The following is a 72,089-nucleotide window of genomic DNA, read 5'->3' as shown; positions in this document are numbered from 1 at the left end:
TCAAAATCGCCTTCCACGGTTTCATATGCATAGATCTAAAAACAAAACAAAATTTGTCCAAAATAGATTACCAAGTGTAAAGTTATTAACTTCAAAAAATTTGGACAGATAGGTAAAAATATTGACATACATATGTTAAAATAATTTGGACACAAAAGTTAACAATATGGGGACAAACAATTTAACAATATGGGAACAAATATGTTCAAAAAATTTGCACAAACATGTAAAAATATTAGCATACATGGTTAAAATAATTTGTACAAATAGGTTAAAATTATTGAAACATGTTAAAATGATTTAGACCGATGTGTTCAAATATGGGACAAAGTTAAAATAATTTAGACGGTAAGATTCAAATAATTTGAACAAATATGTATATGAAGATGCAAAAAAAAATTCGCTTATGATGTTAAAATCTCAATAACTCATAACTTTACGCTTGTTATTCTATTTTAGACAATTGCTTTTATTCTAATTATTTATTTATTTTGTTGTGAGATCTATCCATTCAAAATTACCGAAAGTGGTTTCGAGTGTTTACTTTCTCAAAAAAATATAAAATGTTGTTTTGTTATTTAAATTAATCGAAAAATCAATCTATTATTTATTTATTTTTAAATTTCATATTCAATATTGATCTTATTATTTGAAAGATATCAGAAAGACAAATCTACCTATATTAATTTTGTTAAAAATAGATTTGTAGACCTTAAGTTATGTATTTTCAAATTTTTTTAGGTCAAAATTGAGGGTAAAAATGTTAAAAATTATCCCTACCATCACATGTTTTTCCGTACCAACTCAGAAGTGTTATGAGTCTTTATAAACAACAAAGACCAAAGCTTGGATCTAATACTTAATGCACCCCTCAACTTGGATTTACTGACAATTTTTCTATTTAAATGTTGTCACTAATAAATTTTTATTTATTGACAGATTACAAAAATATGTTTTATAAAGTTGCTTTGAGATATATAAAATTATCAATAATTAGTAATATTTATGTCTTTAATCATATTGGATAATAAGTTGTTGCCCCCTTTGGTTTCTACTAAAAGGTCGAATATTTTTCTATATATCAACAGAAATTTTATAAAAGGGCATTGAGGGAAAAAATTCACTCTAGTGGAGACTGAAAATCTTCTAAGCAAATCAGAAAGAAAATTAAAATAATGAAATCATTAAAGAGAAAGTGTGTGGAACCTGCAAAAGCCTAGTAAGTTTACTGTCTTGATATGGAACATGGACACCTTCCTTCCGCTTCTTTTCATCACCAAGTGCACTGATAACATTACTGAGTGCTAGAAGGCCCTTGTTGTTGTGAACTCCTGTTCAAAGCAATAGCATATTAAATAACTCTTTTATGACCAAAAGTGCCTTTAAATGCAAAAATTGGCAAACAAATTCCTCACCTTCCTTAAAACGCAGACCATCAGAACCAGTTCTTTCAGCTCGTTCAGATCCTGCAAGATCCACTAAATGCAATTTGGCACATAGATATTCTTCACTCATACTGTCGTTAAGATTGCTATCACCAAGAAAAGCTGGATTGAACTTCCGCATTTGCTCTAATGTGATGGTGAAGTTGGCATGTGAACGACTGCATAAACAAACAAACAGATTATAAGATAAAAAATAACAACCAGATTATGAGCATCAATCAACACCTAAAACATTCAAAAATAGATTATAAGAAGAAGCCATTAAAATGATGAAAATAAAAAATAAAGAAGCTTGACATGAAGAAATAAAGATAGATAGATCATTTGCGAGATTAATGGGAAGCAAGAACAGAGTGATAGCAAGAATTTATCAGTTTGTAAATGAAAGAGAGATAATCAGAAAATACCGACTGAGGGAAAATCTAAAAAGAAATCGTTCTGTTTTCTAGAAACAATTTATAGAACACAGTCAGAATAATAAATCTGCATCAAACACAACCAGAATAATAAATATGCATCAAACATCATCCAATTCCAGTAAAAAAGATGCCTGGTGGAAAAAAAACAAACAAACAAACAAACATGCATCTCTAACAAAACTTCATTGTTCCTTTCCATTATTAACATACATACCTCAGAATTAACAAAAATAACTTCAGGCAACTTTATTACTTTCATCAACCAATTAGGTTTCCACGACACCATTTATCTCATCCAGACGTTAGAATGAAAAATGAAGGAAATAAAGTACCAATATGTATATTAACAGAAGAAAAGTACCATATGCGAGTTTTAGCATCAATGCATCATATTAAAAAAAATTTAAAAATATATATAACGTGAACAGTGTAAAAGAAAAAAAATAAACATCAATGCCCAAAGAAGGGAAAAAAAAAATTGTGAAGATCACCACCAAAGCTTAGATATATACATATCTCTTCTGAAATTGAATCAGTTTCTGCAGATTGATTCACTTAAATTGGATTAATCTATTCTTGCTGAGTATTTTCTGATTTAATCAGTTTCGACAATCTGATCCCATTTAATCTGTTCTTGATCATTCAGAAACTGATTAAAGTGAACAATTGTAAACTAGTAAAAAAGGGAATTTATGTATTTCGGGAAAAAAATACAACAGAGAGAGGGAGAAGGACATGAATACCTTGTGATGAAGAGGAGCGTCGATCGCAAGAACAAACTGATTAAAAAAAAATATATAAATTTAGCCCTAATCATATATATGCATCAGGCCATTGCAAATCCCAAATCTCAGGAAGCAAAAAACATAACCCATATGAATACACAAGTAAACAATCAAGAATGAAGAACAAAATCGCAAAACCCCTCAGATCAGCGGAGAGATGAAACTGACAGATTCGAATGATTTTCAATGAACTTGTAGTTGACGGTGGTCGATTACCTAGAATACTCACAGGCCAAGACCACCGTCAGTCTAAGTCGAAGAGTGGACGTTTGGGCGGGATAGTTGAAGAGTGGACGTTTTGGGGAAAATGGTAATAATTGAAGAGTGCCCATTGCTCCCAACTACCCATATGGACTACAGGGAAAGAATGCCAATTGCAAGGATAGGAGGTCCTATAAGGCAAAGTGACTAACCATTAGACACAACGAACATAAAGAGACTTACATTCTCATGAGTGATGATGCCCATAAATCATTTTCTCGAAAACTTATCCTCCCAATCCACACAAAAAATATATTGTTTAATTGTTTAAAATATATAAAAAGTGTGCAAAATGTAGGATACCAAGATTTATGTTCTATGGCCCCAAATTAGTAACACAGAGGCTGCCAATGCCAGCTGATCAAAGCTGTGCATATGCTGGAATTCCTACAATTAGCAGAAACCCAAAATTTCATCGTCACAAAATATTTATCATTTAGAACACAAACCAATGTATTGTAAAATTATCATGTGAAACTTATTATTACGATTTCTATGAATGACATTGCACAGTGATCAGTTTGTCTGATGGAATTCGATTCCCATAAGTTATACAATTTTCTACTTTAGTTATGACCTTATTTTAGTTATAACTCATGAGATCTTTATAGGTATGCCTGATGTGTTATTTGGTTATGACTTTTTTTATTTTTATTTTTTATTTTATTTAAGTTATGACTCAAAAAATATGAAATTATGCCAATTTTTTCTTTAATTATAAGGTGCAAACGGTCCACACTTTTTGAAGGCATGCACCATAGTCTTTCCCGAGTTATTCTTGACCACCAAAGATTGAACAATACCAAAATTTTAAGCCTTTTGCCCTGCTTTCAAGACCATGCCGAATAGGCTAGCCTTTTGTGGGCTTTAATCAAGTCTCAAACTACATAAATCACCCTTTTAACGGAAAACAAAAAAACAGATAACAGATTCTTTAAAACTCAATTTTCCTAAAACAGATTCTAGAACAGAGTCAAAGAAATTTTCAGTCCTGTTTTTTTGTAAACTGTTTTGTGATCTAGAAAAAAAAGGAATGCTATGCATTTGTGAAAACTGGTTCTTGAAAGAAAAAGAAACCCAAAAAAGGAAGAAAGGAAAAAAAAAATCAATCCTTGAAATACAATCTTAGACAAATTTTTTGAATTCAAAATTTTGAATTCCAAAGGAAACAAAAACAATTAAAAAAAAATCAATTTTTTTATGGATTTCATCTACGGTAATCCAGAAAAATGACAAGAGAGCCTAAATTCTTTCCATCTACAGTAAAGCAAGAGGCAATGCGTTTCGGGCAAATTCTTGGAAATTCAGGGCAGCAGAGAATTCATAACTCCAAACAATCAATCATAACATCTAAATTATTTCTTAAATCAAGAAAATTTAAGCACCAACTTGCATACCCAGAATCTTAATTATATGTAAAGGTGTAGAATTGCATACCCAGAATCATCAGGAACAATTCTCGAAGTAGAAGGAAGAGCTAGTTCGGCTTATTCTGCAGCTATGCATGGTCATGTTTACTTCGGTCATGTTGGAGTTCGGCCGTTGTAAAAACCATCTCACTTGGTTTAAGCAGTGAGGGGGGTGTTGAAGGATAAGCATTATCTTTCAGGAGTATGAATCCTAGGAGGATTCTACATGGAGAAGTAGAAGTCCTACTAGGATTGTGCCACACGAAACCTATAAAAGCTCACAAACATCACCTTTGGAGAGGTAACACACAACTTTGCTTTCTGAATACACAGAGCTTTTGTCTATTTGTCAAGCTTACTGACTTAGGCATCGGAGAGGTTTCCGGCACACACCCGCCGGCTAGCTCACGTTTGTGTTTTCAGGTGATAAAGCGACGACGTACAGAGGAGCGCAGACTTGATCAACAGGATTATACGAGAAGGTTTATTTCTTTCCCGTACAATTGGCGCCGTCTGTGGGAATAACAGACAGGACAAAACCTCTTGATCAAGCTTTACCGCTTTAGGAACAATGGCACACATTGAAGAATTGCCACAGTCCGCCATCGACGGGCAAACTCCAGATGGGGGTGCAAGGCGTGAAGGATTACCTTTTATCCCTCCCATGGCGGACTTGGAGTCCCAATGACATAACCCCAGGAGAGATACTAGGGGAAGACGGACTCACAGCCCCCATCAATCTCAATCTCAAAGTCCTGACAGGCAAAGGCGAAGGGTTGATCCTCAAGTTCTGGAGGACCGCGTAAAGGAGCAAGACGAATTAATAAGGAAGATGGTGGCCGACATGGAAGCCTTGAAGCGCCAACTGAAGGGAAAAGGAGTGACGACAGGAGAGGGACGCAAAAACAAAACACCCCCTCGCCGCTCAGAAGACCATTCAACACCATCACAGGCAGAAAGTAAAAGCCTCAAGACAGGCGACACTCAGTCTAGAACCTCCAGAACTCGTTTCTCCAGGTCTGAGAGAACGAGATCATTAAGGTCTTACACAGAGGGAAGTACCTACTGACCCTCGCACTCGCACTAGACATCATCCAAACAGACGGAGTTGCCAAAGTCATCCGATTTGCGGATCATGCTGGAAGAAAAGGCACGATGGAAGGAGGACACCAGGGCGCGCGACCCTCGCAGAATTTCTGCCCTTCAGCGATTGGCTCCTCGATCGCATGGAAGCATCGAGGTTGGAATGCCATTACCACGCTCTGCCTACGAACCGACGGACAAAGCATTAGCAAGGCTGCAAACCTCACTGTTTGTTCCGGCAATTGAAAATGCGCCCCGACCTACAGGCTTCCTTCAGCCCAAATTCACTACATATGAGGAGAAGACGGACCCCTACATTCACCTAAGCCACTTCCGCCAGGTTATGGCGGCATATCGGCGAAACGAGGCTCTAATGTGCATCCTCTTCCCGTCAAGCCTTGGCGATCTAGGCTTGACTTGGTTTGAGAAACTTCCAGAAGGCAGCATAGCCTCCTGGGCACAATTAGCAGAGGCATTTGTCACAAGGTTCAGAACAAACACCAAAACCCCAGTGGAGATTGACCAGCTACTCTCCATTGACATGGGCGAAAAAGAGACATTAAGGTCCTACAATAGTCGCTACTGGGAGACATTCAACCAAATTGGGGACTGCCCTACCAATCTCGCCATTGCACAGTACAAAAGAGGCCTTCCAGTCGGGAATAGACTAAGGGACTCAATCACCATGACATCACCCCTCACCATGGAAGCCTTGATGGAAAGAGTGCATCAGCACATCAGGGTAGAAGAAGATGGCGCACGTGCCAAAATAAAATCTGGCACGACCACAGTACCAGAAAAGAAAACCTCAGCAAAGGTCAATGTGGTAGATCGTCAGAACAGAAACGGACGTGGCAGGCGTGACAATGGAGAGGACCCAGATAAAAGATGGTTGAGGGTCCGCACGGCCATAACCACGGTCTTCAAGAAACCGATCTATCGAATTCTAAGTGAAATAAGAGATGAGCCTTTCGTCAGATGGCCAACCAAGCTAGGGGAAGCTCAGAAGGACTATGACGAAAGATCACGGTGCACCTTCCACAAAGAAAAGGGGCACTGCACTGAAAATTACACGCCATTGAGACAGCACCTGGAGGAGTTGGTGACAGCAGGTCACCTGGATAAATACATCGAAGGAGGGGCCCAACCAGCCCCCCAGGACCATAACCACCCCAACGGAATGCCGATCGACGCCCCACCTCAAGGCGTTATCAATGTGATACATGGAGTCTTTGAACCTGAGCGTGTATGCGAGCTCAGGGGATCAATCAAAAAGGCCGAGCACTTTAGAGAGGTGTTAAGTGCCCAACCTGCCATCAAGAAGGGGAAGACAGAGGCAACAAACGTCATGTCGTTTTCGGATAAAGACTTGGAACGAATATACTGCCCTCACAATGATGCCCTGGTCGTCACTCTCCGAGTCAAGGAATTTGACGTCAAGCGGATTCTGATTGACCAGGGTAGTTCATGTGAAATCATGTACTACGAAACATTTAAACAATTGAAGCTACAAGACAAGGACCTGGCGCCAACCGTATCTCCCCTAATTGGATTCAACTCCATGCCAGAATGGCCCGTCGACAAAATAATTCTTCTAGTCAGAGCAGGAAGCGTGACGAAACAAGTGGAGTTCTGGGTATTGAAGGTCTCCTCCACTTACAACATCATCTTAGGCAGAACATGGCTGTATGCCATGCGATCAGTGGCATCATCCTACCACCAAGTAATGCGGTTCCCCAACGACACCGGTGTAATTGAAGAGGTTTATGGAGATCAGATTATGTCCAAGCAATGCTTTGTCACGGTAAACGGCAGCCGCGCTGCCAAAGGATACGTTCATTCGGTGGAAGAACCTGAGAGCAACGAGCTATTCGCAGATGTCGGCAAAGTGGCTGATCAGAAAGCGGTGGAAGACTTAGTAGAGGTAAGAATAGATGAAAAGAACCCGGATAAGTTCTTTTTGCTCGGTTCGTCGTTGTCCAGCACTGAGAGATTAGAGGTCTTGGAATTCTTAACCTCTAACATCGAAGTGTTCGCCTGGACGCCCTACGACATGCAGGCATTGATCCAAACTTCATCTGTCACCAACTTAATGTCCACCCATCTGCCAGACCAATCATCCAACGCACACGCAGATCGGCACTCCACCACGCCGAGATAGTGGCGGAAGAAGTAGGTAACCTGCTGGAGGCAGGTGCAATTAGAGAAGTGCACTACCCAAGATGGATTTCCAACACAATCGTAGTCCCAAAAAAGAATAGCAAATGACGTGTCTGCGTCGACTATAAAACAGTCAACAAGGCGTGCCCAAAAGACAGCTTTCCTCTACCACGGATAGATCAACTGGTAGACCTAACGTCGGGGCACAACCGACTTAGCTTTCTGGATGCATACAGAGGCTACCACCAAATCGCCATGCATGAACCAGACCAGGAGGTCACATCCTTTACAACTCCAAGAGGACTATACTGTTACAAGGTCATGCCCTTTGGCCTGAAGAACGCAGGGGCAACATTCCAACGAATGGTCACCAAGATGTTTGAACCATTGTTAGGAAGAACGATGGAGGCTTACATCGACGACATGGTGGTCAAAAGCAAAGATGAGAATGACTATCTCAAGGACCTAGGAGAGATGTTTGAAATCCTGAAGAAGCACAAGTTGTGCCTCAATGCATCTAAGTGTGCATTCAGAGTAGGATCTGGCAAATTCCTGGGCTTCCTTGTGACCAACCGGGGTATAGAAGCAGATCCCTCCCAGATCAAAGTAATCCAGGATTTGGAGAGACCAAAATCAGTAAAAGAAGTGCAACAACTCACCGGCATGGCGACTGCACTCAACCGATTCATCAGCCGGTCGTTAGACAGACTACGACCATTTTTTCAAGCATTAAAAGTCAAGTTCGAGTGGGACGAAGAATGCGACTGAGCTCTGGAAAGCTTGAAGGAATATATGTCTTCCCCACCACTGCTTGTCACCCCAGTACCTGGAGAAGAACTCTTCATATACCTTGCAGTCTCTCAGCACGCAATTAGCATAGTGTTGGTTCATGCAGAAGGAATCCAACACCTTCCCATCTTTTATGTCAGCAAGACATTGCTGGGAGCCGAAACAAGGTACTTGCCATTGAAAAAATTAGCATTGGCCTTAATGATGGCCTCCAGGAAATTGGCACACTACTTTCACGCCCACACCATAGTCGTCCTCACAGCTTTCCCACTAAAAGCTTTGTTTGAGAGGGCGAACTTTTCTGGGCGAATTTTGAAGTGGGCAGTAGAGTTGGGACAATTCGACGTCAAGTTTCAACCCAGAACCGCAGTAAAGGCCCAATCATTGCAGACTTCGTCGCATAATTTACTCATGGAAGTCATCATATCTGCCCAGTCGACCTAACCGACACAACCGAACTAGGGTTAGAAGTTGACGCCGGAATAGCACAACCCCTAGCAGAAGGCACTCGGTCAGACTCCAAGGCAGACCAGACTAAAGACAGCAAGGAAAAAGCAAACCAAGACTCACCAACAAATAAAGACTTGGTACAATCAGATAGCGAGGGGCAGACAGCAAGCATGGACCTTAAAGAAAATACTAACAACATTCTTGACCCCACGACATCACCTGACCCCTCCGCTTACTGGAAGTTGTTCGTCAGAGAGATGTGGAAGCTCTTTGTGGATGGAGCATCCAACCGGCATGGTGCAGGACTTGGCATAGTCCTCATCTCACCAAACGGCCTGGTTGTGGAGCAAGCAATCAACCTTGGCTTTTCAGCATCAAACAACGAAGCGGAGTATGAAGCACTTCTCGCAGGTCTCAAAATAGCATTCTACATGAAGGCCACCGAATTAATGGTCTACAGCGACTCGCAGCTGGTGGTAAACCAAATTTCTGGCGACTATGAAGCAAAGGATGATAGGATGGCCAAGTACCAAGAATTGGTCAGAATAGAGATCAAGAAATTTGAAGTAGTGAGGATTGAACAGATAGGCAGAGAAGAGAACCGCAGAGCAGACGAACTAGCAGGCCTTGCGTCAATGGCAGATACATCCATCCCTCATCCATTGCTCATCGACTACTTACCAAAACCAAGCATCGAAGACCCAGAAGCAGAAGAAGTATGCTGCGCCGATCTAGGCCCCTCATGGATGGATCCCATCATACTATTCTTAAAAGATGGCGTCCTTTCGGAAGAAAAGAAAGAAGCCAACAAAATTAGAGCAAAGTCACAGCGATTTTGGCTCTCCCCATCTTTGGCATTATACAAAAAGTCATTCTCAGGACCCTACCTAAAGTGTGTCCACCCCAGCAAAGTGGAAGCATTCTTATACGAGATACACGAAGGGGTGTGCGAAAGCCATCAAGGTGGAAGATCGTTAGCTTATAGAGCCATTTCGCAAGGATACTGGTGGCCATACATGCAAGCTGACTCGGAGAAATATGTGAAGAAGTGCGAGAAATGTCAGAAGTTCGCACATCAAATACATTAGCCGGCCAGAGAACTCCTACCATTGACTAGCCCATGGCCCTTTGCAATGTGGGGCTTGGACATCGTAGGACCATTTCCAACAGCACCCGGAAACAGGAAGTTCTTTCTCGCAGCAACAGACTACTTCACAAAGTGGGTGGAAGCAGAAGCATTGGCATCAATCAAGGAAAAAGATGTGAAGAAGTTCGTCTGGCAAAATATCATTACTAGATTTGGCATACCAAAAGCCCTAATCTCAGACAATGGCACTCAGTTAGACGGCAGAATCTTTAGAAGCTTTTGTGAAGAATACAAGATAGAGTTCTACAATTCTACACCAGCATATCCTCAAGCAAATGGCCAAACAGAAGCATCAAATAAGGTTGTCTTGGATGGACTGAAGAAAAGGTTAGAGAAGGCAAAAGGGAAATGGGCGGAAGAACTTTCTCATGTTTTATGGGCTTACCGCACCACACCTCGACGATCAACAGGAGAAACACCATTCTCCTTGGCCTATGGAATGGAAGCAGTAATCCCACTGGAAGTTGGCCTCCCCACAATTCGAAGCGAAAATTTTGATCCAGACTTGAATAGAGAAGCCATAGCATTGGAGCTCGACCTTGCGGAAGAAAGAAGAGAAAGAGCACTGGTTTACATTGCCTCATACCAACAAGAGTTATCTAGGAAATACAACAAAACGGTACATCCAAGACAATTCAAGATCGGAGATTGGGTACTGCGCAAAGTGATGGGAAACACCTTGATACCAGGAGATGGCAAGTTAGGGTCAAATTGGGAAGGACCTTACAAAGTGGTCGGATTAGTTGGCAAAGGGGCATACCACCTAGAAGATGAAGACGGCAAAGCCATTCCAAGGCCATAGAACACAGCCAATCTCAAACTATTTTATTTTTACGTTTTTTTTTACGAGTATGTGTACTTTTCCTTTCTCTCAATATAACAAAGTCAATTCGTTTCAGCATAGTTATTTTTTGTATGAGATTATATTAGTAAGTTAGGGACATCAAAAATAAGGTTGGCTGGAAAAACTAACTTACACCTTGGCTGGATTAAACCAACACCCCTCCTAAGCCCAGGATAAGGATCCAGGCTGCAGGACGTTTGGTCGGAATAACCAAACATTCTATTCTAGGTTGGCTGGAAAAACTAACTTAGAGGTTGGCTGGATTAAACCAACACCCCTCCTAAGCCCAGGATAAGGATCCAGGCTGCAGGACGTTTGGTCGGAATAACCAAACACTCTATTCTAAGTTGGCTGAAAAAACTAACTTAGAGGTTGGCTGGATTAAACCAACACCCTTCCTAAGCCCAGGATAAGGATCCAGGCTGCAGGACATTTGGTCGAAATAACCAAACATTCTTTTCTAAGTTGGCTGGAAAAACTAACTTAAAGGTTGGCTGGATTAAACCAACTCTTAGTACTCTTTAGCCAAAGTAAGGACATCGGCTAAAGAGTGGTTGGCTGGATTAAACCAACTCTTAGTACTCTTTAGCCGAAGTAAGGACATCGGCTAAAGAGTGGTTGGCTGGATTAAACAAACTCTTAGAACTCTTTAGCTAAAGTAAGGACATCGGCCAAAGGAATGGTTGGCTGGATTAAACCAACTCTTAGAACTCTTTAGTCGAAGTAAGGACATCGGCTAAAGGAGTGGTTGGCTGGATTAAACCAACTCTTAGAACTCTTTAGCCGAAGTAAGGACATCGGCTAAAGGAGTGGTTGGCTGGATTAAGTCAACTCTTAGTACTCTTTAGTCGAAATAAGTACATCGGCTAAAGAGTGGTTGGCTGGAAAGCTCAGTCAGATTACTCAGCTGAGACCAGATTAAAGTATCTCAGCTACAATACTATTAGAAAGCAAGCTCGAACAGGAATTTAAACCGAGATAACAGTTGGAAGTGAAAAGATCATGGAAAAGTCATTGCAAGTACAAACATACAGATCAACCGAAATAAGAGTTCAAAACAAAAAGGAATTTTTCATTCGTCAAAAAGCAATTACAAAGGGGGGGCCTTAGCCCGGTTACAAGAGCAAAAAGTAACAAACGAAAAGAAAGTACAGAATCAAGTAAAAAGGTCTTTAAGGTCGGCGTCAATATCAACTTGAACACCGGTTGCAGATGGAAGATCAGTCTCAGTAGCAACTGGCAGAACGATGTCAGTCGACGGCTCAACAGTCAGGTCTTCAACCGTTGCCTCCAACCGAGCTGATTGATCGTTGCCTTGCTCGTTGACTACCGGAGTAACAGTTGGTTCGTTTTCTTCATCGTCATCATCTGAACCTTGCAAAAATTGTTGTTGGACGGAAGCAGCATACTCCGCTAGTGAGGCCGGAATGAAATACTGAGGAGCATTGTAGACCTCGGTTTCGGGCCCACAGCCGAGCTGCTCCACAGCACTTCTCCAGCCGCACTTGAAGAATAAATCTTTCGCTCCCTCACATTGTGGAATGTAGAGGCCTTCCGCCTCCTTGAAACCTTCGGCGTTGGCATCTCCTGCCTTGTTCTTCAGTTTGGCTATTTCGGTGTCCTTTTTCCCTTCAAGCTTGACTAGCTCACGAAGGTACTTGTCTTTCATTACGACTAACGCCTTCTGTTTGTCAGCTTCAGCCGAGGTAACTAGTCCGGATAAACGAGCTACCTCAACCTCTAGCTCGGCCGTTTTTTGATGGGATTCCTTCAGCTCGATCGTTTTTACTTCAACTTCTGCCAGGGCCTGCCTCGTCATTTTCCTGAGCTCCAATACCTTTTGGTGGGCAATTTGGCTCTTCTGAAGAGACTGAAATGAATGGAAAGAAATCAATGAGGAAACCAAACTGAAAGTTAGAAAAAAAAATTTAGAGACAAGGGGCATCATACCAGGATCATGGACTTGGTGGCCGATCGAATGGCCTTTAGCTCAGCTCGGTCAAATTCTGGTGGTGTTCCATGTCTGCTGGAAGGCACACACTCTTGGCAAGATTGAAGGCCATCAAGTGATCCTTCTCAGCGACCACCGAATCGGTATCTTGAATAAGGCGGTTCTGAAATTTCAGCTTCGGTGTCCACTTGGAAGAGCCAGCCCGGTTGGAAGGCTCCGGCTGTGGAATTGGTGGAGGGATGGATTCGTCCTCATCTACAAGACGCTGTTCGGTCGAGGTAGATCGGGGGCGCTTGGATGGGCGTGATGAGGAAGGCTGTTGAGAAGGAAGGGCCACAACGGCAGGTTGCGTTTGGCTTGGTGGCGGTACTTCGGGTCTGTTGGTCTCGGTCAAGAGGGCCCTAACTCTGTTTCTCTTGGCCATTTCTTCTTCAGCGGTCAGTGGGATTAGTCTGATTTCTGGCAAGGTTGGGTCCGGTTCTGGGGCCTCCTCTAGCAGAAAGTAGGTCACTTTCATTTTTCGGCGGCCGCTGTATCTATAGGTCGGTTCGAACTTTAGCAGCTTGGCCCAACTACGTTCTGGATACCGTAGTGCGGCATGCAAGGTCGCTAGATTTGGGTAGCTGTATAAAGAATGGAGGTGAGCAGAATCTATGAAAGAAGACAACTGTTAGTTCGGCTGAAAGATTGAAAAAACAGAAATATTGTAAAGCACACAAGAAAACCGGAGTAAATATACCAGGTGTTCCTTTTTTCCAATTGATGCTTCGACCAGGAATCTGGGCTTGGTGATCCTCAAAGTTCCCAGACACCCAGAAAAAATCGTCGTCATTCAAGTGTTTATCCGGTGTGTTTTTTATTATTTTCTCACGTCGGCGACGTATTCTAAGATAGTACACCCAGCCGTCTTCCTTCGAACCAATGGAGTATTGGTGAAAGATTTCGGCCAGACCGAGGTTGAGACTGGCTTGGCGGTTTAGTTCGGCTATTCCCATTATTATACGATATGAATTGGTGGATAGTTGGGTTGGGCATAGTCTGGTTTGCCTAAGAAACTCACAAATTAAGGGTTGGACTGGAAATCGTAGTCCGGTTTCAATTATGGACAAGAGGGTGAAGGGGACAAAGCCTTCATTCCCCTAGGGTATGACATCTTTTTCGGCCAGGGTAAGGTATACATCGTCAGGTATGCCATAATCCCTTCGGAATTCGGCTAGACCACCTGGCGTCTCTACTAGAAACCTATACTTCCCCATTTATTGTATAATTTATGAATAAATTGGTTCGGTCCAAAAATTGTGCTCAGTAGCACGGTTGAGCGCGCAGAGGAGTGCCTGGGCAACCTAAGTCTGCAAAGCAGAAAACAAAGGGGTTAAGTACAGATCATTGGACCGTGCTACAAAATAAAAGTAAAAAATAGGAACCCTACTTCGGCTATGTGGATGCTACAGGTTCTATCTCGGTTTTTGCAAGGTGATTGGTAGCTCGGTTTGAGCAGGGCTTTTATTAGTTCGGGCTTGGCAAGCGTCTCGATATCTCGGTTGTGGAAACGGTTCTGTTTGACCGGTTGATCGTCTAGGGGCAGCTTTCTGAGTTCCATCTAAAAAACTAAGAAAGCTGGTTTAGCCCCAAAGGCCTAGATCGGTTGGAGTTCAGGTATTTCAGTATGATAAGTGCAGACTTAGTTCGGTTGGTTACCTCGGCTGAGGTAACGCAAGAAGTGGTTTGACTTATTAAAACTACTGGTGTAAACATGAAGTGTTAGTCCGGTTGTAAACTGACTAGACTTTTACCTAGCTTAAACAGTGTCCTAGTTCGGTTGCATCATGATTCTGGATCAAAAACCAATTTTCTACAGAATATTACATGTACTCATGTGTTCTATTGTTAAGTTTTTTCTAGAAAAGTACAGAGCAAAGCAAAACGGAAAAATATGTTTTGCAAAAACACAGAAAGCAAAATACGAAAACAAAGTAGATGTACAGTGCTTACCTGATGAAGAGGCAAGAGCTGGAGGGAGAATAACAGCTATGGAGAACACGAGCTCAGAAAATGAAGAAGCAATGGAGGCTCAGAGAGAGAGAAGTTGCAAAGTGTGTCAAAATGAAGAGATTCGTTTTAGGTAAAGGGAAAAAGGCGAGACTGTTCAAATTTCACGAAGTACGAAGAACGGCGTGACAGTCGTCCTCAGTCAATCAGAGCATGCCACGTGCCATTAGAATGGGAAGCGTTTCAGTCTTTGTGATTGAAGAGACGTTACTACCGGACAGCTAGAGCTCGGTGTGAAAGTAGCCCGGCTGGATAGGCTAAAAATCTATAGCTCGGTTGGAAGGGCTGAGAGTTTATAGCTCGGCTGGTTGACAGATAATCCCAAACATGCTAGGCAGATGGAATTACGGGGCAATTGAGAGGGTAATTTATGTGAAAATTGGGCCGAGCTGGGTAATGGGCCGTTATGAGCCGCAGTACAAAGGGCTGAGTAAAATGGCCATGTAAGTGTCACGACCCAAACCCGGCCCTATGGGTTTAGCACCGTAACCGGCCAGTAACCGAGATTACCGAAGGCCTACAGAACAGTAATACAGTATAACAGAGTACAGGGCCTGGCGGAAGCCAATACAGTAAATAAATAATGTCCATTGAGCTGTGACAGTCTGTATGCCAAAAAGATTTTTCATACATTCATACGTAAACAGTACAGAACAGTATGCACAATATTTACAATCATTCAAACTAGGGACTCAACCCTACATAACAGTACAGAAAACATTCAGTCTATACAGAACAGTAGGACGGTGCAGAAGGAGGATTCATAAAATGCCCCTAAGCCTTAACACAATAGGCTCGGAACCTCGCAGTGAGGCACATAGGCTGGCTTGACAAAACTGGAGTAACCCTGACGCTCCTAGCCGCGGTCTGGTGCCTGTACACCTACATATATATATGAGCAGTGAGCTAAAGCCCAGTGAATAACATAATGCGTAAAGAGGTTATGAATGAAATGTCCTTACAGTAATGAAATCAGTTCATTAAACAATACTTCAGTCTTTCAGTCAGAACAGTTATTCAGTCATATGTGGTACATCCATTAGCATAACAGTAAACAGTAGGTCTTAAAGACCGAACAGTAATGATGGCCATCAGTCAGTAAACAGTAGTGGTTCCATGAGGGAATCGACAGAGATCTCTGTAACAGTAACAGTAAACAGTAGGTGCTAAGGATGCCACAGTACAGTTTAGAATATCGGACATACATTCATTCAGTAAACAATATCAGTTCAGTAAGCAGTTCAGTTCAGTATTCAGAAGATAATCATTTGAACATATCTTTACACAATTGTTACTCACAGAATTTGGGCTACAGTATGCTAGAGCATGTCTCCCCAGTCGCCAACCCTACACAGTTAACAGATTGAACACACTAAGCCACACAATTGGGAACGATAATAACTTAATCCCTAATGCCTCGGTGTGTTCTACATCTATATCCTCAACAAGATGCCTTAAACTAGGCCTAAGAATGCCTAGAATGGGATGAGGATGCTAAGATGCACATTTAAAAGCATTTTCAGAATTTTCAGGAAAACAGAGTTCTGCTCGAGCTCAGGTTTCCCCGCTCGAGCGGTAATGCAACAAAGGTACACGCTCGAGCGTAAACTTTCCCGCTCGAGCGTACCGTAAAAGTACTGGATGGGTGAAATCTCCGCTCGATGCCCGCTCGAGCGTAAGACCTGACTCCGCTTGAGCGCCCAATCCTCCGCTCGAGCGGACTGTAAAACAGTGCAGAGATACTGGATGCTCGAATTCTACGCTCGAGCGGCACTTCCTCCGCTCGAGCGGAAGTGCAGAATCTGGAAATTCCAAATTGCACCTCCAAGCCAAAAACCAAGTTCAAAAGCATTAAAACCGATCCTCTTGGGCCCATTTTCTGGAAAACATTTATAAACACATAGAATAACATGGTTCAAAGCTCGATTTGAGAAATCAAGGCCCAAGGGTGTTTAATTCAAACTCAATTTCAAACCACTTTTCAAGAGTATGAAGAACATGCAAACATGCATGAATTCAAATCATTTTGAAGCTTCAAAACATGCTCTAGTGAGCCAATTGATTCCAAAACATGATGAAAACATGGACTACTCTTAAAACATGGACATGCATGTGACAATTTGCCATGAATTCAACTCAAAATCCAACAATTTAAACATGCATGCATGAACTATGTTCTATTTCAACATGTATGAACTAAAACAAGACTTAGCTCCTCAATTTGACATGAATCATGCAAGAACAAGCTCAATTCATAAACAAGAGGGTACTTACTCTACCTTAGGTCTTGAATTAGAAGACTAGGAGCTCAATTAGCAATCTACACTTCAATTCTCTTCAAATTCTAAGCAATATTGAGATGAACTCAACTCCTCAAGTCTCTCTCTCTCTTAGGCCGGTTGTAAACTCAAACTATGGCTGAAGGAAATGTTTTGATAAAGCATACACAAGGCTTCAAATATGAGTAAGCAAAGGCCCCACTAGATGGCAAAAGTGTAATTACGTCAAACTCTTTAATTGGCTTGTTTTAATCTAATTTAATCACACCTAATCAGTTTTCAGATAAATATACCATAAAATCACATGAAATATGAGGATCATAAAACACTAATCAATTCCGGATTCGGCCGCCGATAAGGCCTTCAATTAGTAGTTTAAACATAAAACATGAACAGATCAAACAAACAGTCAACAGATAAAATGCAATTCAAACAGATGTATTCATTCCATTCAGTTTCAATTTCGGTCAGTCAGTCAGTTCAGTACTTTTAATCAGTTCAATTATCAGTCATGATCAATTCAGTTTAACGGTAATCGATGGTTATCGGTAATCAATCAGTCATTAATCGGTAAACAGTATGAGGGTTGTTACAGTCTCCCCTCCTTATAAAGAGTTTAGTCCTCTAAACTCGAGTTACCTTCATTCTGGAAGAAAACAGGGTTCAGTGGAAACTGTTCAGGATATCTTGTAGCCATGTCGTCTTCCCTTTCCCAAGTGGCATACATACCACCATGGTTCTGCCAGTCGACTTTCACCAATGGGATCTCTTTGTTTCTCAACTTCTTGATTCGTCTGTTTACAATCTGTATAGGCCGTTCCTCGTAAGTGTAGTCATCACTTAACACTACGTGGGTAGGCTCTATTACATGGAAAGGATCCCGGAGATAATCTCTTAACATCGAAATATGAAAAACATTATGCATGTGCTCCATTTCAGGAGGGAGCGCAACTTGATACGCCACCGGATTGATTTTCTCAATAATCTCGTATGGTCCGACGTATCTTGGCGCTAACTTGCCTTTGACTCCAAAACGAGTCTGGCCCTTCATCGGTGTCACTTTCACAAAAACGTGATCACCCACTTCATACTCTCTGTCCCGTCTTCTGACATCTGCATAACTTTTCTGACGGCTCTGTGCAGTTTTCAATCTCTGTTGTATCAGTTTCACTTTTTCAGTTGTTTCATAAACAATCTCGGGCCCAAGCAAAGGCCCATCTCCAACTTCTGCCCAGCAAATCGGAGATCTACATTTTCTGCCATACAATGCCTCGAAAGGCGCCATACCAATACTCGAATGGTAGCTATTGTTGTAGGCGAATTCAACTAAGGGCAAATGACTTTCCCAATCTCCCTGAAAATCAAGGATACACATTCTCAGTAAATCCTCCAGAGTTTGGATGGTCCTTTCTGACTGTCCATCTGTCTGAGGATGATAGGCACTACTCAGCCTCAATTCAGTACCCAATGCAGTCTGTAGACTTTGCCAAAACGCCGATGTAAACTTCGAATCCCTGTCAGAAACAATAGACACAGGCACTCCATGCAGTCTAACAATTTCATCAATATAGATAACGGCCAATTTGTCCGCATTATAGATTGTCTTGACAGGTAGGAAGTGAGCAGATTTGGTTAGTCTATCAACAATAACCCAAATTGAATCCATACCTTTTCTGGAGCGAGGTAGTCCAGCGATAAAATCCATCGTGATATGCTCCCATTTCCACTCTGGTATGGGTAAGGGTTGCAATAATCCGGCAGGTCGTTGATGTTCAGCTTTGACCTGTTGGCAATGAAGACATTTGGACACAAAGTCGGCGATTTCTTTCTTTATTCCCGGCCACCAGAAATTCTGTTTCAGATCTTGGTACATTTTCGTATTCCCCGGGTGGATAGAAAATCTTGAGTTGTGGCCCTCTTGCAAAACTCTTCTTTTCAGTTCAGTATCATTTGGTACGCACAGTCTTTCTTGAAATTTCAGTACATTATTCTCAAATATGAATCCCGGTCTCGGTTTAGATTCTCTTTCTTCGATGATCTTCTTCAAGAAGTCATCTAGTTGCTGTTTCTCTTTAATCTCTTCAATCAGTGCCGGTTGAGCAGAAATAGCAGCTAAGGTTCCACATTGTTCTCGTAAGACAATTTCAATTTCTGATTTTTCAAGGTCACAAAGCAACTCTTTCTGTCCGGTAAGCAAACATGCTAAGTTTCCAATCGATTTCCAGCTCAGTGCATCGGCAACGGTATTGGCTTTTCCCGGATGGTACAAAATCTGTAGGTCATAGTCTTTAATCAGTTCTAGCCATCTCCGCTGTCTCATATTCAGTTCTTTCTGTGTGAAGAAATATTTTAACCTCTTGTGGTCGGTATATACTTCACATGTTACCCCGTACAGGTAGTGACGCCAGATTTTCAGTGCAAATACTACTGCAGCAAGTTCCAGATCATGGGTCGGGTAGTTCTTTTCATGCGGTCTCAGTTGACGGGAAGCATAGGCAATTACTCTCCCATTCTGCATTAAAACACATCCCAGACCCTTATGAGAAGCATCACTAAATACAGTATAACCATCCATACCTGAAGGTAAGGCAAGAACCGGTGCAGTCACTAATTGAGTTTTCAACTCCTGGAAAGCAGATTCTCTTTGGTCAGTCCAGTCAAATGATGTCCCCTTCTGAGTTAACTGAGTCAATGGTAGGGCAATTCTGGAGAAATCTTTGACAAATCTTCTGTAATATCCATCCAATCCCAAAAAGTTTCGGACTTCAGTCACATTTGTTGGTCTAGGCCAGTTCACTACAGCTTCAATTTTCTGTGGGTCAACAGAAATTCCATCTTTGCTAACAACATGCCCCAAAAACATAACATGGTCAAGCCAAAATTCACATTTAGACAGTTTAGCATGGTTTTAAAAACCGGACCGGACCGACCGGTTCAACCGGTGGCCGGATGGGGTTCCGGTCCGGTCAGCCCTCTTAAACCGGCCAATTATAAAAACCGGCCTATTTATTGAAAACCGGTGAACCCACCGGTTAAACCGGTGAACCGGTCGACCCGGTCACGGGTTGATCAAACTGGACCGGTTTCAAATTTTTTTTTAAAATATTTTCTTTGTTTTTTTTTTATTTTCTTTCTTTCTTTCTTTCTTTCTTATTTTATATATATATATATATATATAAAATATAAGAATATAAGAAAATTTTAATTTGAAACTCTTTTTCAAGGGTCTCCTCTTGTGAGGAATCCCATTAAGAGTTTGATGAAATTATTGTGAAAGTCTTCACCTATTTATAAGAAAAAAACTCTTTCAAAAAAACTCAAGAAATCCATGTGGGATTCAATCAAATGTATTGGAGGGAATATTGAAATTTTGATATCCCTCCAAAATTTTTGCTTTCCTTTCAATCAAATTATTTGAATTAAAATCATATGGAGGGAATATTAAATATTTGATTTCATCTTCCAAAATTGAAATTAATAATATTTTAAAATATATTATTATATTTTTCAGTAAAAAAAATATTAGGACAAATATTTAAGATAATTTAATATTTTTAATATTTTTAATTTATAATTTTATTACTTATATTTTTATTTAAATATAATTTTAATATATTTATTACGTCACGGTTCGATTCCGGTTCAACCGGTGACCCGTCCACTCGATGCCTTTTCCGGTTCGTTCACCGGTCCGGTTTTTAAAACATTGCAGTTTAGCATACAGTTTTTGTTCTCTTAGGGTCTGTAGGGCAAGTCTCAGATGATGTTCATGTTGTTCTATACTTTTGGAGTAAATCAATATGTCATCAATAAATACTACAATGAAATCATCAAGGTATGGTTTAAAAATTCTGTTCATGAGGTTCATAAAAGCAGCAGGGGCATTCGTGACTCCGAATGGCATAACTAAAAATTCGTAATGGCCATACCTCGTTCTAAAAGCAGTTTTATCAATGTCTTTCGATTTAACCTTCAGTTGATGATACCCCGATCTGAGATCGATTTTGGAAAACACTTGTGCACCCTGTAACTGATCAAATAAATCATCAATGCGTGGCAATGGGTATTTATTCTTTACAGTTACCTTATTCAGTTCACAGTAGTCAATGCACAGTCTCAGTGAGCCATCTTTCTTCTTTACAAACAAAACCGGTGCACCCCATGGTGAAGTACTGGGCCTGATAAACTTCTTATCCAGCAATTCCTGCAGTTGTACTTTCAATTCTTTCAGTTCAGTTGGGGCCATTCTGTAAGGAGCTTTCGATATCGGCTGTGTACCCGGAATCACATCAACCGCGAATTCAATCTCCCTGTCAATCAAATCCCCTGGCAGATCATCTGGGAATACATCTGGGAATTCTCTGACTATAGGAATGCAATTCACATCAGTTTTAACATTATCATCAGTAGACACAGTCAGTACAGAACACAGATATCCTTTACACCCCTTTCTAATTAATTTAACAACTTTCACTGACGAAATCAAATACGGAGGAGGTACTACTCCACTCCCATTAAACACAAATTCAGGCAAACCAGGTGGACGGAAAACAACTTGCTTGGTCACACAGTCAATAGTGGCATGATATTTTTGTAACCAATCCATCTCCAATATTACATCAAAATGATCAATGTTCAATGGCAGTAAATCAATAAACAGATGCATATCCCCAACAATAATTTCACATGCGGGGTACATATAAGCACATGTCATGGATCCCCCTACGGGTGATGATACGGCTAGCAGATAGTTCATGGGTTCTAAGGGTCTATCCAATTTCCGTGAAAAAGCATGCGATACATAAGAATGTGTAGACCCCGAATCAATCAATACATATGCATTTTGCGTACAGATAGAGAGGATACCTGACACAACGGTCTCAGTATTTTGCACGTCTCCCGGTACTAGGGCAAACACTCGGCCCTGCCTCATGGGCTCTTTCCCGGTAGCTTTAGGGTTAGGCTTTGGTGCTACAGTTGATGCTGCTGCGCTTGGTGCGGCTTTACTACTGGCTTGCGGCGCAGAGGGGCAATCTTTAACCATGTGGCCCACTTTGCCACACCTGTAACAGGCTCCTGATATCTTGTAACAGACTCCCTTGTGTTTCTTACCACACTCGGAACAGGGTGGAATGAATCCACTCCCTTGACTGGGGCTAGTTGTCGTTCCCGTATTCTGTTTCTTGTTGGCCGGGTTGTGCTTGCCTTTCTTGAATTTGAAACCCTGCCTTTTACCATGCCATTCAGTTGTTGGTGTTTCAGATTGTTTCACTGCTGCAATGTTCGACTCGGCCATCAATGCCCGGTCGAGAACACCCACAAAAGTCGGTAGTTTCAAAACATTTATTCGGTCAAGGATTGCAACATTAAGGCCGCCTTCAAATTTTCTGGCCTTCTTATATTCAGTATCCACCATATGCGGTGCATATCTGGCAAGTTCAGTAAATTTTGTCTCGTATTCCGCAACGGACATTGTGCCCTGCTTCAGCTGTTCAAATTCAGTCACCTTTCTATCCCTGACACACTGAGGGAAATACTTTTCAAAGAAGGACTCCTTGAACTGAGCCCAAGTCATAACAGTATTTGTATCACGGATCAACATCCACCACCTTCTAGCTTCTTCTTGTAAGGTGAAGGTAGCTAACAGTACTTTATTCGCTTCTGAACACGGGGACACTTCAAATAGTTTTTTTGTTTCCAGAACCCAAGCTTCAGCTTTTAACGGTTCAAGGCCTCCCTGAAAGGATGGCAGTTTCATTTTGCTGAACTTCTGGGTGAGAGCAATAATATCCCCATTATTCACATTCACATTAGGTTCTGGCTGTACCGGAGGAGGAGGAGGTGGGGGCTGTTGGTTCTGTTGATCAAATCTAGCAGTTATCAGTTCCATCATTCTTTCCATTCTTGCCTCAGTAGCTGAGGATTCGGGTTCATTTGCATTATCCATTTTCACTATAAGCAGTTACAACAGTTTTAAACATAAGCAGTCATTTGTTTAACAGTTTAACACGTTAGCTTGTATTCAGTCAAAACTCAATCATAACATAACCACACACTTATCATGCTCATGAGATGCCCTAATTATGTTTCTAGGACACCCTATAGCTCATTTGGACACGTGTGTGCGGTATAACTCGTGGTTAAGTATCGCTCTGATACCACTCTGTCACGACCCAAACCCGGCCCTATGGGTTTAGCACCGTAACCAGCCAGTAACCGAGATTACCGAAGGCCTACAGAACAGTAATACAGTATAACAGAGTACAGGGCCTGGCAGAAGCCAATATAGTAAATAAATAATGTCCATTGAGCTGTGACAGTCTGTATGCCAAAAATATTTTTCATACATTCATACGTAAACAGTACAGAACAGTATGTACAATATTTACAATCATTCAAACTAGGGACTCAACCCTACATAACAGTACAGAAAACATTCAGTCTATACAGAACAGTAGGACGGTACAGAAGGGGGATTCGTAAAATGCCCCTAAGCCTTAACACAATAGGCTCGGAACCTCGCAGTGAGGCACATAGGCTGGCTTGACAAAACTGGAGTAACCCTGACGCTCCTAGCCGCGGTCTGGTGCCTGTACACCTACATATATATATGAGCAGTGAGCTAAAGCCCAGTGAATAACATAATGCGTAAAGAGGTTATGAATGAAATGTCCTTACAGTAATGAAATCAGTTCATTAAACAATACTTCAGTCTTTCAGTCAGAACAGTTATTCAGTCATATGTGGTACATCCATTAGCATAACAGTAAACAGTAGGTCTTAAAGACCGAACAGTAATGATGGCCATCAGTCAGTAAACAGTAGTGGTTCCACGAGGGAATCGACAGAGATCTCTGTAACAGTAACAGTAACAGTAACAGTAAACAGTAGGTGCTAAGGATGCCACAGTACAGTTTAGAATATCGGACATACATTCATTTAGTAAACAATATCAGTTCAGTAAGCAGTTCAGTTCAGTATTCAGAAGATAATCATTTGAATATATCTTTACACAATTGTTACTCACAGAATTTGGGCTACAGTATGCTAGAGCGTGTCTCCCCAGTCGCCAACCCTACACAGTTAACAGATTGAACACACTAAGCCACACAATTGGGAATGGTAATAACTTAATCCCTAATGCCTCGGTGTGTTCTACATCTATATCCTCAACAAGATGCCTTAAACTAGGCCTAAGAATGCCTAGAATGGGATGAGGATGCTAAGATGCCCATTTAAAAGCATTTTCAGAATTTTCAGGAAAACAGAGTTCCGCTCGAGCTCAGGTTTCCCCGCTCGAGCGGTAATGCAGCAAAGGTACACGCTCGAGCGTAAACTTTCCCGCTCGAGCGTACCGTAAAAGTACTGGATGGGTGAAATCTCCGCTCGATGCCCGCTCGAGCGTAAGACCTGACTCCGCTCGAGCGCCCAATCCTCCGCTCGAGCGGACTGTAAAACAGTGCAGAGATACTGGATGCTCGAATTCTATGCTCGAGCGGCACTTCCTCCGCTCGAGCGGAAGTGCAGAATCTGAAAATTCCAGATTGCACCTCCAAGCCAAAAACCAAGTTCAAAAGCATTAAAACCGATCCTCTTGGGCCCATTTTCTGGAAAACATTTATAAACACATAGAATAACATGGTTCAAAGCTCGATTTGAGAAATCAAGGCCCAAGGGTGTTTAATTCAAACTCAATTTCAAACCACTTTTCAAGAGTATGAAGAACATGCAAACATGCATGAATTCAAATCATTTTGAAGCTTCAAAACATGCTCTAGTGAGCCAATTGATTCCAAAACATGATGAAAACATGGACTACTCTTAAAACATGGACATGCATGTGACAATTTGCCATGAATTCAACTCAAAATCCAACAATTTAAACATGCATGCATGAACTATGTTCTATTTCAACATGTATGAACTAAAACAAGACTTAGCTCCTCAATTTGACATGAATCATGCAAGAACAAGCTCAATTCATAAACAAGAGGGTACTTACTCTACCTTAGGTCTTGAATTAGAAGACTAGGAGCTCAATTAGCAATCTACACTTCAATTCTCTTCAAATTCTAAGCAATATTGAGATGAACTCAACTCCTCAAGTCTCTCTCTCTCTTAGGCCGGTTGTAAACTCAAACTATGGCTGAAGGAAATGTTTTGATAAAGCATACACAAGGCTTCAAATATGAGTAAGCAAAGGCCCCACTAGATGGCAAAAGTGTAATTACGTCAAACTCTTTAATTGGCTTGTTTTAATCTAATTTAATCACACCTAATCAGTTTTCAGATAAATATACCATAAAATCACATGAAATATGAGGATCATAAAACACTAATCAATTCCGGATTCGGCCGCCGATAAGGCCTTCAATTAGTAGTTTAAACATAAAACATGAACAGATCAAACAAACAGTCAACAGATAAAATGCAATTCAAACAGATGTATTCATTCCATTCAGTTTCAATTTCGGTCAGTCAGTCAGTTCAGTACTTTTAATCAGTTCAATTATCAGTCATGATCAATTCAGTTTAACGGTAATCGATGGTTATCGGTAATCAATCAGTCATTAATCGGTAAACAGTATGAGGGTTGTTACAGTAAGTTACTCCGGTCGTATGGATATTTTGAAGTTAGTCCGGTCCGACAGAAGATCGAAGTTAGATCGGTCTAACGGTACTTTGGAGTTAGACCGGTCCTAGAGTTACACCGGCCATGACATGTTAGTTCGGTCTAACCACACCATGGGTTGTGCATGAGAAGTCGACGTAAGAGCAGTAGAAGGAAGAGCTAGTTCGGCTTATTCTGCGGCTATGCATGGTCATGTTTACTTCGGTCATATTGGAGTTCGGCCGTTGTAAAAACCATCTCACTTGGTTTAAGCAGTAAGGGGGGTGTTGAAGGATAAGCATTATCTTTCAGGAGTATGAATCCTAGGAGGATTCTGCATGGAGAAGTAGAAGTCCTACTAGGATTGTGCCACAAGAAACCTATAAAAGCTCACAAACATCACCTTTGGAGAGGTAACACACAACTTTGCTTTCTGAATACACAGAGCTTTTGTCTATTTGTCAAGCTTACTGACTTAGGCATCGGAGAGGTTTCCGGCACACACCCGCCGGCTAGCTCACATTTGTGTTTTCAGGTGATAAAGCGACGACGTACAGAGGAGTGCAGACTTGATCAACAGAATTATACGAGAATGTTTATTTCTTTCCCGTACAGTAACAATTGATATAGTGAACAACTATTACAATAAACATAATTTTTCAAAGTAATGACATAAATAAAGCAAACAATACACTCACATCGTCAAACTAAGTGACGATGAGTGGATTGTAAGTTTAAATATATATGTGCGTAACTTATTTGAATATGTATGATCAATGAACGAGAAAATAAGCTTAGGGACGATCATGAGTAAAACTAGTACTAATTCTGTTGGCAATTAAATGATCAATTCATAAAACCAAATACTATCATAATTCAACCACAATCGTGTGGTATATACAGTGTACGAGAAACAAATATTCGCCTCGCTCCATACCTCCTTGCTTCCAAGCTTGTCTCACTCCGTTAGAATTTCGTCGCACTATGAACAAAACAAAGGTGAGCTACCTGATGGGTGGGTTTGTCGAAAAACCCCTTCGATGATGAAGTTAGCTTATTGGGAGAGAAGAAAGAAGACAGAGAGCATTGTAGAGAGACAGAGAGAGTTATACCAAATTGCTTGCCTCTACTGTCTGCATGCTTCTCCTTTTCAAGGCTGGCCATGTAGCCTCAGAGATTGTGGGTGCACTACCTCTGTTGTCCTTCTCTGGACAGGCGGCTGTGCTCCCATATACACTTCTTACACGTGTAAAGACCAAAACATCCAAACAGTGTTTGTTGCACCGCCAAACAGTATTGATGCATACTAGGAATGAATTTCTCTCCATTCTTTATGGGTCCACGCGGAATACCCGACCGTGCTATTACTTGTGAACCACTAGCATTACATCGACCCCCTTTATGCCGGGCTAAATCAGACCGGTCTATCAAAAGTGGAGCCAAAGCCCTAATTGCCTGACACCGACTAAAGGTTGGTGTGCTATGCGACATCTTGGCTACAAATCACGATTCCATGGACCGCCTGCCTCAATAATAGTAGCCCCGAACAATCTGCAGTTCGGTCATCACGTGACTCCACTACCTTGGACCTTAATGCTAGGGCAGTTCTGCCTGATGACTGAGCCAGCTCAGCCAGGTTTGGCCGACACCATATTCTGTGTGGGTCTAGCTGGACCCACACCATATTACGTGTGGTTCCAGCTTGGTCAAACGCATCTCGAATACCCTCAGTCTTGCACCAGCACCGTATTCAACGCGGATCCAATCCGGCCCAACGATGCGTCCCAGGCTCTCCTCACTTGGCCCAACACCACATTGTGTTGGCACAGCTCGGCCCATTGTTCAACACAAATTTCCCTCTCCTATAGGATGGTAACATAAAGAAGTAAAGGCATACCGTTAGGTTCATATAAATTTGATTTCCATTAACACACCTTATCTCTCGGTTAAATCATGTAATGCACATGTTTTGCAGGAGTTTTTATTTGAACACTGTCTTTTATTTATTTTTTATTTTTTACTTTTTTGAATTCACATTGTTTTTGTTCGTTCAAATCTTAAAGACCCAAACAGTAGTAACAAAATAATTGTTCACATGATTATCAAATGAAAACTCAGTTCGGTAGTTGATATCTGAATGGACAAATTATATTGATGGTCTCTATGTTTTGTTTCTTATGTCATTTTAATTCCTATATTTTCAGTTATCTCAATTTTGATTTGAATTTACGTATAAGTCCTAATAAGTGGACTTATTGTCAAATATGTCATAGGATAATTAATGGCATTTTTCATCAAACACTATTAAAAAAAGTCAATAATTGTTAATTATCAGACCCAATTTGAAAATTTTGTCACAAAAATGTCACTAATTATAAGTTTTCGTGACAGTTTAAAAAAATCATCACAAAAAATATTAATTTTTAACTTTCAGCAACAGTTTGAAAAATTCGTCACAAAAAAAGTTACTAATTTGTAAGTTTTAGTGACAATTTATAAAAATCGTAATAAAAAAAAGTCACTAATTGCCAATTTTTAGCGATGATTTTACTAGGACTTGAAGAGAATTAAGTTGAACTATTAAGACATATTAATAGTTACCCTAGAATTTATCATTTTGTGCCATTTTGGTTTAATTGATAATATTATTAGTGTTTTTGATGAAAAATTATTACTGAATTAGTTGAGGTAACTCACTGAATTGAATAAATTTATAATTTTGTCCTTAAAAATATGACACATGTCACTTATGTAATTTTTTTTTTAAGAATTGTAATCAATTAGACTAAATTAAAATAAAATCATAAATTTATAATTAAAATCGAACCAATTAAAATGGTAAAAACTAAAATGATACCATGACCAAAATACATGAGCTATCATCATAATTTTCCGTATGTGAGTGATATGAACTGAAAATGATTGTGGTGTACATATAGAAGCTTCCATGTTTTGCCTCTCTTGATATTGGTTTTTTTTTTTTCTTTTTTTTTTTCAGTTCAAAAGTTTTTTTTTTAAAAAAATTTACTAAAGGAAAATAAAATAAGACAGTGTAAATTACATTTGCTAAACTAGAAAAAAAAATGATTAACAATTAAACAATATCAGTAATTAAACATAGCACACCTTTATGTTGTTTTTGGTGGGAGATTTGGAAAGAGAAAGGAAAAAGATAGGTGAAATATGAATGAAATATAAAAAATGCTAGGGATCTCAAATGTTTTACCAAATGTTCTACCAAATGCCTCACATGTGATTCTTATGTGGGTCTCACACCTATGTGAGACATTAGGTAAAATATTTAGTAAAGCATTTGGGGTCCCTACCATTACTCATAAAATATACCTATACTAGCGTATGCCCGTGCCTGAAGGCACGGTGTAAATAATATTAAGATCATAATATAATTGTGATCGCAACATTATTTAAATTTAAAATTAAAATGTTATTATAAAAATATATTTAATAAAGAAATACAGTCTCAAAACTAAGTCACGATCTCACTTTGTTTTTCTATTTCTCTCTTTAAATTGGAAAACACCCAACACCAATGAGAGGATGTCAAAACACTGTACAGAGAGAGCGAGAGAGAGAGAGCCGATGTCAAAACACCCACCCAAACCATTAAGATCTCAGTGTATAAGTTAAAGAGAAATACAGTTTCAAAACTAACTCACTCTCTCACTTTATTTTTCTATCTCTCTTCAAATTGAAGAACACCCAAGACCAATGAGAGGATGTCAAAACACTGTATAGAGAGAGTGAGAGAGAGAGTGCCGATGTCAAAACACCCAAACCATTAAGAACTGTGTATAAGCTAAAGAGAAATAGTGAACTAAAGGGAAGGATGTTTTCGAAAATGGTAATAGTGGTTTTTTTGCAGCAGTGATATAAAAAATGATCATAGGACTAAAGATATCCAATTAATTTTTTATTTTTATTTTTATAGATAATCTACTGAACGGACCTTACAATGTGAACGTTTCGAATAATTAAAAGTTGCTCCTCATAACTTGAGTTTTACAAAAAAATTTAATAAAATTGATATCTGTAAATTCATTTTTTCAAGATCTTTCAAATAAGACTAATATTAAATATATATATATATATATATATTGGCGAAAGTAAACACTCAAAATCGCCTTCCACGGTTTCATATGCATAGATCTAAAAACAAAACAAAATTTGTCCAAAATAGATTACCAAGTGTAAAGTTATTAACTTCAAAAAATTTGGACAGATAGGTAAAAATATTGACATACATATGTTAAAATAATTTGGACACAAAAGTTAACAATATGGGGACAAACAATTTAACAATATGGGAACAAATATGTTCAAAAAATTTGCACAAACATGTAAAAATATTAGCATACATGGTTAAAATAATTTGTACAAATAGGTTAAAATTATTGAAACATGTTAAAATGATTTGGACCGATGTGTTCAAATATGGGACAAAGTTAAAATAATTTAGACGGTAAGATTCAAATAATTTGAACAAATATGTATATGAAGATGCAAAAAAAAATTCGCTTATGATGTTAAAATCTCAATAACTCATAACTTTACGCTTGTTATTCTGTTTTAGACAATTGCTTTTATTCTAATTATTTATTTATTTTGTTGTGAGATCTATCCATTCAAAATTACCGAAAGTGGTTTCGAGTGTTTACTTTCTCAAAAAAATATAAAATGTTGTTTTGTTATTTAAATTAATCGAAAAATCAATCTATTATTTATTTATTTTTAAATTTCATATTCAATATTGATCTTATTATTTGAAAGATATCAGAAAGACAAATCTACCTATATTAATTTTGTTAAAAATAGATTTGTAGACCTTAAGTTATGTATTTTCAAATTTTTTTAGGTCAAAATTGAGGGTAAAAATGTTAAAAATTATCCCTACCATCACATGTTTTTCCGTACCAACTCAGAAGTGTTATGAGTCTTTATAAACAACAAAGACCAAAGCTTGGATCTAATACTTAATGCACCCCTCAACTTGGATTTACTGACAATTTTTCTATTTAAATGTTGTCACTAATAAATTTTTATTTATTGACAGATTACAAAAATATGTTTTATAAAGTTGCTTTGAGATATATAAAATTATCAATAATTAGTAATATTTATGTCTTTAATCATATTGGATAATAAGTTGTTGCCCCCTTTGGTTTCTACTAAAAGGTCGAATATTTTTCTATATATCAACAGAAATTTTATAAAAGGGCATTGAGGGAAAAAATTCACTCTAGTGGAGACTGAAAATCTTCTAAGCAAATCAGAAAGAAAATTAAAATAATGAAATCATTAAAGAGAAAGTGTGTGGAACCTGCAAAAGCCTAGTAAGTTTACTGTCTTGATATGGAACATGGACACCTTCCTTCCGCTTCTTTTCATCACCAAGTGCACTGATAACATTACTGAGTACTAGAAGGCCCTTGTTGTTGTGAACTCCTGTTCAAAGCAATAGCATATTAAATAACTCTTTTATGACCAAAAGTGCCTTTAAATGCAAAAATTGGCAAACAAATTCCTCACCTTCCTTAAAACGCAGACCATCAGAACCAGTTCTTTCAGCTCGCTCAGATCTTGCAAGCCACTAAATGCAATTTGGCACATAGATATTCTTCACTCATACTGTCGTTAAGATTGCTATCACCAAGAAAAGATGGATTGAACTTCCGCATTTGCTCTAATGTGATGGTGAAGTTGGCATGTGAACGACTGCATAAACAAACAAACAGATTATAAGATAAAAAATAACAACCAGATTATGAGCATCAATCAACACCTAAAACATTCAAAAATAGATTATAAGAAGAAGCCATTAAAATGATGAAAATAAAAAATAAAGAAGCTTGACATGAAGAAATAAAGATAGATAGATCATTTGTGAGATTAATGGGAAGCAAGAACAGAGTGATAGCAAGAATTTATCAGTTTGTAAATGAAAGAGAGATAATCAGAAAATACCGACTGAGGGAAAATCTGAAAAGAAATCGTTCTGTTTTCTAGAAACAATTTATAGAACACAATCAGAATAATAAATCTGCATCAAACACAACCAGAATAATAAATATGCATCAAACATCATCCAATTCCAGTAAAAAAGATGCCTGGTGGAAAAAAAAAAAAAAACAAACAAACATGCATCTCTAACAAAACTTCATTGTTCCTTTCCATTATTAACATACATACCTTAGAATTAACAAAAATAACTTCAGGCAACTTTATTACTTTCATCAACCAATTAGGTTTCCACGACACCATTTATCTCATCCAGACGTTAGAATGAAAAATGAAGGAAATAAAGTACCAATATGTATATTAACAGAAGAAAAGTACCATCTGCAAGTTTTAGCATCAATGCATCATATTAAAAAAAATTTAAAAATATATATAACGTGAACAGTGTAAAAGAAAAAAAATAAACATCAATGCCCAAAGAAGGGGAAAAAAAAAATTTGTGAAGATCACAACCAAAGCTTAGATATATACATATCTCTTCTGAAATTGAATCAGTTTCTGTAGATTGATTCACTTAAATGGGATTAATCTATTCTTGCTGAGTATTTTCTGATTTAATCAGTTTCGACAATCTGATCCCATTTAATCTGTTCTTGATCATTCAGAAACTGATTAAAGTGAACAATTGTAAACTGGTAAAAAAGGGAATTTATGTATTTCGGGAAAAAAATACAACAGAGAGAGGGAGGAGGACAGGAATACCTTGTGATGAAGAGGAGCATCGATCGCAAGAACAAACTGATTAAAAAAATATATATAAATTTAGCACTAATCATATATATGCATCAGGCCATTGCAAATCCCAAATCTCAGGAAGCAAAAAACATAACCCATATGAATACACAAGTAAACAATCAAGAATGAAGAACAAAATCGCAAAACCCCATAGTATCAGATCAGCGGAGAGATGAAACTGACAGATTCGAATGATTTTCAATGAACTTGTAGTTGACGGTGGTCGATTACCTAGAATACTCACAGGCCAAGACCACCGTCAGTCTAAGTCGAAGAGTGGACGTTTGGGCGGGATAGTTGAAGAGTGGACGTTTTGGGGAAAATGGTAATAATTGAAGAGTGCCCATTGCTCCCAACTACCCATATGGACTACAGGGAAAGAATGCCAATTGCAAGGATAGGAGGTCCTATAAGGCAAAGCGACTAACCATTAGACACAACGAACATAAAGAGACTTACTTTCTCATGAGTGATGATGCCCATAAATCATTTTCTCGAAAACTTATCCTCCCAATCCACACAAAAAATATATTGTTTAATTGTTTAAAATATATAAAAAGTGTGCAAAATGTAGGATACCAAGATTTATGTTCTATGGCCCCAAATTAGTAACACAGAGGCTGCCAATGCCAGCTGATCAAAGCTGTGCATATGCTGGAATCCTACAATTAGCAGAAACCCAAAATTTCATCGTCACAAAATATTTATCATTTAGAACACAAACCAATGTATTGTAAAATTATCATGTGAAACTTATTATTACGATTTCTATGAATGACATTGCACAGTGATCAGTTTGTCTGATGGAATTCGATTCCCATAAGTTATACAATTTTCTACTTTAGTTATGACCTTATTTTAGTTATAACTCATGAGATCTTTATAGGTATGCCTGATGTGTTATTTGGTTATGACTTTTTTTATTTTTATTTTTTATTTTATTTAAGTTATGACTCAAAAAATATGAAATTATGCCAATTTTTTCTTTAATTATAAGGTGCAAACGGTCCACACTTTTTGAAGGCATGCACCATAGTCTTTCCCGAGTTATTCTTGACCACCAAAGATTGAACAATACCAAAATTTTAAGCCTTTTGCCCTGCTTTCAAGACCATGCCGAATAGGCTAGCCTTTTGCGGGCTTTAATCAAGTCTCAAACTACATAAATCACCCTTTTAACGGAAAACAAAAAAATAGATAACAGATTCTTTAAAACTCAATTTTCCTAAAACAGATTCAAGAACAGAGTCAAAGAAATTTTCAGTCCTGTTTTTTTGTAAACTGTTTTGTGATCTAGAAAAAAAAGGAATGCTATGCATTTGTGAAAACTGGTTCTTGAAAGAAAAAGAAACCCAAAAAAGGAAGAAAGGAAAAAAAAAATCAATCCTTGAAATACAATCTTAGACAAATTTTTTGAATTCCAAAATTTGAATTCCAAAGGAAACAAAAACAATTAAAAAAAAATCAATTTTTTTATGGATTTCATCTACGGTAATCCAGAAAAATGACAAGAGAGCCTAAATTCTTTCCATCTACGGTAAAGCAAGAGGCAATGCGTTTCGGGCAAATTCTTGGAAATTCAGGGCAACAGAGAATTCATTAGGGGTGAGCATGGTCCGGATTGGATCGGATTGGGATAAAACCAGGACCAATCCGTTATTTACGGTTTCTGAAAAATTGGAACCAATCCAATCCGTTTAAATCATGGAACCAATCCGAACCAATCCATTTAAATACGGATTGGATCGGTTTAGGACCACGGATTCACATAATTAAATAACAAAAATATATATATATATATATAACACTTGAATTTCATAAAAATATAAACATAACACTATATTAGTTCCATAATAGCAATATGTTTTTCTATAATAACGACATACTGTTCTATAATTTAAACAACCATAAGAAAACTGGTTTCACCATAAGTATTTAGACCATTGCAAATTAAAACTTAAAACTAACAAACAAAAGTAATAAAAGAAGATATTATACGGTTTTAGGTTTGAGTTTAGATTTTATATAGAATAAGAGAAGATACTATGGGGGAGGTTGTATAATAAAAATATAGACTATTTGTATACGGTCCGGATCGGTTCCAATCCGGAACCGTGGGATTCAATCCGGAACCAATCCGTGAACTACGGATTTTTAATTCTTCAATCCGGAACCGAACCGCGGATTCAAAAAACCAATCCAAACCTATCGGATTGGACTGGACTGGATCGGATTATGGATTTCACGGATTCCTTGCTCAGCCCTAGAATTCATAACTCCAAACAATCAATCATAACATCTAAATTATTTCTTAAATCAAGAAATTTAAACACCAACTTGCATACCCAGAATCTTAATTATATGTAAAGGTGTAGAATTGCATACCCAGAATCATCAAGAACAATTCTCGAAATCTTAACATTCTTTCGAGAACCCTTGTAAAGCTCCTTCAAACTACACACCAACTTGTTTTCCACAGGAGTCGCTTTCTGAATTGTCTGATTTCCATTCGAATTCTTCGACCCATTTTTCCCAAAACGTCCATTTTTCCCTCCACGATCAGATCCACCAAACAACTCCGCAAAATCAAAATAATTGGTAACCTAATTATAAAATTAAAATCAACCACCGTCCACTCTTCAACTATGCTAATAAGTCAAAATCAAATGCTGTGTAAAAAATTCTAAATCACAGGCCAAGACCACTGTTCACTCGTATTCTGGGCTATTTAATTACAAAATCAAAATCAATCCGAAATTCTGATTTCAAAATCAAAATAACAATTAAAACAACAATCAAATAGCCCAAAATGCGAGTTCGAGGACTGGAGAGGCAGACACAAACAGAGAGAAAAGGGGGAGGCAGAAATCTTACCTTGCGAGACTGGAGAGCAGAGTCGAGTTCGAGAGGCAGAAGACTGGAGAGCAGCGGAAGAAGGAAGGTAGGAAAGAAGAAGAACAGACAGGGAGAGAGATAAAAAGGGAATGCGGCGGAGAGTGGGTGAGAACAGAGAGGGAGAGAGATGAAGAGGAAATGGGGAGGAGACGTGGGTAGGTGGAAGGTTGAGGGAGTGAAATGTTTGCGTGGGAACTATATAGATCTGAGCCATTGACATACACCAGGATTGATATTGACCATTGGATCAAAATGTATCTCACATACATTTTATACATTTTCAAAAAGCCTTCTCCCTTATTATATAGATTTCACATAATTTTACATATTTTTTCCCTTTTTTTTTCCAAATTCTTTTCCAAATCCCTCAACAAAATAGAATGTTAAAAAAAAATAAGAAAAGCTGAGTGTATTTAACATGGCCCAAAAAAATAAATTTTAGTTGAGTTTTCAAATTTTACTTTCTGACCAAAAAAAATTCAAAAACTAGTTCAATGTTGATTTTCTCTTCTTCTTCTTTTTTAATGAAAATATTTTTAAAAAATATAAAAATATCTAGTATTTATTTGTATTAAATTAATTACTATTTTTTTAAAAAAAACTTATAAAATAAATTCTGAAAACTTAATCAAATAAAGCTCATATTTGTGAACACAATTTTTTAATTCAGATAATGAAAGTGAGTGAGAAGGCAAATATTGGTCAGCAACACCAATTAAAGTCTTTATATCAAATCGGAGCGTCAGTAGGAGCCGTTTAGCATCCAACGGCCAGGATGGAGCGGACACCTAACGTCTCCTTTTCTCAACGGTCGAAAAACTCAAAATACCCAAATTTCCCCAATTAAGCCATCTTTCTAACCTTCTCTCTCTCTCTCTCTCTCTCTCTCTCTCAAGAACGCTCCAAGAATCCACTTACAAGTCACCATCTCTCTCTCTAAAAAATTTTCATACATTACTGGAGATGAGTGTTCTTCAATACCCAGAAGCCATGAACGCATCAGATCTTCAGGTATGGAACAATGCCGCATTCGACAATGGCGATTCCGAAGATATCGCAATCATAAGATCTTCTTGGTCTCCTCTAAAACCCATTCTTGTGAATCAATCCGAGTCTTTTGATTCTCTTTCAAGTAAAGAAAATCAGAGTCCTGTGCCCGAAAAATCCCATGTTTCTCTCAAAACTCCAGCACCAATCAAACCACTTCACCCAAATGGCATTATCGGAAACTCACAAGAAAATCCACCAACCACCCTTCTCAATCACAGTCTCATTGAGAAGACAGTTTTCAAGAATGCAAACAAAGAGGTTCTTCGCGACGAAAAGAAGATCGACGCAGAGATTGAGGAGATTCAAATGGAAATCACTCGATTATCATCGAAATTAGAGGCGCTTCGGCTTGAAAAGGCAGAGCAGAAACTGAAATTGCTCGAAAGGCGAAGAAGAGTAGTACCAGCAAAGTTCATGGAGCCGAAACTGAGTGTTAAGAATGCAGAGAAAGTGAAAAAGATCGAAGAACCATCGTCGATGAGTGCTAGAACGAAATTGCAGAGAAGGGGTTTGAGTTTGGGTCCATCGGAGATAGTTTCTGGAGCACGAAGAGGTGTGAGTTTGGGTCCATCGGAGATTTTTTCCATGGCCAAGTCGAAGCAATTGGGTGGTAAGCAAGAAATCATCACCCCTGTTCAGCCGATACAGAATCGAAGAAAATCGTGCTTTTGGAAGCTACAAGACATTGATGAAGAGAAAGTGACAAAAGAAAGGGGAAAGAGCTCGAGTGTTAGTCCGAAGTCGAGGAAGATGATCCCAAAGACCCAATTTTCAAGGCAAGCAGCGACGACAGTGGGATCGAAGAAGGCGGCGAAGAAAGAAGATGGGGTTCTTTCAACAATTCACCCAAAGAAACTGTTCAAAGATGGAGAGAAGTCAGTCCCTGCCAAGAAGCCATTGAAACCGGGACGAATGGTTGCTAGCCGATATAATCAGAGTGCTACTGGGAATTCAGCAATGAGAAAGAGGTCTTTACCGGAGAATGATAAGGAGGACGGTAAGAGGTGTGACAAGAAGCGTTCTTCGTCGTCGAGTGAGTCTATTTTAGAAGAAAAAACCCAGAATCAAGATCATACCGAGACTCGAGTGAAGAAGCAGTGGGAAATTCCCGGTGAGGTAGTGATTCACAGAGGTTTGAAGGATGGTGATGATGAGGAGACTCCAGTACCGGCTGCCAAAATTCCTGAAATGCTTCCGAGGATCAGGGCTGTCAGGTACCAGAATGACAGTCCACGGGACTCGGGACCGGCTAAAAGAGTGGCACAGTTAATTGGAAGAAAATCCTACTTCCGCAATGATGATGAGGATGAGGAGGCACCAGTTTGTCAGGCCTTGAGTTTTGTGGAAGAAGATGTTGAAGAAAAATAAATGGAAAGCAGGGGGTTAAAGCATTCTTGTGCTTTATATTGATAAAAAGTAAGTGCCTAGTTTTTTCACCCTTGTAATGCAATAATGGGATAAGCTGTTCTCTTGATTCTATATTTGGTTTGTTTTGTTATAATGACAATGTGTTGAGCTTAGTTTTTCAATCTTTGGTAAATCATTTTTTTTCTCAATCTACTTTGATGAGATGGTATATTCGATCATATGACAACAAGGCATCTTGTTTTTGCTGTCTAAAGTTCCAGTTTTGTTTATTAAGCCATGTGATTGATTGCAGTCTTTTGACCTACCATACCAGAGATACTTCGAAGCCGGGAAGATGATGCCATTGATAATTATTCTCCAAAAGAAGAGCTTGCTAATATTAGTAACTGCCATACTTTCATTTGCTTTTGTCCTCCTGTTATCTCCAATCATTCATTAAAATTTTAATTTGATTTCAAATTCAAGTAAAAAGCTTGATTTGATATTTACTGCTCCCTTCTTTCATCAAATTTTCATCCAAAACTTTTAAAAAATTACTTTCTCATCCCAAATTTCATTTTTCATCAAAATTTGATGAAAAAAAATCATCTCCAATGCCTCTTCTTTTTAAATTTACATCAAATTTGAATTTGATGAAGGATTTTGATGAGTTCTCAATCTAATAAATCTAACCTGATGTTAAAAGTTAAGCAATAGGCTGTCTTTAGTGTTAAATCATATTTGATTGTCCCACCTCAAGCGCATTCTGAGGTCCAATTCTTGCCTTGGATGAATCTCTCCTATTTCACATTACTAAATTCATGTTAAAAGAGAGCCTCGGCAACTTATTTGAAACACTGGAGACAAAATAATAGCATCTCAAGCAATTTTGAAGCTCTTGGCATTATATCAGTATATCCCAATAATATGGAAGAACGCTGACTAAAACTTATAGTAGTCATTGATCTATAAACTTGGAAGTTTGGAACTTTGCATTCTTCCGTTACAAATTTTTCCATTTACCTGGAAATCTTAAAAGGCTGTTCAATATGGCCTTGAGACCAGGACTCATGTGGCATACCTAAATGGACATTGTTGAATGACAAACATAACCAAGAAAAGTAACACCAGAAAAATGTCACTGTAATTCTAAAATCTAAAATCCAAAATTAAATGATATTAAGGTAGAAAATAATTGCTGAAAATATTTTAAGGAAAAAAATTTGCTTTACTATATGCCTATAACAGGAAGGCTTGCTGGTAGGAGCAATTTTGGGTAGATTATGTGTCAGCTGTGGCCTCAGATTCGACTCGAGTCTCTTCCAAAAATAAACCGTCTTCCCCAGTCAGATACCACCAGCACCCTTGTGCGCCAGCTGACTTGTTTGCTGGATTGTCAAGAGAAATATAGTCATGGTTACAAAATGTTCGGAAAAGTATTTAAGTCTACTGAAACAATAAAACTTGCAGCAATTCATCCACACTAGACATATCTGTGATTTTATTTATTTATTTTACCTTGCATACACTGAATACCAAAGCCACTGTGTGCTTTGACCAATTGAGACCCAATCCCCAGGAAGTTGAGCTGCCGTTTGTTCTCCACCCAGCGGAGCAAATTGTCCTAAATGCTTGTACCTTAGATCAGACAGACCACAAGAAGTTCAGGTGCAATATTGCAAATTTGCATGCAAATTAAAGGCATGTTAGCCTGGACATTTGTCTTCAGTTGTCATTACCCCAGCGCTACTTTTGATTGCCAAGTCAATCTAAAATAATAAGATTTGGAACCTAAACTACAGACCAACCAGGCATCGTGGGATACAAAATAATGCAATTACATTAGAAGCAATTTGTAAAATGTATGTAAATGGAATTAATTAATCCAAACTTTTGGTATAGGTTTTCAGATCTCTTATTTAAAAATGACATTTTAAATTATTTGATTTAGAGAAGCTCAATTGCCCTTTTCTTTTCTTCTCTTCTTATTTTCATGTAGAGACAATGCAATCAAACTCTATTTTTTCCCCTAAAATGTTATCATCTTCCACATACGACATACTGCTAAGCATTTCTACCTCTGTAGGCTGTAGAAATCATAGTTGTTAAGCATTCTCATCACAACACTCTTGCAGTTTTAACTTTTAAGCAAACATTTTCAACGTAAGCAAAAATTCATACCTGAATGGGCGAAACCTGTGGTGTCCAGATCCCCTGAACCTTAGCGGACCTTCAGGATTTTTTTCACACTCTTCCATGTGATTGAAACAGTTGGCGAGGTAAGCTCCTTGTTGAGCAGCTACCTAAAATATTAGATGATGAAAATGGGGAGCATGAGGTTGTATAATTATATCAGCACTGATGAATTAATGTCAGTTCACCTGTGCTGTTGCCGGAAGGCTTTTCATTTGTGCATCCACTTCAGAAAGAGCTGCTTTGAACAATTCAATATCAATGATTTCCTTTTGGTCATTTCCTTGGTAATTCTTCAGTATATCAACAAAATTTTTCAACTGCTTCTTCTTCAAATAAATCTCCACTTGAGGATATCTTTCGCAAATGTCCTTAATGACATCGTTAAAATCTGCCAAAGTAAGGGTACCAGATTGATTCTTATCTGCCTTACTAAATATGGCCATAATGTCTTCCTGATAGCGAAGCAAAAGTTCAGGACTTAGTATGTTTCCGTTTTTAACTTTGTCAAAACACTATTCATATGACTTCTCTAAATAGTACCAAAGTTAGAACAAAATATATATACTCCCCATCACAAAAATTCACCATGAACTCCATAAGGAAAAGAGTGACTGTATTGCCTGTTCTGAAACGAATGAAGTACCAATCTAATAAATATTTTGAAAATAAAACATCATTGCGAAATAGGATGTCAACAGATTTATATATGATCTAAAGTCGTTTGTAAACATACAAAAGATATAAAATAAAAGATCAGAAAAAGTTTTGGTGAAAGAGCTTTGCATCAAATTAGAAAGAGAAACTGCAACAAACCAGGAAAGGCGCATCATGGCTAAACATACAACATGTAATAAAATCCAATGTGCAATGCTCAAACAAGAGTTTTACAAAGAAGCCAGAGGATTTATACCATGATTTTCCGTTGATTTATTGTGGCACAATCACCCAGTGCATATATGCCATCATGTCCTTCCACCCTCAGCCATTCATCAGTTGCTAAAACACGCCTATTAGTCTGCGCTTAAAGGAAAAGAAGTTTTCTGATATTAATGACGAATTCAAAAGGAAATCCCAAGATGTTTGGAAAGTGAGAACTTGTCTAGCACACTAGCTTAAATGCTATTTAATAAGAAATAAAAAAGAAGAATAAAGAAAGAAAGAAGAGAGTAAAATCAAGAAGGAATGAAGAGAGAATGGCAGAGGTTCAGAGGAACAAACCTACCTGACCAATTTGCTTCATAAAATCCATAATGACTGGGCGAGTCCCAATACCAGTTGACCAGACAATCATTCCATATGGTATAGATCGGTTTTCACCAGTTGCTCTTTCTTTAGTAGAGATTGCCTTGTCAGTTACTTTTACAACCATCGACCCTGTTTTCAAATCAATGCCATCTCTTTGGAACTTTTCTTCAGCAAAAGCAGTAATTCTTTTGTCAAACCTGCATAGTCAAGGCAATTGAAAATTGAATTCCTGACACCAAATTACCTTCCAAGAAACTACCCTTTCATTTTGTAGTAAGCTTCAAAACTAAATTTTAAATGAGAGCCAAAGAATTGGATGACTTGATGAAAAAGATACTAAAGTTGTGCTTCTTTCACTATCTTCTATTCTACGGTGATTCTTTCTTCCATTTAGGGGATTCTGTAAAGAGTTCCCATTACATTGTGGACATATTGCAAGCCTACAACTACCATCCTTGTTAGCTGTCTCATATTGCCAAACAAATGCGTTCATAAAATGCTTTCCATTTCTAGCTGTCCCATTTTCTTAACTATTGAAAAAGCTCTTGATTTTTTCGGTTTTTAAGGAAGGCCTTGCCTTCTTAGAGAGATATAGCCACCATAGACTAGCTCGTCCGTAGGGCAATGATCAGGCCAGGATTTTCCTTCTTAAGAAGAAAACTTCTCTTCAGATTTAGGTCACATGGATTCTCTATAATCTCTAGTGACAGTTCTATACTATGATTCTTGATTACTAGATCAAACACCTTCACAGTCTCCGAAATTCAGACCTATATAGATGCTAGAGGAAGATATCTACTGTACAAATCCCTGATAGGATATCCCAATTCTTTATGCATCTCATAGATGAAGATGATTTGTAAAATAATTTCAAGATATCATAACATAGCCTAGCATCAGGAGACCGCTAAAACATAATCGATCAATTAGTTACACTATACATTTATTCATGAGGGGTGATCATTGGTTCAATAGTAAAATCTTGGCTTAATAACCTTGAGATTATGGATTCAAGTCATGGGGCAACTGCTTTGTGCACTATGCCTAAGGTTAGGTATGTAACCAATCTTTCCCCTCCCAAACACACGTTAATGTGTACTAATTGTGTGTTGTTTTTTATACATTTATTCATGAAAAATATAGAATGATTGTAGGGGCGACATACAAATACTTAACATTGTAAATCCAACATTGTTTATGAACATGCTGATGTATGTGGCACACGACCTTCTCTCATTCTATAAACTGAGAACACCAGAACCACTAGCAGTACATAAATAGTGTGTGCCTATAAAACCAGTGTCCAACATGGTTGAACAACTTCAAAAAAAAAAAAAAAAAAAAAAATTATCATTCTAAATTGGAAAATTATATATTTAGAAAGACTAGATTCTTGAATTACCACGATCTTCCTTACATGTTCAATATATGATCTGCAGCCTCAAGAAGTGTTATTTTGACATGATCTTTAACGGTAGGATATAACTTTGCCAAATCATCAATGACAAAATCATGAAGCTCAGCTGCAAATTCCACTCCTGTTGGACCACCGCCAACAACTACAAAATGTAGAATTCTCTTTCTTTCTTCTTCACTTATAGTTGGAAGGGTTGCCCTTTCAAAGCAATCAATTATTGTCCTGCGGATTCTCTGAGCATCTTCTACTTCCTGCATGAAGAATTTCATTTTCCTTACAGTGAGCTACATATAGCAGATTAGATTTTAACGAACTACTGAGTGAAAACTATTTAAGGACCTCAAGAAGTAATAAAACAAGGGTTTATCTTCGCCCCTATTTTCATCAAGCAGTTGATGAGTACTCAGTAGCTCAGTCAACGTACCTTCAAGAAATGGCAATTCTCCTCAACACCAGGAGTGTTGAATGTGTTAGAACGGGCTCCCATGGCTATCACCAAATAGTCATAATCCACTGTAAATTCTACTTCCCCACCCAAATTGGTATCTTGAGTGGATCGACAATAGACTTTTTTGTTCACTGCATCGATCTTGAGACATTCAGCTTCCCTAAGTTGAACGTCAAATGGTTTCTGCCGCAAGAAATACAAGAATCAGATATTTTTAATATCTTCAGATGGCAATGTTATGGTAGAAAATGACCACCTGAGAGTTCGGTATCATAGAAACCACACAGTACATAAATAAACTAGCAGATTAACACATACTGACTGTTGTTAAAAAATCAAAATAAAAAACTTAGCAAGCTGAAAATGCTTTACATGTAAATGATAGTTACCAAAACAAAACATCCCACCTCTGAGATAGTGAGGAAACACAACTGACAACCAAAAGTTTATAGACTCACCATTATAGAGTCTACTAGTGACATGGCTTTTGGGAAGCAACAACGGCAACTGGCATCCCTTGTTGCCCTTAAGTACCCAAATAGATAATAAATTTCACGTTTTTGATTTTTCCCTTTATATGTCACTAGATATGACTTGAAACCTCAAAGGCTTCATGGGGTAGCAAGGAAAGTTGCAAGGGGATGATTATGATGCAACCCTTGTCATGGAAAAATGTTGCACTGAACATTAAGTTCACAATTATCTTATTTCTCGGGGATCGTCTTTTGTGTATCATAGGAGTGTAATGGGTTGGATGGCAGCTGACTCCGAAAGCAGGAAATAGACTCGTATCTGTGCAAGGAGTGTCCAAGACATATTCAGGTCCTTTGCTGGTTTCCTAATGGTGAAATCCTAATGAAACATCACAAGATCAAACTTCATATTTTTTATAAAAAAAAATAAAAAATAAAAAAATGTTCAAAATTTTAAGGGCAATCTCTGTTTGGAAATCCTATGTTCGGAGAATTGCCAGCCAAAGGTACAAATGTAAACAAAAGATCATAATGTCATCAATTCTGATTTCCAGGAAAGCTTTCCTCAGTAAGTTTTCTGTTTCCCTTCATGGATTTCTAGACATAGAAAAATATTCTCAGCAATCTTATTTGAATAATTCAGAATTTAGCATACATTAGTCCAATATGAAACACTTCGATGTCAATTTTGCACACTGAAATTGAGGAAAATTCTGCTCATGCAAAGATTAATGGTTCAGGAAAGAGTATGTAGTCTAATATGCACTGTACCTTCCTAACAATGCTGCGAATTGGTTCGACAACACTGCGTGCTTCCACTGTGCCGTTTGTAACACTTGGTAACAAAGGAGTAAATGCGAAATAATTACGAGGTGACACCACCTGAACTTCATACGAAGAATCTTTCAGATTTTTCAGAAAACTTGTGCCAGCCCAGCCAGTTCCAAGTACTACCACCCTCTTTTTCTTTTGATCGGTATGAATGGCATCAGCATAAGCACCATGGAATGGTCTGGCATCAGAAAGAGTCAATAGACCTCCACCACTGTACAGTCCAGAATAAAAGGAGTTCAGAAGTTTCAAAGATAATATGAAAATATCGTTACATGGAGGACAAAGAAACAGGTCTATTGCAGTCGCAGTATATCAAGATGGAGAAAGTCAGTTGTAGAACAATACAATGCCAAGAACAGGAGAAAAGAGGTTCCACAATTTATAATCTAGAACACAGCATTGAAGAAAACCATTTACAAACATAGGGATACCATGAATGACATCATTATTGAACATGGCAGCTATAATGAACTCCAACTACTATACGAAGTGAAACAAGAATATCAAATTGTTTCAGTATCCCACTAGGCTATGCATTGGTTAGAATTGCAATACTACATTCCTCTGTCACTGATGACAGTTTTCAACATGAAAAATGCGAACAGAGTAGACCGACTGATGTCTCCCACAGAAACCAGTCACATGACTGAAATTCTTGAAATCTGTTTTAAAATCATTTGAATTTACCTGCAACATGTCAAGACTTCAATAAATAGACAATTTCAAGAATTTATTTGTAAAGTTGGGTCGACTTGAGTAGCATGGCCCTTTTCAAATTTTACCTTCTTTAATTTCAAATTGCTAGACTGGAAACAATGCATGAGTAGAAACGTAGTTGAAACTATTGAAATTGTCTCAAATAAACAAAACCAGTAACTGGATGTTTGACGCCATTCTTGACATCTCAAATTTCTAAAGTATCCTTGTCCAGGATCATTCATGCCTTGAAGATAAATTCATTGACCCTAAAAGCAACTAAATAGAAAAATGAAAAGATGGAGAATGAAAAAAAAAAAAAAAAACCGAGGATTGAATAACAACTTCTTTTCCCTAAGGCTATGTTTGGTTCATAAATTTGAATAAAAATTTGGAAGGAAAAAATAGATGAAATATGAATAAAATATAGTTACATTCCACATACATTTTACGCCCTAAATCTATAATCAAAATACAGCCTAAAAGAATAGGAAGTTTCACCACCAACTTTTAGCATTTTCCCCATAAGAAGACAACGGGCTTGTTTGGTTTGTGTTTGTAGAGTAGTTTTTGAGATAAAAAGTACGAAAACTTGTTTGGTTTGCATTTTTTCAAAAATGGTTTTGGGAAATTGTTTTGGAGAGAGAGTTTTAAAAAAAGTGATTGATTTGATGTGCATGAGAGAGAGAATGATTTTGAAAAGAAGCAAACCAAACAAAATTTTAAGATTTTTTTTGAAAAAATTTGTTTGATTTGATTACTCTTGAAAATTTGTTTGTAGAGAATTTTTCTCAAAAATTTTTCCCAAAAACAAACCAAACATGTTTTGGGATCTAAACCAGCTGGGTGCCAATGGCTAAAGTAACACAACCTGAATTTCATTTTTGTCATAATTTTTAAAGGCATGTTTGGATTTTCACAGGGAAGCTAAATCAAATTGCAATTCAACAGGAAAAAAAAACACTCACATTGCACAGCTGTAAAACTAAATGCAATAGATGGTATGGATATCTTGTTGCGAAATCGGTACATAAAAGCCTGATCAATTCCACAAAACCCAAAAACCAATAAAACGATTGGATTCTTTCAGGAAGTTTAATTTGAATTAAAATAGTTAATAAAAATAAAATAAGCTAAAATAGTTAATAAAAAAAAAATAGGACATCCAAATCATAATCATTTCAATTTTTTCTCACAATTATCAAATCAACTACTAAAAAAAAAAAATGAAAAAAAGTCAAGTATCTTCCCAAACACAATTTTTTTAATCAAGCTAAAATAATCAAAATCCCAAAAAACTAACTAAAATAGCCAAGTTCCCAAACCACATCTACATGCCATCATCCATGTCATGCTAGTTTTTATTCTTCATCATTTTTGTTTCAATAACAAAGGTAAATGTTGGATTAAAACTTCTATTCGTACATAATTCAAACAATCAATAATAAAATAGTGTGTAATTTTTTTTTAAAAAAAAATGGATACATTAATGCCACAACAGATCTATAAAGCAAGAGGGAAAAAAATGTGAGGATATATACAATACAACATATATAGTAGTATAGATCGAAAAAAACTAGAAGATTCAAGACCTGACAGTGCAGAGAAGAGCGAGTTTAGAGAGTGAAGGATAGTCATGAAAGGTTCTAGAGGCTCTCTGGTAAAATCTATACCCACTCATTGCAAACCCTAGTTTTCTCTTTCTCTTGAGAGAGAGGGAGAGGAATATGGAAATGACAGTTTTTTCTTTTGCAGTGATGCGGAAGAGAGAGAGAGAGAGAGAGAGGGGGGAGGGAGAAGGGGGCAAGTTTGTATATATAAGAGGCGCGAGGTGTGTGTGGAGTAACTGTCACGCAACATATGCTTTTTTTTATGTTTGACTTGTGAAAATTAGAAAGTGGACACGTGTCTTCTCGGGAACGGTGCTCTCCATCATATTAGGAGAATACGACTCTGCTTGTAATTACTGGACCACACGGCCTTCCGGTTCTTCGCCAGCCATATGATCTTGTTTCCGTGTTTGCTCATCTTTTGGTTAGTATTACCATGCAGCAGCCTTATGACTTATGAGGGATGGTTATTTTGAAAAGGAAAATGTTTGCTGGTCCTAATTTTTGTGGTTTAAATGGTTTAAATTTGTCAAAATGATGTTGTTTTGGCAATTTTGATATTGTTTTGTACTCAAAACGACGTCGTTTTGACAAATTCGAGTCATTTGAGTCACTGAAATTAGGGCCCTCTATCATTGTTGTTTTGAAAAATATGTCGTATTCGTATCGGGTACTTATCGTATTTCATATAATATTTTTATATATATATCGGATATATGAAATACGTACTTAAGTTTTTTCTTTTTAATTTTTGACGTACCCAAACGTATCTAGTATATATTCAAGCCGTTCCGTACCTCAGTTGAAACAATATTTTCCTTTTACTACAGAGATAAAGCTCATTTCACTAGATTTCTTTTTTAGTTTTTATTTTATGCTTAGTATGATTTTAAAATTAAACTATGGTTTGTAAGTTGTTTAATATATTGACATTTAATTTTGATTTATACTTTTCCTTTTGGCATTAAATGTTAATTATAAGTTGGACCTTAACAAATTAAACCATTTAATTAATTTTTGCATTACTATAAATTAAAAATAAATATTTTTTTACAAGCGTACCAAGCCATACTCGTACCCTATTTTTTTTTTTTAATTTTACCGTATCGACGTACCCGTATTGTACCAGTACCAGTACTCGTACCCGTACATGTGTTTCATAGTTTATGACAGATTTGTCATTCCTGGTCCCCGGATAAATCGCACCCCTGCCCCTGCTCCCATCTCAATCTCGCTATGGGATTCCTTTTTCAACTTCATTCTTGCTTCCGCAGATACTCGATACTTACGAATATCCGATCACATTTTAATTAATTAAAAAAATTAAGAATTATTTAGATCTTTAGCACACTAATTAATTTATCTTGTTTTCATATATATAAGTAGTAAAATTTTTAGGACTATTATTTATTAATATTTAGCAAAATCACGGACTTTTAGTATTCCTTTCTTATATCTAATTATATTATATAGGGCTAGGCTTCTTTCTGGTCTGTGATTGGACTGGAGCGTGCTATTGGGCCCGTGAAAGTCCACCATGGACCTCGTTTCGATGATCTGAACTGTTCAATATGTACAACTCACCAAGTATTTTATCCTTATAAAAAATCACAATAATCGGATATTGATAGTTACTTGATTGGATCAGATTTTTGTCAACAAATAAATACAATTTTCAAAATAAATTGTTAACAAAAATCTGATTCGATCAAGTAACTGTCGATATCCGATCAATGCGATTTTTTATAAAGATAAAGTACTTAACAAGCTCTATACAATAAAAGTTCAGATTCTCGAAACAGGACATGTGGTGGGCCCCACTACAAGAATTTACATAATTGCCGACCAAAAAAATTTTGGTCGCAAAAAAATGACATTTGGCGACTAAATATTAATTAGTCGCGAATGATCATTATTTTTGGCAACCAAATATTATTGGTTGCAGAAGGTTATATTTTGGCGACCGAAAAATGAGTTGGTCGCAGAAAGTGATACACTTTTGCCGATCAACTACAAATTTAGTCACGGAAGGTCACATATTTTTTGGCGACCAAAAATTTGATCGCCAAAAACTTATTTTCAGCAACCAAAAAAAATTAGTCGCCAAATTAGTACCTTTAGCGACTAATATTTTAGTCGCCGTTGATTGAGATTTGGCGACTAAAAAAGTTTGTCGGCGAAGGTACCTTTTCTGCGACTAATATGGTCTTTTGGTCGCCAAAAGTTTGGGAGGGAAATTTGAAACATGGAAGGGGGAAATGAAATTTTGAAAATTTCCGCCAAAACTACCACTTAAATTTTGAAATCTGTCTCAGCTATGTTTTGGCACTTAAATTTGGCATCTTTTGGCACTTAAATTTTGAACTCATAAAACTATGTTAAAACATAAAATCTGTCTCAAGCAAAACCACCACCACCACCAATCCATCTTCAACTCTCTATCCTCATTACTTACAGGCCCTCTCATTCTCTCTCTCTCTCTCTGTGTAACAATGGCGGACGTGGTTCAGTACAAGCTGGAGCGCATGGTGGACGAGCTCGACGATCTCGAGCGACGAGGACTCTTCTCGCGATGCGAGATTGCAGAGATTGTGAAGCAGAGAAGGAAGTTCGAGTACAAGCGCAAGCGTCCGAGCCCTCTCAAGCAAGACTTCATAGCCTACATAGACTACGACAAGCAGCTTGAAGCTCTCCAACTACTCTGCAAGAAGGCTGTGGCTCGAGAGTTGAAGAAGCAGAACAAGAAGATGAAGAAATCAGTTTCCGATTTCGCTGGAGTTTCGAGGATTCTGGAGATTTATTGGCTCGCAACGAACCCGTTTAAGGGCGATATTGAGCTCTGGTTTCAATATCCAGATCAGTACAGGTGATATCCAGATCAGGTAATTGAAAGCCAGTAGCAACGAAGTGCTTTCACCTCTTATAGTAGATCGGTCTAGTCGAAGATCCTTATTTCTTTCTGTCTAGTCTCTCTTTCTTCGCTTGTGAAGAAGTGAAATCTTATCCTTCTCCCATGCTTTCCGTTGGTCAATAATAATAAAAAGTTCACTATAGTTCTTCACTACTCGTAAAGGTTGGTTCGGGTGGGACATATTTAAAAACCTTTTCATTTCACAAAACGAGTAATACCCAAATCAGCACATAATCAAGAGAAAACAATTGATCTTAAGTTCTATTAGAACTTATTTTGCCTCCTCTGAACTAGGTATTACTGGTTTCTCTTTATCCATTTCTTTTATAAAAATTAGTAATAGAACTTAAGAAATGCCAGTTCACAACGCGACCCAGAGATGCAAAAGGAAAGCTTGGAATGCTGAAACTAAGTTATGTGAATTCAATATACCAGCAGCCATTAGCACCCATCAAGAAAACCCCAATTTATAAAGGAACTGCTAATAAAACGTAATATAAAACGCCTGATCAAGCAACTCAAACTCAGTATCAGATCAAGAGACTCATTAGTATCAGTTCTGCTTAATATTGGATTGAAGTTTTATAATCAAAAACTGATTATTTAAAAAAAAAAGAAAAAAAAAAAGAGATTTGGCGACTAAATTATTAGTCGGCGATTCTTTGACTTTTGGCGACCAAACTTTTTGGTCGCGAAATATGACAATTGGCGACTAAGAAATTTGGTCGGGAAAATATCACTTTTCGCGACCAAAGTGTTTTAGCGACAAAATCGATTAGTAGCAGTAATTAAATATTTAGCGACCAAAAATTTAGTCGGCAAATCCAACTTTTCCCGACCAACCAAAATTTTGGTGGCGAATTACTTTTGTCGACCCTCAATTAGCGACCAAAGTAGCGACAAAAAAAATTGGTCGCGGATAACTTTTGCCGACCAAAAATGGGCTTTTAGCAACCAATTTTTTGGTCGGCAAAAGTGTTAATTCTTGTAGTGTCCATGGACTTAACAACACCGTCTAATCCAGAGACAAACTACCCTCTATTTTATATATATACATATATTATTTATTTATATATTTTTAATTATATCAAGTCGGGTTTGGATCAGAGGAGGTGATATCTGCCCCACCCCATCCCCGTTCCGGGTGATCAAAATATAATCCATCCCGCCCCACATAAGTTTCAAGTCGGATAAAATCCATCCCATTCAGACAAGTATGAACATACTTCTGTAAATTGAATTAAAATGACTATCCGTACTGTAGGGATTTCGTTTGATCCCTTTGTTAAATTTCTTTAGTTTCTTTTTTTTTTCTTTTCTTTTTTGAAAGACTACATCCCAATGGGATTAAAAAAGAATTACCTTTACTTAAATCCTATCACAGAATGACTTGCACTTTATATATTTTTGTAATTTTTTTTTCACTATTCTATTGCATTGTGATTCTCAAATTTTTTTTTTTTTTTTTAAATCCATACTAGCCTAATATATGGGAATTGAAAATTGGAGTGGAAATGGCTGCTGACCCAAACTTATCCACTACAATTTTTTAGATTAGTTGGTTGTGTAATGAATATTAAATTTATATAATTAAAATTTATTTGTAGAATAAATTTAAATTACAAAATAATACTCTTTTTGTTTCAAAATATTACTCACTTTTTTCATTTTTCATTCTTCTAAAATATTAGTTCATTTTCAAAAATTAAAGAATAAAATAATATAAATTTATTATTTTACTCTTCTTTTAAATTCATTAACAAGACAAAAAGTATAATTATAACAATTGATATTCTTAAAAAAATATACTATCAAAGAATAATTTTGAAAAATTAATATTTTTAAAATACAATAATTGCATTATCAAAAAAAATTAAATTTTTTTTTTAAAAAACTATTAGTTTGAGACAAAATCAGTAACTCTGAATAATTTTTAAATAATTAAGTTTAAAATATTGTTGAAATGGAATTACCCCCAATCCCTACGTAACCTCCGCCATCATTGGGATTAGTGAACTTATGTGACGCAAGGCCATGTGTGAATCCCTACAATTCAAAGAGTGTATTTCTTATGGTAAGAGAGAGGAGCAATTATTCACATTAACATGGTATATTGTAAGCAAGTTTAAACCATTTATTGTTGTCATTCTGGCACTCATGTAAATAGATGGTCTAAGTCTATTTGTGGTATTGTTACATATGATATGAAATAATTTTGAAAGCAAGTTAGAAAATGGTCTAAAGAGAGGAAATATTCATCGTTTTCCGTACTCCTCATGTTTAAGTTTCGCTTCTTTCCGAGTTACCTGTGAACACAATGACGGTGAGCTATTCGGTAGTGCGCTGCCGGAAAAATCCTCTGACGGTCAAGTTAGCACACTTAGAGAGAAGAAGAGAAAGAAAGACAAAAGGGTAAGCAGCTATGATAACTAGATGTTCCAGACCTATTGTATGGAGGCGCCGCACAGTTTAAATAGTTTTTACACGCACCACTCTACTCGTCCTTTTCTGGACGCATGGTTGTACTGCCCTCTCTATTCTTTACACGTGCATGCATCAATACTGCCAAACAACATTTGGCTAAATTGCCAAACGGTATTGGGGTGCAACTTTAGTGGATTCCTTTCTTTAGATTCCGATTGGGCCACGTAGCAAATCCTACCGAGTTACTTCTTGCATGGCACTACAGTCTACCATTTGGAACCGCATTACTCCCGACCGGCCAAAATCTGAGGTGTCTAGCCGGCTTCTTCAGTTGTATCCATTTGTTCCCGCTGACTTTGCCCAGCCTTGGACCATCGCTTCACCTAGCTCGACTAATGATTTACGCCGAACAACTAGCCCTATCCAACTTCCGAAGCTTGAGCTAACTCAGCCGCGTAATCTAGAACCTCGGCCAAACTGCCCTCGGCTATGCCAACTCGATCGCGTAATCCAACGGCAAGGTCCAAGTCACAACTAGCTCGGCCCGTTTGCTTGGCGCAAACTCCCCTCTCAATTGCTCTTTAATTTTGTCCGCATTCGCGTGACCGAAATTACATTACTAGGTCGGGCTAGACTCTTTGCTCGGTGGTTCACTTTACTCGGTCGTTGGCCTTAAATCCCTTATGTTGTAACATGATTGGGATTACTCAACTTTAGCTCGATTTAGGAACTTCAAAGTTGGCGAGCAAAGTCAGCTCAACAACTTGCTTCTTGGCAAGCAAAATCAGCTTGGCAAGGAACTTCAAAGTTGGTAAGCAAAGTCAGCTCGGCAACTTGCTTCTTGGCGAGCAAAATCAGCTCAGCAAGGAACTTCAAAGTTGGCAAGCAATGACAGCTCGATAACTTGCTTCTTGACTAGCAAAATCAGCTCCGTAAGGAACTCCAAAGTTAGTAAGCAAGGTTAGCTCGGCAACTTGCTTCATGGTGAACAAAATCAACTCGGCAAGGAACTTCAAAGTTAGCAAGCAAAGATAGCTCGATAACTTGCTTTTTGGCAAGCAAAATCAACTTGGCAAAGACCTTCAAAGTTGGCGAGCAAAGACAGCTCGGCAACTTGCTTCTTGGCGAGTTTTACTCGCCAAAAAGCTCGGCAAAGAACTCTAAAGTTGGCGAGCAAAGTCAGCTCAGCAAAGAATTTCAACATTGGCAAGCAAAATCAGCTCGACAACTTGTTTCTTGATGAGCAAAATCAGCTTGGCAAGGAATTTCAACATTGGTGAACAAAGTCAGCTCCGTAACTTGCTTCTTGGCAAGCAAAATCAGCTCGGTTAGGAATTCTAAAGTTGATCAAAACCATCAACAAACCTTTTACCGAGCAAAATCCACCCGGCAAGGAATTCCAACGTTGATCAAAACCATCAACAAACCACTTGCCGAGCAAAATCTGCCTAACAAGGAATTCTAAAGTTGAACAAAACACTAACTTTCATCTTGTCGAGCAAAATCAGCCCAGTAAGGAATTCTGATCTTTTCGTCAAAATGATTCAGTTGCCCCTTAGACCACGCTAAACCTGCTTGGCAAGGTGAAAATGCAACAATATTCCAGAAAACAGTCTATTTTTTTCATTACATCAATAGTAGAATGGTTTACAAAAATAAAACTAAGAATAAAACTTCAGATTGGCAGTGTTCCACGTTTTGGGAATAGATCGGCTGTCTATATCTTATGAATTTTGTGCCTCTTTTCCTTGGCCTTCTTACTGTCGTCTTTCAAAACTAATCTCCCTAGATCTCTTCGATCGATCACTCCTCCTTGAGGGGGGATGTCTTCAATTGCTAGGCCATTTGGCAATGTTTGCTCCAGAGAAGCCACTCTGACCCCCTCATCAACGTAGCGATCCAAATCCCCAGCAACCACCAACTCTTCCAAGTGTAGTTTGAGCGGCATGCAATCTTCTATTTTGTGCCCTCTCCCATTGTGAAAGGTGCAACAGTATCTTGGTTTGAACCCTCTCTGGGCATCCCCCAACTTGGCCAACAACCGAACGTATTCCTTGTCACGAATTTCACTCAATATGCGATAGATCTGGATCTTGACGACCGTAGTAATGCCAGTTTGGGCTTTTAACTTTCTCTTGGCATCATCCTTTGCGTCACATGGGTTGGTAGCCCGATCATTATTACGACCCTTATCTAAGTTATTGTGGTTAGCGTCGCAGTCATGCTCTTTTCCATGATTGTTTGCACGACCATCCTTTTGTCCGACTGCATCGACTTTTCTCACAACTCTTTTGTCTGCCATTATTGGATTTGCCTTCACGGTTGCTGCAGCCGCGTCATTCTTAAATCGGATGTGTTTGTTGATGCGTTGCATACGCAACTCCATGGTTGTCGGTTGGTTCATGGTAAGCGAGTCTCTGAGTCTATGTTAGACTGGAAGACTGTGCTTGTATTGAGTGATTGCTAGGTTCGTTGAGCAATTGAGAATTTCATTGAATGTTTCCCAATACTTGGCGTTGTACGCCTTCAAGGAGTCGCTTGTTTCCATCTTGATTCCCAAAGGTAGTCAACTTCTTTGGGTGTTTTGGTGTTGGTCTTAAATCATGTCACGAATGCCTCTGCCAATTGCTGCCACCTCTCAATACTTTTCTTCAGCAGCCTCTCAAACCATTTCAGGCCCAACTCGCCCAAACTCGATGGAAAATAAAGGCACATGAGCTCATCGTTTCGCCTGTACCCAGCCATAACCTCCCGGAAGTAGCTTACGTGCATGTATGGATCGGTGTAGACACCCCATTTTTGACCGTCCTCAAGACTTGGATGTCACCGTTTGAGCACTCAGTGATCATCCATGTTTGTGTTCGTCTTGAGTTCCCGGAGGTCTTAGCCACGCGCCTTGCCTCAGGATCGCTCGACTCGACTGTTTTGTGTTTGGTTTTGCACCAAACACTTGTGTTTTTGCTTTGGAGGGCAGGGAATGGCTTGTTGGCCATCCCCACACCTCACCGGCCATGGCTTGAGGCCACCGGCCATTGTTTTGTTTCCATCGGCCAAATGTTTGTCCGGTCGGCACTATTGATGGTCGGTCGACCATTGTTTTGGACAACTTGTCATTTTTGGCTGGCCGATCACTGTGCATCTACTTTTGCAGATATTTTTATGCCAGCTGTGCTAGTTGGCATACACTTTGCCCCCCACATACACGTGTATGGAGGGATTTCACTCTTGCTTAGCTTGTTTTGTAAGCTTTGCAAGAGTGATCCTCTATAAAGGGAGGCCTCCTCCTCCCTTCTCAAGGGTTACAAAAAAGTTCCAGAGAGCTCTAAGATTAGGGTTTGCATAGTGTATCTATCTATCTCTATATCTTCCTCTCTTTTTGCCTTTGTATATGTATAAGTGTGTTTGTGTCTTACTTTTGTGCATAAACACCTAGTGCTACACCTTTCCTTGGTTTCTGAGGTGCCAAAGGTTTGTTTTTCAAAGTTTTGAGCTGGTTTTGGCCTAAGGAAAGCAGCTGGAGTGCTGTTCTTGAAGGGGTCTACAAGGGTAAGAACTTTACCTTTAAATACCCCATTTTTGCATAGTCTTTTTGCCTACCTTGCATCTATTTTTGAGCTAGTGTATAACATATAAAAGCCTTATTTTTACTTCCTTAAAATAGTTGTTTAAGGTTGCTTTAGTGTTTGGGGTTGTTTGACCCCTCATAGGCCTTGTTTGGCCCCCCCATTTTGTGCTATTTTGGTGAGCTCCGGGACCACCTTGTTTGGGCCTCCTCACCACTGAAATCTCGAGGGATTTCAGTGGTGGGGATGGTGTTTTAAGGTCCTAAGAAGGAGAGGGCCATCCTCTCTCCTTGTTGCCTTCAATGTTGGCCATTTTAGCCTCATGTGTGAGCATCTTGCTAAGACCATGTTAGCCATGTCTTAGTGGGTATTTGGTAGTATTTTTCCATGCTTTACTTCTATTTTAAGTTGGTTTAAACACACCATGCATGCTTAGCATACTTGTCTTGTAATACCATGAATTTGCCTTAACATGCTTTGTGCTTTGAGCCTTGTTCTAGCATGATTTTGGCCAAGCCTTGTGAAGCTTTTATGCATTTTTTAGTATGCTTTAGCTCTGTTTTTAATTTCTTTGGCCATGCTTGACATGCTTTGTATAGCCACCTTGCATTTTGGCTTGCTAGCCTCGGGTGTGTGAGTGTTGAGCATACATTGCTTGGCTCATTTCAGTGATTTGGCACCACTTATAGTATCATTTCAGTCCCCATGGTATGCTTGTATGCTTGCATTTGATACTCCTTTAATGCTTTAAAAGGTTGTAGTCTTGTGCTCCATGTTTAGCTTCTTTTGTATGCTTCCATATGTAGGCCACTTAGATGCTATCTAGGTGTGTCCTTAGCTGTGTTTAGGTCTGCCTTGGGACTATTCTAAGTCCTCTTAGCCTTGTGAGGCTTGGTTGGCATGGCCATGGTTTAAGCCTCTTGGCTTACCTTGAGTTTTGGACATCGTTGCATGCTTAGCTTGTCTTGTTTACTCGGTTTGGCACCTTTTATAACATGATTTCAGAGCTTAGTATACATGCCATTAGTCCATGATTGTCCTCTTTTAAGTGTGCTTAAAAGTCGCTCTTTAATGCCTAAGTGTTGAACCATGTGTGCATGCATGTTTGTATGTCATTTTTTGCCTTCATTTCCTTGGCATTTGGCCACTGTTTTGGGCTTATTTGAGAGCTGCCAAATTGGTATAAGGCCATCCATCGCATGTTGTAGCATGCTCACCTTGTGTGTTGATTGCATACTTGGCTTATCATGTGTTGTTGTATGTTTAAGCAGCATTATAATTGGCATGCATCTTATGTTAAGTTGCCTTGCGTGCTTGCATGTGTTATGCCTCACATGTTGTCACATGATTGAATGAAGTCACACACTTGTTGGCATGCTTGTCCTTGGATCTTGTAATATGCTAGTTGCCTTGGTAACATCACTGCTTGTTTGCATGTTCATATGGCATGCTAGGCTTGCATGCTTAGGTTGCATCTTGCATGCATTCTTCGCCTCTTGATTAACCATGATAGAGGTTAGGATTCATTGGGTGTTTGGTGTGCATTACATTTGATATCCAACTGCACAACTTGACATCTATGGCCATCACGCATTGAAATGCGCGATTGATGGTCCGAGGGCCGAGTACCAAGCTCCTTTGAGTCATGAATATGATAAGGAGTGTGGTCGGTGCAAACATTGCTTGAAATGCATTGCCATGCCATGTTTTGCCCTCTGCTGCTGTCAAAACAGGTTTCTGCAGACAAATATGGCCGGTCGACTTCATAGAGTGCCGATCGACCAAACATTGATGGTCAAGATCTCAACCAATGATCGGTGACCATCCTACCATGGCCGGTGATGATTCCCCTTGGTCGGTGGTATTCCACAGTGTTCATAGAGTGTTCCTTGGGACTTGTGCAATTTTCAGAGGAGCAGTGCACGGTAAACAGAGACAGCTTGTGCATGGCATTGGATTTCTAGGAAAAGCCAATTCGAGCATGCGTGCATCCCTCTTCTCGAGGCCCTTTACTGCTTTTAGTAGCTTAATTGATTCGTTAATTAGTTTAGTGTTGTATAATTTAATTAATTAGTTTGTAGGTTAAATAATTTGTATATTCTTTCGGACCCTCCGAGCGAGGGCACAATTGTAATAAGTGTGGGTGTATGTGTGCATGTCTCCCAACCCCCATTTCTTTCTCTTTTTTACTTACCTGCTTTTGATGGTTAGTAGTAGGACATATTTAATTTAGCATCCTTATGCTATGCATGCGTGCATCCATTCATTTGTATTGCGTGCACCGTGCTCGGCGCATCATACTAACTGCATAGTATTTCAAATCTAATACGTGTTACTTGTTGCATTCCACATGCCACTCTTAGATTAGCCGAGCCTATACTAAATTGCATTTTGTATGCGATGCATTAGCCATTTAACATGGACTTGGATCATACATTTGATTACTAACATGATCATTGTTTTGGCTTGGAGTACACTGTAAGTATTTTATACTTTAGCATCTCGCATGAGTGTGAATGTTAACATGACAGCATGCTTACCATGTGGCTATATGCTTATGTGATATATCTGCCTGAATGCCTGTGGGTGAAGGTTGGATTGTTTGAGTTGGAACAACTCTTTGAAATCCGTGTTTTAGCCTACTTGCGAGTAGCAAATTTCAAACCGATTTTCAAACAAACGGATATGCGATGCTTTGTTCCAAATTAGGCGATCTAGTCTATACTTTTGTGTTATGCGCATCACATAGTAAGATTAGCTAATTAACCAGAATAAGACACATAACGTTTTCAAAACTAGATATCATGGTTAGTAGAGACCGATCTTTGGATCGAGCAAGCGGGGGTGCTCATAGATGACCTTCCCCAATCGTACCCAAGTTCCCGAGCCGAGGCAACTTTGGTGATGACGGACACGTGGCCTTAGGCAAACGAGTCAGGGTTTCCTAAATTCTCCCATAAAAAATATTTAGGTGGCGACTCTGTATCTGGCAAAGCAGTCCATGTTTGGCACTTCTTTCTCAAAAATCTGTTTTCCAAAACGATTTGCCGGATTTGGACTCTTTGGTGATTTATCAGTCTCACATTGCACATTGTGAGATCAGATTAAGAACCGATACACAAATCGAGTCCAAACTATAGAATGAGGCCCACGCGGGCGCGTCTGCAATCGGTCTTTCCGTCATAGAGCGTGAACTTTGGCAGACGGAACCTGGGAAGGAGCGGTGTGTTCTCGATCTCTATGGAAAAAGGGGTAGCACTCAGCCTTGCTAACTCTCTAAACATGGTGGTGGCATGGTGACCTTTTCATTGGCTCGCCCTCTAAGGATCAGCCGTTGCAGTGAATGTACCCGTTGCGCTTCCCGTCGGCGAGCATGCTCTTCCAACACATTCTTCAAGTCTCTCGAACGATTGGAGCATGAATATCTCGACATCGTGGTCAAATGTGAGGAGTGGTAACTGTTGTCCTGTGTACGAGATGTCGTCACCGGCGCGACGTAGCCTCCAGCTCTAAAGCTTATCGTGACAGAGAGTGAAAGGGTGCGGCGTCTATTTTGACTGCCAAAACGGTGAGAATGGGCATGCTCACTGTGGTTCCCCACTCCAGTGACACCATTTCCCTCCATCTGGCATTTTATGCCCTCCATCTCCATCGCCATCTTCTTGGTGATGTTATTTTGATCTCTCAACTTGTCTTTGAGGTGCTGAATGTACGAGTCTCACAGTCAACGACGCTCTTCTGGGTCAACAGAGCGCCCAGAACTCCTTATGCGCTTGTCTCGAGCAGCTCTGGGAAGTCCTCGCGTGGAGGTCTCTAAACCAGCCATCATTAGAATTGCGAACAGGCCATCTCTGCCCCGAACGGACTCTAGTGTGATGCTATCAATGGCGGGCAGTGAAATATCGTCGTTGTTCGCCATAAAAGATGACCGGAAAAGATTGGAGGATAAGGTTTTATCTGTTGGATTCCCACAGATAGCACTAATTGTATGGGGAGGAAATATGCATTGTTTTCCGTACTCCTCGTGTCCAAGCTTCACTTCTTTCTGAGTGACCTGAGAACACAAAGACGGTGAGCTACCTAGCGGTGTGCTACTAGAAAAACCCTCCGACGGTCAAATTAGCACACTTAGAGAGAAGAAGAGAGAGAGAGAGAGACAAAGGGGTAGGTAGCTCTAATAACCAGATGTTCTAAACCTGTTGTATGGAGGCGTCATACAGTTTAAATAGTTCCTGCGTGCACCACTTTACTCGTCCTTTTCTGGACACGTGGCTGTACTGCCCTCTCTATTCCTTACACGTGCACGCGTCAATATTGCCAAACGGTATTGACGCGCAACTTTAGTGGATTCCTCTCCTTACATTCTGATTAGGTCACGTAGCAAATCTTACCAAGTTACTTCTTGCATAGCGCTACAGTCTGCCCTTTGGAATCGCATTACTCCCGACCAGCCAAAATCTGAGGCATCTAGCGGACTTCTTCAATTGTACCCATTCGTCCCCGCTGACCTTGCTCGGCCTTGGACCATCGCTTCACCTAGCTTGGCTAATGATTCAGCCCGAACAACTAGCCCGGTCCAATTTCCAGACCTCGGGCTAACTCAGTCGCCTGATCTAGAATCTCGGCTATGCCAACTCGGTCGCGTAATCCAACGACAAGGTCCAAGTCACAACTAACTCGGCCTGTTTGCTTGGCGCAAACTTCCCTCTCACATAGTATATTGTAAGCAGGTTTAAACCATTTATTTATGTCATTCTCGCACTCGTGTAAATAGATGGTCTAACTCTACTTGTGGTACTGTTACATATGATATGAAATAATTTTGAAAGCAAGTTAGAAAGTTGTCTAAGGGGAGGTGATTGTTGCTGTTGAAAGTAATGTTTAAGAATAAATGATAGTAGTAAGTGGTTGTTGATGGTTGATTAGAGATGGTGATTAAAGGTGGCTACCAATTGACATCAATAATCGCCCAAGGTGGTTTTTGAAAAAGTTAGTTGTTGTCAGTGACGGATCTACAAATTTGATATAGGAGGGCACTTTCTAACCTTCATAATAGCAGAGAAATAAACCAACTACCGCAAAGGGCACCAAACTACTTTTCATAAGAATTGAACCTGAGACTTCACACTACAAAGTGTGACACACAACCACTAAGCCAAATGTCTTGATTAAAATTCATATAAAAAATTTCATCAAAATAATTTGTTAATGACATTTGTGAAATTACAAAGATATCAGTAGATATTTTGATTGAAAATAATAATAAAAAAAATCACAAGATCCCAGCTCATTCTGTATAAACTTTTTGTACAAACATAAATGTTTGTATATTATTACACTCTTCTTAAAACAACATATAGAAGTTCTTTTTAAAAAATATTAAATACTTTAAAATAATTTAGGAGGGGCACTACTATAATTTTGCAAGGAATATATTGGAGACACTCTTAATATTTATGGGCAGTAGTATAATTTTGAGAAAAAAAAATGAGGGGGGTCACGTGCGCCCTAGGCCTTCATTGGCTCCGTCATTGGTTGTCATAGGTAGTTTTTCCTAAAAGTAGTTGGTGGCTAAAAGAGGTCACTGACGATGGTGATTGGAGGTGACTGAATACAATGAGCGGTCACTACAAGAATTAACACTTTTGCTGACCAAAAAATTGGTCGCTAAAAGCCCATTTTTGGTCGGCAAAAGTTATCCGCGACAAATTTTTTTGGTCGCTACTTTGGTCGGCAATTGAGGGTCGGCAAAAGTAATTTGCGACCAAAATTTTGGTTGGTCGGGAAAAGTTGGATTTGTCGACTAAATTTTTGGTCACTAAATATTTAATTACTGCGACTAATCCATTTTGTCGCTAAAACACTTTGGTCGTGAAAAGTGATATTTTCCCGACCAAATTTCTTAGTCGCCAATTGTCACATTTTGCGACTAAAAAGTTTGGTCGCCAAAAGTCAAAGAATCGCCGACAAACAATTTAGTCGCCAAATCTCTTTTTTTTTTTCTTTTTTTTTAAACAATCAGTTTTTTATTATAAAACTTCAATCCAATATTAAGCAGAACTGATACTGATGAGTCTCTTGATCTGATGCTGAGTTTGAGTTGCTTGATCAGACGTTTTATATTGCGTTTTATTAGCAATTCCTTTATAAATTGGGGTTTTCTTGATGGGTGCTAATTTGTGTATGCCTGCTAATGTATTGAATTCACATAACTTAGTTTCAGCATTCCAAGCTTTCCTTTTGCATCTCTGGGTCGCGTTGTGAACTGGCATTTCTTAAGTTCTATTACTAATTTTTATAAAAGAAATGGATAAAGAGAAACCAGTAATACCTAGTTCAGAGGAGGCAAAATAAGTTCTAATAGAACTTAAGATCAATTGTTTTCTCTTGATTATGTGCTGATTTGGGTATTACTCGTTTTGTGAAATGAAAAGGTTTTTAAATATGTCCCACTCGAACCAACCTTTACGAGTAGTGAAGAACTATAGAGAACTTTTTATTATTATTGACCAACGAAAAGCATAGGAGAAGGATAAGATTTCATTTCTTCACAAGCGAAGAAAGAGAGACTAGACAAAAAGAAATAAGGATCTTCGACCAGACCGATCTACTACAAGAGGTGAAAGCACTTCGTTGCTACTGGCTTTCAATTACCTGATCTGGATATCACCTGTACTGATCTGGATACTGAAACCAGAGCTCAATATCGCCCTTAAACCGATTCGTTGCGAGCCGATAAATCTCCAGAATCCTCGAAACTCCAGTGAAATCTGAAACTGATTTCTTCATCTTCTTGTTCTGCTTCTTCAGCTCCCGAGCCACAGCCTTCTTGCGGAGTAGCCGGAGAGCTTCAAACTGCTTGTCGTAGTCTATGTAGGCTATGAAGTCTTGCTCGAGAGGGCTCGGACACTTGCGCCTGTACTCGAACTTCCTTCTCTGCTTCACAATCTCTGCAATCTCGCATCGCGAGAAGAGTCCTCGTCGCTCGAGGTCGTCGAGCTCATCCACCATGTGCTCGAGCTTGTACTGAACCACGTCCGCCATTTTTACACACACACACATACACACACAGAATGGGAGGACCTGTAAGTAAGAAGGATGGAGAGTTGAAGATGGATTGGTGGTGGTGGTGGTTTTGCCTGAGACGAATTTTATGTTTTAACATAGTTTTATGAGTTCAAAATTTAAGTGCCAAAAGACGCCAAATTTAAGTGCCAAAACATAGCTGAGACAGATTTCAAAATTTAAGTGGTAGTTTTGGCGGAAATTTTCAAAATTTCATTTCCCCCCTCCATGTTTCAAATTTCCCTCCCATATTTTTGGCGACCAAAAGACCATATTAGTCGCAGAAAAGGTACCTTCGCCGACAAACTTTTTTAGTCGCCAAATCTCAATCAACGGCGACTAAAATATTAGTCGCTAAAGATACTAATTTGGCGACTAATTTTTTTTGGTTGCTGAAAATAAGTTTTTTGCAACCAAATTTTTGGTCGCCAAAAAATATGTGACCTTCCGCGACCAAATTTGTAGTTGGTCGGCAAAAGTGTACCACTTTCTGCGACCAACTCATTTTTTGGTCGCCAAAATATAACCTTCTGCGACCAATAATATTTGGTCGCCAAAAATAATGATCATTCGCGACTAATTAATATTTGGTCGCCAAATGTCATTTTTTTGCGACCAAAATTTTTTTGGTTCGCAAAAATGGTCGGCAATTGTGTAAATTCTTGTAGTGGGTGGTGGAATAGAATGATATTGAGTGATAGTTCAAAGGAAAAAACTCTTATAGTTAAAAAGGGTATTTTTGTCATTAAGGTTTAAATTGAAAAGAATTAATAGATGAGGGGGGCTAAATCCTACAATTTTTAGTTTAAGGCAATCAACTGAAATGAGACAATAGTTTAGAGGGGTAAAATTTACCCTAATTTTTATTTGTGTAAAATAATTTTTGAAAATTTCCAAAAATAGCTAAAGTGTTTTCTAAGAAAGTAGCTTTATTAGAAACTTTCCCAGACAAAATTTGCCAAACAAGTTCTTCATATTAGTTTCCAATTTTTATCTTCAAAAACAGAAAGTAAAAAACCTAAACCATACCAAGCACACATCTAAGTAACAAAATAATGGTTACCCTAACCCTTGTTGTGAAGCCCCATTCAGCAAACATTGCTTTTAACTACTGAAACTTTCCAGCTAAAACAAACCATTTCTTTCAAGTAATTACATAATTCAAATCAATTACATAAAATTTCAGAAAGCAGAACAGCAGGGTTGTCTGGGAAGCCAATTTTAAGTTTTTTTTGGGCTAAAATTCACAAAAAAGACAAAATAGATTAAAATAATTAATAAGACAAAATGTCACATCAAATCCATAATTATTTTATTTTTTTCTCTTACAAATATGACACCCAACTATAAACAAAATTCTAACCCTCCTCCCAAACACAAATATGTTAATCTACTAAAATAGCTGAAAACTAAACTAGTCAACTTTCCAAACGAAGCCAATATATTCATGTGTCACCTGCTTCTATGACAAAAGTATTTAGTTAGTGGGAGAAAAAAATCAATATACTTTTAATGTCGCATCAAGATCAACTAGAACATAAATAATAACCGATGGCATTGCATACAACTAGTTGTCCAATGACTCCATGAGATGGAAACATTGCTTACACCAACCCCAAAGAGAGAAAATGAAATTGACCATACTCTTTTTGTTTATGAAATAACTCTCATCAACTAGCAATAATTTTGAAAATTCTCTCTCACTGCTCAAATCAGCGGAGCTTTCGATCATCACGCCTCCGACATTTAGGCTCTCGCTCGAACTGGAACCTTTATGTGGTCATTTTATTTTTATTATCTCCATATAGTATCGAAGAATGGAAAAAATTCTTCCAGAATCTCAAGCCCAAGTCCCAGATGGTTTATTTTTGTATAAAAGACGGAAATTGCCTCAAATTCGACTTGAATCTCTGCCAAAAATGTATCTCCTTGTCCAATCAGATACCACTAAGAACCTCGTGCGCCAGCTGACTTGCTTGCTGAAAGTAACAAACGACTAAAAGAGTTAGATTCACCGACATTACCTGATCTAAGGAAAAGCAAACGCAATTCAAGCTGTAGTAAATGATCACCTTGCATATACAGAATACCACAGCCACTGTGTGCTGTGACCCACAGAAACCCAGTCGCCAGGCAGTTCTGCTGCCGCCTGATCTCCACCCAGAGTCGCAAATTGGCCTAGATGCTGGTACCTTGTGAGCAAAAAGTTGCCAGCAAGTCATTATTCATGAAATAGACTAGAAAATGGTGGATATGTACATTTTATTTCTCAGGAATAAAATTCGCATTTGACAAAAGATCTGAGCAGGGGAATGAGTGAGAAAGTAGTTATAAAATTGGCCCAACAATGTATATCAAGCTATTCAACACCTCATGTGCAACCCCGTATTGCACATGAAGATGCAAACAAACATACCTGATGAGCACAGGGATAGTTGAACACAAGACCTCGTCTAACCTGAACTTTGATACCATGTCAAGTCATAATTTTTCAAAAACTTAAGATGTTAGAAAATGGGCCTAACAACACATATCAAGCTATTCAACAGTATTTTTTTCCCCCAGGAAATCGGGAGTTTTCTTCCTTAAAAAATTATCAACAGTCAAAATGATGATTGATAATGTACATAGAAATAATAAAAACAAATTTAAAAGAAAGATGAACCTTGAAAATAGTAGTATGATTACCGAAAGGGGCGAAATTGATGACGTCCAGAAGCTCTAAAGCGGCGAGGTCCTTCTGGATTATTTTCACACTGCTTCCTAAGGTTAAAGCACCTAGAAAGATATTCACCTTGTTGAGCAGCAACCTAAGATGACATGATATAGTAAGAAATTGCCATGAAATAGTAAGAAGCTTTTAGTCCACACGAACAAAATGAATGTCTAAATATATACCTGAGCAGTTGCGGGAAGACTCTTTGTCTGTGCATCAACAAGACTAAGGGCTAACTTAAACTCTTCATAATCCACTTCCAGCCTTGCATTTCCCTCAGCATCCTTCAAGAGATGTGTCACGTCGGGCATATGCTTGCTCTTCAAATAGAGTTCCACTTGGGGGTACCTTACAAGGACGTCTTCAATTACGTCATGGAATTCTTCGATGCTTAGGGTACCAGAGTTGTCTTTGTCCGCGGACTTAAATATTGTCAAGATGTCTTCCTAAAAACATAGTGACATACAATAATGCACCCACTATTATAAAAATAGTAATAATGGTGGTTTATAATCATGCATTCAGTAAAGTTGATACTATAATAACTACTCGTCAAATAAAAAATTCCATTTGGGTACCATGTTCCATATACAAAACGTGGTGATAAAAGAGAGATTTTCTAGCAGAATATACCCACAAATTATTTGCTATTTTTCTCTATCTTGGTGAATGTTCCTGTTCTCATCACTGATTAACTATATCAGTTCAAAAAAATATCTTGACTGTCAAGTAACATAGTTTTAATTAGTTTGATTTGGGCTTCTGACAGTATATTTTTAATTTTTTTGAAGTTGTCAATGAGGTTTGACAGAGAAAACTCTATCCATGAACATCGTATCGGTACTCATCGTAGAGGTACAAGTTTACACACCATGACTTTACGTTGATCTACAGTAGCACAATCTCCAAGCGCATACACATCTTGGAATCCCTTTACTCGCAACCATTCATCAGTTGCTAGAACACGTCTACTACCCTGCATACAGACCAAAACCTTAATTATGAATTATCACACTTGTTTACAAAATTTTACTGAACCCAAAGTAAAAATCTTATAAAATTTGTGTCCTAATTATGAGTCAATTATGACTTATCAAACTTTACTTGTTTACCCCAAAACTATGGTAGATAAAGAAGACGAAGGAGAGAGAAATAAAAAAACCTGGCCAATTTTTTCCATGAAGTCCTTCACAACTGGACGAGCCCCAACTCCAGTTGACCAAACCACCATGCCATGGGGTATGGAGAAAACCTCCCCAGTCAATTTCATCTTCATGGTAAGAAAATTATCAGAAACACTTTCCACTCGAGATCCTGTTAAAACTTCTATGCCATCTCTTTTGAATTTCTGCTCTGCAAATGAACTGATTCTTTCATCAAACCTACAAAGACATTAAAAACACAAGCTATCTGAGCTTTTGATTTCTGATCTCACCTTTTATTTGCAAGATTCAATGTAGAGACAATATTATGTAAAACAATTTACATGAGCTAAACTGATTGATAATAGAGCAGTTGATTGTGTGCTATCAAAAGCCAAGTAAAAATCCCAACATTCTCACTCACAACACATTCAAGAAGAGGGGAAAAAAGGATAGAGCTGTTAGATTTATTAAGATAGCATAGTAATAAATCGCAATATGTTCATATACAATTTACAAAGTTAAATTGATGACGATAATTCTATATCCTTACGTGTTTAAGATATGATCTCCAGATTGGATCACCGTTATATTCACTAGATCTTTGACTGAAGGATATAGCTTGACCAAGTCTGAGTGGACAAAGTCATGCAGCTCCGCAGCAAATTCCACACCAGTTGGACCCCCACCCACAATTACAAAATGGAGGTTCGTCCTTCGTTCTTCCTCACTCAGGCCGGGGAGTACAGCCTTTTCAAAACAATCTATCACACTCCTACGAATTTTCTGAGCATCCTCCACCTCCTGCATGAAATATCATAATTTCTTTTTAGCCTTTGTTTGGAGTCTCCTAAATAAGCAGTTCTTGACTAAAAATGTCAAACAAATAAGCTTGTTAGGGATGGCTTCTCCATTAAAAACAACTTTTTTAACAAATTTGTGAAAAGACAATTTTACCTTCAGTACTTTCAGAAATTCAACCGTGTCCTTACAAGGCTCCACAATATTATAAGGGTAATATAGTAATTTCTCATCAAAAAGCAAGTCTAAAAAGACTAGCAACTGTAAGCAAAAAAGCAACTAAAAAATCAATTGCCAAACCCCACCTTAGTATTAACAAACTCAACTTCAAAACACGTAATAGACATTTTACATCATATTATTCTCTCATTATACAATTTAGGTCCTGTAATGCAATTTCCAAGATTCACAGGGTATGTAAGAAGTTTCAGAGAAAATAAAAAGCAACCATCTCTGATATCATATATTTCCAACATACGTAATAAATATAGACATATATATATGCTGTATCGATCAGCCTGAATGAAGCAAAGATGTACTCCACCTTCAGAAAATAGCAATACTCCACGACACCAGGTGTGTTAAAAGTATTTACTTGTGCTCCAACAGCAATGATCAAATAATCATAATCCAGAAAGAAATCATTATTTCCCACTAAGTTCTCATCCAGATTAGACCGGCAGAAAACTCTTTTACTTGTTGCATCAATCTTGAGACATTCTGCTTCCCAAAACTTAATTTCTCCATTTTTCTGTCAGGGAAAAACCAGAAATGTGTTAGAAAAATTCCTATAATAAACTTCATAAATGATTGATATGTTGCAATTTTCCACATAGAAAGGTCAACAGTAATAATTAAGAGCAATTATTGCAAACCCAATATTGTTTCTACTTAATACCAATCGTTCAAATACTTCAAGTTTGGGCATTAAAAATGCAGTTAACAAATTTACAATACATAGTGGCTTTGACCTTTTTTATCATATTCCGAATTGGCTCCACAATGCTTCGTGCCTCCACTGTTCCACATGTGACGCTGGGTAGCAAAGGAGTGAATGCAAAATAGTTACGAGGGGAAACCACCTGAACATCATACAATGAATTGTCCAGATACTTTAGAAAACTGGTACCGGCCCAGCCTGTCCCCAGCACCAACACCCTCTTCTTCTTGGATTCCAGTTGACTGAGCTCGAAACCGTGTCTTTCGCTTTCTGCGTGTGACTCTGCGTATGCCACAAGACCTCCACTACTGTAGTAGTTAACATATGGTAAGTACAATTCACAAGAGCAAATGGCCACAAACTGAAAATCAGAACAATATTATTGTCATTCCAAATCACCATTTATTGTCATTCTTGAGGTGTGTCAACAATATTTCAAACACAAACCATGCAAACCTAATATTTTTGCCCTTCTCGGGAATATCCAACAAAACAATAAGAAAAAAATATTTATATTGTAAGACTTCAGCTATTCAATCAAGTTCTTTCAAGGCAACGATTACTGTTACGGTACTTTATATCTCAAATTTTTATTCTGTTTCTGTTTGATCTAAAAGATGATTTCCTCACGACTCCTCAAAGGGTCAGTCAGTGACACGGGGCTAGAAAACTTTGCATTACATACTGGAAATAAAAATAACCACAAAAAAAAAAAAAAAAAAAAAAAAAAAACACAACCAAACAAACCCTACAGTCTTCTTGTTTTCCTTTTTTTCTTTTTTGACACGGTAGTGACATCTCAACCTTAGATAAACATGAATCCAACTCGCAAACAAAATCTTGATAGAAATTGTTGTTTGCATCATGGGTACAGAAACTCATATACATGCCCGATGATACGAATGGCGGGGAAAGCTAGTTGGTTCTGATGGCATTAATCCATTTTTGTTAACATGGAACTTGCCTTATGTTATGGGACAGATCAATTAATTAATATTATTATGGAAATAAAAAATTCAGCTCAATGAGTAATCAAGAGACTAATAGATACACAAAATCAAACTGGATCAATTTCTCATGATTGATCACATGATTATTTTCCACATCAGGGAAACCACATAAAGAATTAGCATACATAAAAAGGAATAGAAAATTTAAAACGAAAAAACAGAGTAATGTTAATCAACCCCAATTAAACTTACAATAAAATAAGAAAAAAAAAAAAAAAAAAACTATCATTAAATGCTGAAACTTCAAACCCCAATCAAAGACGAAATGGATGTTTTAAAAACAGAAAAGAAAGAAACCAAAGACTACATACACAATCAATCCAATCGATGCCCAATATATATATATATATATATGAATAAGTGAATCACAAATGAAGAAGAAATAAAAAGATTGAGAACCTGACAGAGAAGAGAAGGAGGAGCTTAGAGCAGGTGGAGTGGCCATGGATGAGTCTGTTGATGTACGAGAAAACCCTCATGTTTTCTTGGCCTCAATCGTTGCTGGAGAGCGTAGTATGAAATGGACAGTTGTTGTATGTAGTGTGTGTGATATGAAAAAAAGTCAGAGATCTGAATATAACTGTTTTTTTTTTTTTTTTTTGAACTCCCGAGTATAACTGTTTGATAACATATTCAATATTTAAAATTGAATATATTAAGTAATAATTAATTAAATTTATTTGATAATTATAATTGATATCACTTAAAAATTTAAATACTTCATAAAATATAGATTAAAACTTAAGAAAATTTTAAATCATATGAAACTTATTTAATTTTGACAGAATTTATAAATACTAAATATATATCAATATACACTATTATAAATTTAATATCACCACCACTATCATGCCACCGCCGCCGTCACCACCACCACCATGCCGCCGCCATCAACACTGTCACCATGCCGCCACCAACACCACCACTACGACGATTATTACTACCACTATCACTACCACCACCACAATGCTACCGCCACCACCATCGCTACCGCTGCCACCACCACCACCACCACCACCACCATCATAATATAAAAATTAAAATATATAATTTAAAAATAATAATTTTTAAATTTAATTTTATACATATCAAATAATTTATTTTTAGTTCAATACTTAAATTTTCATCAAATAACTTTTTAACTTAATAAATTCAACATTCAGTTTTCAATACTTAATTTTCAGTTTTCAGCTTTATCAAATAGCACCTAAGCCTTCAGAATTTCTTAGCCTGATTTTTTAATTTTTTTTATTATTTTATCTTGACTAAAAAAATTTCATTTTGATAAACTTTTGACTTTTTTATAATTTTATGAGAGAAATTAAAATGATTATAATTTAAATGTGATATTTTATTTTATTAATTTTCTAACATATTTATATTTTTATCTTTTAATGAGTTAAATTAGTTCTAACTATTTTGCCAAACAAAACCTAAATTTTTTTAACCAAATACTCATGGGTGTGAGATTGTAATAATTTTCCTAAAGTGCCTAGCATTGCTTGTGTGATAAATATGTATGGTGGTGTTTGTTTGGAAGGAATCATGTGATAGGATTAATAGTTTATTTGGATTAATAGTCCGTTGTTTGATTCAAAATTTTTGCACCGGACTATGAATTCAAAATCCATGGGATTGTTCTATCCCATGGGGTGGGTGGGGACACAATTTATAGGATAACTCATCCCATGAGATTAGATAGTTAAATTATATTTTTGATCCTCTACTATTTAATATCTTTTTAAAAATAAAATTTATTTATTAAATTATTTATACTTATTAAATTATTTAATAAATTATACTCTATCAAGCATCGATACTTCAAAACAAGTGTCGTATCCGTGTCGGACACGCGGACACTTTGGGGATACGTATGGGACACACCACATAGTGTGTCTCCTTATTTAATTAATTTATTTCCAGGGTACACACCGGAGACACACTAGGGACATGACAAGTTTTCTTTTCCCCAATTTTATTAGTGTTTTTAATGAATGTTGAATGTTTATTATTTTTTTCTTCAATTTAAATACTTAATAGATCATTCATAATATATATATATATATATAAACTGTAAGTGTTAATTTAAAATTATTTTTTTAATAAAAAATAGAATTAGAATTAATTTTTGTTAATATTGATTGTTTGTGGATGTAATATTAATCTAGATAATAAATAAAAATATATGAAAACATATTTTATTGTTGTGTCCCCGACATGTCCGTGTCTCCATGTTTGTAAAATCGCACGTGTCCTGTGTCCGTATTTGTATCCATATCTACATCCTTATCCGTGTCCGTACTTCTTAGATTATACTTAATAAATTTTATTTATTAAATTATTTATTTTAATAATCATATGGTATTAATATACTTAGTAAAGTAAAATAAAATTTAAAAATCTCAACTACAAATTAAAATAAATTTATGTAATTTTTATTAATATTCTATTTATTTAATTTTTTTAAAGTTCTAGTAAAAAAATTAAATAAAATTTATAATTCATATTTAATATTTCTATTACTTAGTAAATAATTCAAAATGACAAAATAGTCTTTTAACTATTTATCCTCTCCATAATATCCCAAATAAATATAAAATTCAATAAAATAATTCAATCCAGACATCTAATTTCATAACTAACCAAACATAAAATACAAATTCAATCCAACTAAATAGTCTGACAATAATATATTTCAAAACAAACAGTTTAATGAATTACAATCCTCTTTATTCAATCCGTTCAAACACATATTTTCTAGAACTCACATAAGTGTAGTAATTTTTTTTAATGATAGCCTTGCCTTGCTCGTGTGATATAGTCTCTGTACGTTCTTTTGGTTTGGTTAAGGTG

General features: G+C 37.9%; 3 protein-coding genes across 3 annotated transcripts; 1 reads left to right on the top strand and 2 right to left on the bottom strand.

Moving 5' to 3' along the window:
- Positions 1 to 36,180: 36,180 nt before the first annotated feature.
- LOC114323804 (uncharacterized) lies at positions 36,181 to 37,954 on the top strand. The gene has a single exon (XM_028271483.2). It carries the CDS (start codon positions 36,312 to 36,314, stop codon positions 37,764 to 37,766), a length of 1,455 nt encoding a protein of 484 aa, XP_028127284.2. The 5' UTR covers positions 36,181 to 36,311; the 3' UTR covers positions 37,767 to 37,954.
- A 730-nt stretch (positions 37,955 to 38,684) lies between these two features.
- On the bottom strand, positions 38,685 to 46,836 carry LOC114323817 (external alternative NAD(P)H-ubiquinone oxidoreductase B2, mitochondrial). The gene is made up of 10 exons (XM_028271493.2): positions 46,647 to 46,836; positions 44,296 to 44,569; positions 43,028 to 43,234; positions 42,604 to 42,854; positions 41,164 to 41,383; positions 40,852 to 40,956; positions 40,127 to 40,393; positions 39,927 to 40,048; positions 39,264 to 39,383; positions 38,685 to 39,133 (listed from the first exon to the last, which is right to left on the bottom strand). The coding sequence occupies exons 1-10, from the start codon at positions 46,733 to 46,735 to the stop codon at positions 39,046 to 39,048; spliced, it is 1,743 nt and encodes a 580-aa protein (XP_028127294.1). The 5' UTR covers positions 46,736 to 46,836; the 3' UTR covers positions 38,685 to 39,045.
- Positions 46,837 to 64,108: 17,272 nt separating this feature from the next.
- LOC114297369 (external alternative NAD(P)H-ubiquinone oxidoreductase B1, mitochondrial) lies at positions 64,109 to 69,793 on the bottom strand. Its single transcript, XM_028241778.2, has 10 exons — positions 69,636 to 69,793; positions 68,258 to 68,534; positions 67,831 to 68,037; positions 67,039 to 67,289; positions 66,506 to 66,725; positions 66,215 to 66,319; positions 65,526 to 65,789; positions 65,316 to 65,437; positions 64,700 to 64,819; positions 64,109 to 64,606 (listed from the first exon to the last, which is right to left on the bottom strand). The coding sequence occupies exons 1-10, from the start codon at positions 69,713 to 69,715 to the stop codon at positions 64,519 to 64,521; spliced, it is 1,734 nt and encodes a 577-aa protein (XP_028097579.2). The 5' UTR covers positions 69,716 to 69,793; the 3' UTR covers positions 64,109 to 64,518.
- Between the last annotated feature and the right edge of the window lie 2,296 nt (positions 69,794 to 72,089).

Source organism: Camellia sinensis, chromosome 8, assembly GCF_055761805.1.
Source record: "Camellia sinensis isolate YWXY chromosome 8, ASM5576180v1, whole genome shotgun sequence".
Lineage (NCBI taxonomy): Eukaryota > Viridiplantae > Streptophyta > Magnoliopsida > Ericales > Theaceae > Camellia > Camellia sinensis.
This window is presented reverse-complemented; position numbering and strand designations above follow the sequence as displayed.

Coding starts and splice junctions, on each gene's coding strand:
- LOC114323804 (XM_028271483.2), top strand. CDS start 36,312: ATGAGTGTTCTTCAATACCCAGAAGCCATGAACGCATCAGATCTTCAG.
- LOC114323817 (XM_028271493.2), bottom strand. CDS start 46,735: ATGAGTGGGTATAGATTTTACCAGAGAGCCTCTAGAACCTTTCATGAC. Junction 40,049..40,126: donor GCCTTCCGGCAACAGCACAG/GTGAACTGACAT, acceptor CTAATATTTTAG/GTAGCTGCTCAACAAGGAGC. Junction 39,384..39,926: donor CACAGGTTTCGCCCATTCAG/GTATGAATTTTT, acceptor GTCTGATCTAAG/GTACAAGCATTTAGGACAAT.
- LOC114297369 (XM_028241778.2), bottom strand. CDS start 69,715: ATGAGGGTTTTCTCGTACATCAACAGACTCATCCATGGCCACTCCACC. Junction 67,290..67,830: donor AGTATTGCTATTTTCTGAAG/GTGGAGTACATC, acceptor TATTTCATGCAG/GAGGTGGAGGATGCTCAGAA. Junction 66,726..67,038: donor GGAGATCATATCTTAAACAC/GTAAGGATATAG, acceptor ATGTCTTTGTAG/GTTTGATGAAAGAATCAGTT.